The following is a 68,735-nucleotide window of genomic DNA, read 5'->3' as shown; positions in this document are numbered from 1 at the left end:
TGATACGTGAGAGCTCTGTGTCTTTTTAAAGACAGCCACTCTCTCGTATTTTCGGAGATCAGCGTCCTTTTCAGGATAGCTTTTTCTCCGTGCGATCTTGGGTGCGAGAAGCAGGGATTCCAGTGACGGTCACGAGCGCTGTCTTCGTGCTTGCGCATCGAGCTCTCCGAGGCTGCGTTCGTGGAGAGCTTTTGTTCTCTCTGTGAGAGCATAACTCTCTTGGATTGCGGAGCCGACTGTCGTTTCTATGGGAACGACGTCCGCGCCTTTGCAGTGCTGAACGCCGCCATGGTGCGGCTGTCAAGCGCTCGCAGGACGCTCTTCGCATCACTACGCTGAGTAGGACGGAGGATGCGTCCTTCACCTACCGGCCTTCTCATCCTCAGCCGGTTGAGGCTCCGGTGGAGACTGCAGAGTCGTGTTCTGCGATTTCTGCCGAATCCACTGGGCCTCCTTCGGGTCCCGTCACTTCTGCAGCATCAGAGGGGTGCCCATCTTTTCCCTCCGAGGCGGAGTCGTCCCGGAGATGGCGGCCGTGCCCGCTCGAGCGGCGGAAACGGTAGAGTTGGAGGGGTTAATCCCTCTCCGCCCGAACCGTCCCGCCCATGTGATTGGTATTTCGGAGCTGCTCGGGCCTATACGGTCCTCACCTCCTGCCTTTCCCGACGGCACGAAGAGCTGACGTGATTTGCGGCCGTCTCGGCCGTTCAGCTTTCACCCCTCACCTCCCTCACCTCGGAGCCGCTAAGGTCGGGGATCCCTTCAGTAGAGCGGGGGGTTGCGATGCAGCTGCGTTCCTGGAGGGACCACCCAACCCTTCCCTCCCGTGTTTGTATAGACAGTCGTCCGGTTACGGGCGCTGCCCATCAGGCATGCGGAGACGCGGCTTCAGCCCTGCACGTAATAACGTCACTGCAGGTTCACCAAGCGAAGGCTCTAGAGGTTTACGAGGGAAACCGCGACCTTCAGTCGTGCGATGTCCACCACAGTGTTCAAGATCGCTACCTTTGGCTATGTCTGGCTTACATGACGGACGCAGACGAGAACAACTTCTTGAATGCTCCTGTCTCACAGACCGGCCTCTTCGGCGAGCCCGTGGAGTCGTACAGCTCCGCTGCGCAGACTGAGGCGATCTCCTAGGTCATGCCCCGGCAAAAGAGAGCTGCCCTTGGTCCACCACGCCGGCTCCTCAGTCTGCCTCTCACCGTCGGCGTCCTGCGGCGGCCACCTCTGTTCCCCTCCTCGGACCCCATCTCGGCAGCGCATGGGAACCGGTCGTCAGCAGCTCGCCCCGCCCGCTTAGCCGCTTCCCGTGAAAATCGGGAGTTTAAGTGGCCAGTAACGGGCGACCCGGATTGGCAGAGGATCACTCTTCAGGAGACGGTGATTCGCTCCTTCCCCCGGTAGAGGGTCGGGTGGAAAAATTCTTGGTTTGCATCTGTTCCACTGGCTGTCAGCCGGTACCCACTTAACCACACATAAGAGTGCATTCCTCTTCCCTCTCCAGGTCTCCAGAGGATCGAAAGAGCCGTGAGCGGGCACACCAGCTCACCCTATCTCTCCTCTATCGCCAGCGGGTGTTTTTCCGGAGTCTGCGCTCTCCGCGCAGGAGACCAGACGACCGCCACCCTCAGCGGGCTCAGGTCAGTGTCACACACACACATACTGTAGATGTTTATGCTGTCACAGCAGACGCACCGGCAGTTTCACCTGTCTCGCTACGCTGCCCCACCGCGGGTACTTCGGTAGTGTCGTTAATTCTCCTCGTACGGTCCCTGGATGCTTCGCTTCAGTTCCCAGCCCGTCTCGTTGAGTTTTACGCACTGTCCGCCTCGGTTACGAAATACAATTACCGGCACTCCCCCAAATCCTACGGGCATTCGTTTCACTATAGTGAAAGCGTCCGATGCACATGTACTGCGTGCAAAAGTCGATGTCCTGCTGGCGAAGGACATTTCGAGCCGGTCCCTCTTACCGAGAATGATGATAAGGTTTTTTCCAGCCTTTATCTCATATTACCCAAAATACGCGGTGGGTTACGACCGATTTATTTACGCACCGGCTCTACAAATGTGATCCTTTAGGATGATACGCCGAGGCTCGTATTTCAATATTCAGATCGGTTTGCAGCCTTAAACCTGTAGACGTGTACTTCATGTGTCCATCTCCCCTCGCCTTAGACCGTTTATTCGCTCTGCGTCATGGGGTGGGCATATTAATACCAAGTACACCATTCGAGCTGTCTCTCTCTCCCCGTGTCTCCATGAAAATGCTAGTCACGGCATTAAAATCTCCGAGAGAGAGCGTTGTTCGCATTCTGCTTATATTTACGTCAACTATAATGGCTCGTTCTTGGCAGACGTGCGCGAACACAGAGATTTAATGCTTCAGCATCTCGCTCGTTTAAGTCATCAGGTCAGCTGGGAAAGGAGCAACTTTGCCCCGTGCAGAGGATCTTTTTCTCAGTATGGAAATAGACTCGGTCGATTTATTGGCGTGTTTTACAAGAGCGCGCAATCAGTCAGTTCTGACTTGCCTCGGTTTAATTCGAGGGAAGTACGCGGTCTCTCTGAAACAATTTCAGAAGCTCCTGGCATATGACAGCATGCTGCAGCTGTGACACTGCTCGAGCTGCGTCATTTGAGACCGCTTCAGCATTGGTTTTACGATCGAGTCTCGAGGAGAGCGTGGCGCAACGGCATACACTGTGTAACCATTACACCTGCGTGTCATTTCAATTTTACCCCATGGCAGACCCAGCATTTCTTATAGCAAGATATGCCCCTGAGTCGGGTCTCCTGGCATTCTGTAGCACATACGATGCCCCCAGCACGGGATGAGCAGCCACGTATGACGGGCTTGCAGTCTCAGGGGTGTGCATAGCACCCCAACTGCCGCGAGCGGTGCGCTGTATATCTGGGACTTGTACGCTCCGCTGTGGAGATGCGAGGGAAGGATGTATTAGCCGACACCGACAACATTGCGACTGTTGCGTTATTTACCGTTAAGGCGGTTTTTGCGCTCTCGTCACCTGTCGCATCTCGCTCGTCATCTCCTCCTTTGGAGTCAGAAGCATCTGAGGTCCCTTCGTGCCATTCACATCCCGGGTACGCTCAATACAGCGGCTACGCGCTTTCCCGAGCTGCGCGCACCGGCGAATGGCGACTCCACCCCCAGACGGTTCAGCTAATTTGGAAGAAGTTCGGTCGTGCGCAGATATATCTATTGGCGTCACCGGACGATACCCACTGTCGCCTGTTTTATTCACTACCGAGGGCAGCCTCGGCGTGGATGCGTTGGCACACAGCTGGCCGCGGGGACGCGCAAATACGCATTCACTCCAGTGAGCTTAATCGCACAGACACTGTGCAAAGTCAGGCAGGACGAGTAGAGCCTTTTATTAGTCGCCCCGTACTGGACGACCAGGAATTGGTTTTCAGAGTTAATGCTCCTCGCGACAGCCCCTCCCTGGCGAATTCCCCGGAGGAAGGACTTTCTTTCTCAAGGAAGGGGCACATTATGGCACCCGCACCCCGACCTGTGGGATTTCCATGTATGGTCGTTGAGTGCGCGCAAGGTTTAGGTGATTTATCGCAAGCGGTATCTAACACCATCAACGCGGTACGAGCACCGTCCACAAGACGGGCTTACGCGCTTAAATGAAACCCTTTTCGTCACCTGGTGCTCTTCGCAATGCGAGGACCCCAGAGAATGCTTAACATTGTGCTTTTATATATCTTCAACATAGGTTAGATGGTAGGCTGTCACCCTCCACCATTAAAGTTGATATCGCCGCTATTCTGCTCATCACTCACTTATTAACGGCAGATTGGCCAGCATGATTTGGTTATTAGATTTTAAGAGGCGCTCATAGGCTAAACCCCTCGCGCCCTCCCTCTATTCCTCCTGAGACCTGTCCATGGTGCTGAAGCCCTACTACAGGTTCCGCGTTCGAGCCTTTGCAGTCTGCGAGTCTGAAGTTTTTGTCAATGAAAACTCTGACCCTGCTAGCATTGGTCTCCGTGAAGAGAGTAAGGAATTTACATGCATTCTCTGTTGACAATTCGTGCCTTCAATGTCAATTTGTCAATGTCAATGTCAATTTATTTATAAAGCACAATTAAACACAACTGTCGTTGCCCAATGTGCTGTACAGTACAGAACAAAACAAAGCAAAAAGACCAGTAAAGGACGACATAAAACCATAGTATCACAGTTAAGAACAGATAAAACATTACAAGAAATTGAAGTTATAAAACATACGCAGAAATCACATAAAACATTACTAAGACAATGAGGTCACAAATCATGTAGCGTACGCCAACTCAAATAAATAGGTTTTTAACTTAGATTTAAAAATAGGAAGTGTGGGTGCAGTTCTGATCACAGTGGGCAGGCTGTTCCAGAGTCTAGGTGCCGCTATAGAGAAAGCCCGATCTCCTCTAGTCTTCAGCCTTGACCTAGGGACCACTAAGAGCCTCTCGTTGGCCGATCTGAGGGCTCTCGTTGGTTGATGGACTGTCACTAGCTCAGAGAGATATTTGGTCCTGCTGTCTCACTGAGACCCAGACCAGGCTACGTGCCCAAAGTTCCCACCACTCCCTTCAGAGATAAGGTGGTGAGCTTGCAAGCGCTGCCCCCCGGAGGAGGGCAGACCCAACCATGGCTTTATTATGCCCCGTACGAGCGTTACGCATCTACGTGGATCGCACACAAAGCCTTAGGACCTCAGATCAGCTCTTTGTTTGTTATGGTGGTCAGCAGAGAGGGAAAGCTGTCACTAAGCAGAGGATGTCTCTTTGGATAGTTGATACTATCGCCCTTGCTTATAATCTGCAGGGCATTCCTTGTCCATTTAATTTGAGAGCTCACTCTACTAGAAGTGTTGCCTCATTTTGGGCATTCGCTCGTGGTTCCTCGCTAACAGACATCTGCAGAGCTGCTGGTTGGGCGACACCTAATACGTTCATTAGATTTTACAGTGTTCGTGTCGAGCCTGTCTCCTCTCGTGTTCTTTCCTCGTTAGGGGAAGCACAGAGAACAGGCTCGCAGGTCGGCTTGCAGCCTCCGACTGCTGCTCCAAACTGAGCTCAGTATGGAAGGCCATCGAGGCAAAAACGCGTAATAATTTGTTTTGCCTTCCTCCGCTGCCTTGGCAGCCTGATGTTGCGGAGCATCCGCTGCCAGCCTCTCACTAGCTGTATCCTCGCGAACCTGTGTTTGGCTCGGGCATCCACATTGCGTCCCACCGGGTTCCTTTGTGAGTATTTTCCGTGGGGTTAATCCTACTAGCCCACGTTTCCCTCAGCAGAGCACTGCTTTGCTTACACAGCCACGGCTGTCATTTATACCTCAACTACGGTTGACTTTCGCCCACCAATAGCCCTTAACGGGGCGGTGGCTTCCGCAGCGTCCCTATACCGCTCAGATAGGGCGCTTCCCAGTCGCTGGCACTACTGTGGGGTTAAAGGAACATCTAGTGCCCGGCCTTCTGCCTTAAAACCTAATTCTCCTTATCCTTAAGTGGAACCGGAGGGCTTTACGCAGACACTGGAAGAGGTCAGCCCTCAGTGGCGTTTTGGTAGGGATTCCCAATTCGTCGGTCACGACGTGACGTCGTAGTGACCGACTGAAAGGGAACGTCTCGGTTACGTATGTAACCCTCGTTCCCTGAAGGAGGGAACGGAGACGTCACGTCCCGTCGCCACAGGGCTGCTCCCTGCTGTTTATCGGCCGGTCACACTTTCCGGCTTTCTCAGCGAAAAAGAAGCTGATTTCTACATTTGCACCTGTGGCTTATATACGCACCTGGCGGGGCGGCGCCAGCATTATGCAAATATCTCAATGCCAAGTTCATTGGCGTTTTAGTAGTATTCGAAGCAGATTGGTCTCTCTAAGCGAGTTCCCAATTCGTCGGTCACGACGTGACGTCTCCGTTCCCTCCTTCAGGGAACGAGGGTTACATACGTAACCGAGACGATTTCTGTAAGACTTTTAGTTGACATACCACAAATGGCCACTAGGTGAAGTCAAAGGTTTATTGATGATTCCCCCTAGGTTGCTTGAAACCTGACACCACAGTCCAAACACACACAGACACACAGATTTTTTGTTCTTTTTCCAAACTTTATAAAAAATATTTACATTTTTTTGACCAAAATTTTAACATTCATTTTAAAACTAAAACATAATAGCAATCTTGTGATACTTGGAAACACACATAGGCTGCACATCCCTGGCAGAACACAAGTGTTTTCCCATGATACTACTGGCATCTTCGCCAGAGAACACTACTGTATACATGAAAACAAGATTAAAGGGAACATAAAACAAGTGATTATTTGTTATTAAAATACTTTCTAATGTCAAAAAATACTTTATTTATCATACCTCTTCGTCTGAAGTGTGGTCCCGAAAAATCTTTGTTTGAAGGGCTACCTGGCCCTTCCCCCTTTGGAACGAGGAAGAACTCAAGCGCGGACGTGGATAGACAACACAGGATTATTTAACAAAACGGGCTAGAAAACAGGAAAACAAAAACCCACGAGGGGGCAAACAGAACAGAGCAAACTCAATTATAACAAGACTACACTAAACACTATCACTGAAACAAAACACTAAACATAAACAGGAACACAAGAAATACACTGCTAAACTTACTGGTAGACTTTAGACAAACTGAGTAACACTGACGACCCCGCACTGGACAACAAACACAAGGGCTGCGTCCGAAACCGCATACTGTATAGTAGGTACTGAATTAGATGAAGTACCTACTTACTTGGCATTAAAACAGTAGGTACTGTATAGTATGAATCCCGGTAGTATGAATAAGATTCGGACGTACTACATCCGCCATGTTGCTACATCACGTGACATACGTCGTCATCACGTCATGTCATTTCAGCGCGAAAACAGCCGCATGCCTCTTCTTCGTTGGATAACTCCTCTCCCGGGGCATCATGGGATAGTGAAGCGTCCATCGTATGCACACTACAAAATCTAACCGGAAGTAGTAGGTCATCCGGGTACTTTTCGCATACTGTTTTTTGAGTACTATGTATTCGGACATACTACTTGCCTCGCCTACTGCTTTTCGCGTACTATATAGTATGAAGTAGGCGGTTTCGGACGCAGCAAAGGACTCTTAAACAGGGAGAAAATAAATTACAAACACCTGGAAATAATCACAAGTAAGGGATCGGGAAAAAAGTGACGAGACCCGGGAAATGCGTGGTCAGAATAAACCAATACTAAAACCACACATCTCCCACATGAAACATTGTACTGTCAGAACACAGTAACGTTAGCTGAGCGTAGTTTTTAATATGCTTTAGCTATGATTTGAACTAAGGTAATCCACTTGTTTAACTTCTGGAAAACTTCCACAAAGAATTATTAACAACATAAGTTTACTGTACACCTTCATCATTTAACAGACAAACATTCAGATGAGATAAGAGGCAGACATGAAACATCGCAATGCACAAAAATGATAATTTTGGAAAAGCTATATGACAGCACTAAACTAGGGACAAACACAATACCCATATTTTTAGTTGACAATTATTTCAGATTTTCACCTAAAGCACATGATATTGTAGTAGTGGAGACAGAAGAACCTAGCAAGATAACATGTTTTATTTTTATTTAATTGTATGAAGCTGGTTTTGTTGTTGTTGTTTTTGCCTTTCCTCAGTAATCACTGATTTCTTCATCTCTCAATTATGGATTTACTAAAATACAAATATTTAAGAAAATATTATTAGTCCGTATAGTCAGCTCTTCTGTTTCATATGATGACTCTCCAACCCATGAATCTGAATCATCTGAGTCGCCTGAGGTGTCTTGGCCTCTGGTGCAGGCATGGCGCAGACATCTTGTTTAAGGTTGTCCTTTATGTCTAATATTTCCCAGTCCATTAGCTCTACAAGTGCCATCTACCCTATTATTTATTTCTGGCCACATTCTTTTAACTTTGTGGTTCTGTGACAGTGACAACAAAATGGCATTTTTGGTATTAACTGTATACAGTTTTGGTCATAAGCTTATGTTAATAGAGCCGAATGTTAATTGGACTTAAAAAATTGCATGCAAAGAAAGGTACGGGTAAACATTTTTGAACAAGATGATTAAGGTAACTGTAAATATTTAGACAAAATGTTGTTAAAAAATAGAGTTATGTTGGGTTGAGAAAGCCAACATACAGTTGTTGCACCTAAATGTATTATTATTTTTCTGTTGCCTTCTTCTTCTTGTTCTTCTGGGACAACATTTTCTGACTCTTACTCCTCCAAGAGCTTTTAAGCTACACCCACCAAACTTTGCACAGACCTTCAGTCTGATCTGAATTTTGTTTTCTAAGGGATCAGACTTATGGAATTCCTAAAAACTGGGATCACAATTCCCATTGACAAACTTTGAAGGATCGTAACTCTGAGTGTGGATTTCAAGGAAATGTGTGGGTTACCACATTTGAAGAAGCTGGCAGCTAGGTAGGAGCATGCGTCACAATGGGGTGTAAGCTGTGCCCCTGGGGTTTAGAAGGCCCCCAAAATTTCCCCATAGATCCATATGCATATCTTTGTATCACAGTGTCATAGAGACTAGTGGTGTGTCGTTCATGAACGATTCGTTCATTTTGAACGAATCTTGAATATGACTCGGGACTACAGAGTAACCCTAACTCAGAGAGTGATTCGTTCATTTTGTGTTGACCGCGCATGCGAATTGCGCAACATATGGGTTCTGAATATGAAACAGAAATGATTAGTTCATAATTCTCTTGAGTCTCGAGTTCGGGACAGGTTCGAGTCTTTTGTTCTTCCTGTCAGTCCCATAGATGCTATGCTACGAGTACCGGAAAGAGAAATGATTAGTTCACCTTTCGAGTTCGGGTTCCGCTGGGTTCGAGTCTTTCGATCTTCCTGTCAGTCCCATATAGAGGCTGTGCTACCAGTACCGGAAAGAGAAATGATTAGTTCATCTTTTGAGTCTCGAGATCGGGTTCTGCCGGGTCCGAGACCCGAGTCAGTCACATATGACTGACACAGAAGATATGATGTTGTTCTTTTGTCACGTGACTTGTCATCGTATTATATAAGAAGGCTAATTTACAACCTTTTTAACAGTTACGTGATGCGTTTCTGTTCTCAAATGTATTTGTGAATTTCTGTCATGAAGATTTTTTTCTATAACATTGAATGTGACATTTAAGTGTTGATGAGATTTGTTTACAGTGAATTATATTTTTCAGTTAATATCACAGACAATATACAAATATGGGAAACACTAAACTCTAACTTCACAAATTCAAGTCATTTAGATGATTAGTAATTTTGAATCAACTGTACAATTTATTTTTCTCTATTGAGTTGTTATATGATTTTTTTGTTATTAATGAATACATTTTTCTTTAAAAAAATTAAATGAAGTGTTATGTATTTTGTATTCATGCCTATTTTTGAGTCATTCACTGTTTTTATGTGTTATTTTAGTGATTTTTTTAGTCACCTGAAGTTTGAAACCTATACCTTTGTAACATAGCTTATTACAACACTATACACACTCAGGGCTGGACTGGTAATCTGGCATACCGGGCAAATGCCCGGTGGGCCGACGTCCTTGGGGGCCGAGAATATAATATGATATATATAAATTTTTAATTGGCCAACGACCGGCCTCATAAAGCATGGACTGCGGCCCATTGGTTCATTTCCCATACTGACATTTGGCTGGCCCAATCATCTTTTAACAAGCTCCACCCCTCCCCTTCTGTTTCTTGTGTCAGATGGAAACAGAGAGCGATGATCTGACACACACAAGAAACAGAGAGCGAGTATCGAACAGACGTATCATACATCTCACACTATTTTTGTCTGACCAGCCCATAACACTCGTTCATCGCGCAACGCAGCCCGTTGCTTTCTTTCTTTGTTTTAATGTAATTCATTAATGGCGCTAAAAGGTGCGGTGCCAATGTACTGCATTTTCCAAAAAAGTTAGCGTAAGATGTTTTTTTTCCGGACAGACCGGCCCAGGAGACACCTAATCAGCAGCCCATTGGTTCTTTTTGATTTGACATTTGGCTAGCCCAATAACAACTTTTAGGGCATTTTATGAAGCATGCAGCGTCAGTGTGCGTCTGTCAAAATAAGAGACGACTGAGAAGCGAGTTGACATGCGGTAAGCAGAACTGCTTTTAAAACACGGTTGTTAGATATCCTCTTAATAAAACACAGTCAAAAACACAAATGATAGATCAATGTCTGTTTGCAACATGACAGTGATTACACTGCTATAAAATACAGCGTGGGCAGAATTATTACATCAAACTTTTGATCACAGTTTTTATCAAACATATTTTACTAATTCCAAACCAAATAAATTTTAATAACTACTATTATTTTTGTAAGTAAAGCATTTATAAGTAATACATTATTGTTAATGATGGCTGACTGGAGAAAAAAGCACCTTATATTCAAGTGTGCAGAATTATTAGGCACATTTTTAATTCACATTTAAAATGGGCCAAAAATGTTTAACACACACTGGACATTCATTATTTATGTCCATAAGATAGATGCCATGCATGGAATTTGCAAAATTGAGGTATGACCATTATACAAGAAATCCTGATTCGGGCAGCAAGGGCATAAAATAGGATGAAAGGAAAATATATATACAAAATTAATGTTGGTTATTAAAATTACTTTGGTTTGGAATTGGTAAAACCTGCAAAGCCTTTTACAGCGCTTAAATTTTTGTAATGTCACGTGTCAGCTCTTATACTTTTCTACTTAATCATTATATGGAGTTATAGTCAAGGTTGCACAAAGATTTGTGATCCTATGTAGTGGGCCGGTCTGGGCCAAAATGCCAGGGCCAATTTTTTGTCCCAGTCCAGCCAGGGGCGTAGGCAGAAATTGTATTTTGGGCGGGCCGGGGCAAAAGTGAGTGGGCCAATAGTTTATCCTAGAATAAAATGACTTAAATAATAATTAAACCTTAGAGTAGAAAAAAGAATAGACAATCTGCAAAAACAGTGACATCTTTCCTTTGCAATTTTCGGCGAAGGCAATAATAAAACACTGTCTAAACATAGCTCAATAAAGGACAAACCAGGCCAAGCAGTCTTAGGCTAGTCATTAGTGCAAAAACAGTTCACCTGAAATAAAGTAGGCTAAAAGTAACAGGAAATTGAAATAATGAAAACACACTGCCTAATTTATATTAAATCAACCATATACAGTGCAATCCGCCTGGTGGAAATTAAGCTTTTGTGCGAAAAAATAGCAACTCGTTTAAATTAAACAATGTAACTTAACCTATAAAGCATACATCTATACACAACACACCACTTAGTTAAATCACTTCCCAAGCAAAAATTAAGGAAATAAGTTAAACAACAGGCTTACCTTTGTTGTTTTCATTCTAAACAAGAAGCAAACGCCTGGGTTTAATGTTGAAAACAGAAATGATCTCATTATACTCCAAAGAGTCACAGAGTTATTTTTCAAAAAACAAAAGGCACAGGTTTTTGAGGCGAGTAGTACTCGTGGATTCAAATTGGGTTGTACGTGGTTCATCAATTGCCGTTAGATCGGCGGATCAACCTGTGTCAGTCTGACCGGAGAGCGCACTGGAACTGCCGCCAGGGAGCAAGCGGCAACCGGCTCCACCAGCGCCTGACTAGCCGCCTTGTGGGTTGATGAGTCTGAAGAACTGGGCTGGTAGAACTCTGCAGATGGAGGCAGTGGCGTATCGTCTTCCTCAACTCTTGCTTTTTTAAATAACACATTAAAGAAACTTTAGCCATTATTGTGGCAATTTTAATATTAGCTAAAAAAGCAGTTAGCAAAGTTAGCTGGCTGGCTGGCAGAGCCCGTCGCTCCCCACAGAGTCTACCTGCCAGAACCCCTAGCAACCAATTACGTTCCGGAGGCTTCCTACAACTTGCTTTAACAACTCCATTTTATTTAGAAAGCAAATTATACACACACCGGTCAACAATAAATCAGGATTATATTCATATATTTTCTTAAATACATTTGAATAATAAAAATAAACAAAAAATGTATTTTGATTAAACTTGCCTGGGCGGGCCAGGGAGTTATGTGGGCGGGCCAGTGCCGCCCTGGCCCATTACTGGCTACGCCCCTGAGTCCAGCCCTGCTCTTGACTGGTTGTTTATTGTTTGTTTATTTATTTGCCAACACAAAGCTTTAAAGCAAATTGGATAACCATCCAAAAATTAAATAAATATTTTTTTTAAAGGAAACTATAAAGCCAAGATTATAACCACAACCATATAACTTAAATCACAATATAAAGCCTAAAAAGAATATTGAACAACAAGCCAGGCTTTTCAAATAAATCAATACGTTTAGGGCATGCTTTAAGGCATGTTTGCATAAAAAACAACAAGCTCCCGGACCTTGGCTGGTTTAAGCATTTCCGATTGGCACAAAAGTGGCCAGGATGCAAAGTCCAGCCTTCGTGATCTCAGAAAGGCTTTAAAGCAAATTGGATAACCATCCAAAAATTTAAAATAATAATAATAAATTAAAAGGAAACTATAAAGCCAAGAGGCATAATAACCACAGTCACATAACTTAAATCACAATATAAAGCCTAAAAAGAATATTGAACAACAAGCCAGGCGTTTCAAATAAATAAATAAATAAATGTAAAACACACTGTTGTTATATTTTAAGGGCATGCTTTAAGGCATGCATTCAAAAAACAAACTCCCAGACCTTCCCAGACCTGTTTCTTCTGTCCGATATTATCTGCCCAGTCTTAGAAAATACTCTTTCCGATGGCACAGAAGTGGCCACAATGCAAAGTCTAGCCTTCATAACCTCAGAAAGGTCACAATAGCCTTCATAACCTCAGAAAGGCTTTTATAAACAGCTGAATATCTCCTTCACCATGTTAAGGGTCCGATGTGCGGGGTAAGAGTGGCTCCGCAAGGTAGGCTCGCATCTCCACCATAGCATCTGTTGTAGTTGAAGTGGCAGCAGAAGGCCTCAAGCTTGCTACCCTCTCATCGAAGTCTTCCCAGAACATGGCCCCTGTACTGGAAGTCGCATCAGAATCTGGAGGACTCTCCTCTTCACTTTGAGATGGGTTTATAGCTGCAGCTGCTGCTCTAAACCTTTCCACTGTGTCTTTGGCTGCCTGCTGGTTTACAAAGGCTTGCTTTTTGAAACTGGGATTCAAGTAAGTTGTATCAGCCAGCTTTTCAATGAGCTCCACTTTGACAAACCTTCTGGTCATTTCTGACATCAAGGTGTCAACTAGTTTTTTTACAGGTGCAAAGCTGGAGGGATTCCAATCTTCTGAAGACCTCTAGTCATCAATATGATTTTGGAGGCAGTCACAAACCTACAAACATTTTAAATTGTTTACATATTGTACATATAACAAAGCCAAAATCAAAATAACACATACTAGAAATACACGTATAATGGGGTTATAACGTATAATGTGGTAGATTAACACATCTCTGTGTTATTTCAGAACAACACACTTTCTGTTGTCCCCTTTATTTATTTGAACTTAAAATCAACATGAGATGAGAAACAATGTGTTAAATAGGATAACACAAAACAATGTGTTAAAATTAACACATCCTTTCTTAGAGTGTATGAATGTCAATCAAAAAATTTAAATTTAAATAATAGGCCTACTTACTTTTCTGCACTCACTTCCGTAGTGACCTCCTCAAATGGATGAATAATATCCACTATTTCCTTGCAAATTTCCCATTCATCTAGCGACAAGGTTGGCAGAGATGCACTGGTGAGAGCCATTGTAGAGATGATTGGTTCTTTGATTTCAATAAATCTTTTCAACATATAAAATGTTGAATTCCACCTTGTGGCCAAATCCTGTTTTAAGCGCAGCTGCTCCTGACCCATTTGTTTTTGTGTGGCCTTTAGCTTTTCTGAAGCAACTTGGAAAGCTTCTATGGAAAAACTCAACAAATAGCCTTTAGTGAAATTCACATAAAAGAAAAAAAAACTTAAATTAAATGTTTGTGCGCCACACAAGACTTATCTCGTCAATTCATATGAGCTAAGAATAGCCCCGGATAGCAACAAACCATCCGTTATACACATAATACAACAACAACAACGAACAAAAACACAAGTGTACTCCAGTGATGCAGTTTGGTGCTGGTGGTTTATTTAAGTCAGATGAAAAAGATAAAGGGCCCTATCTTGCACCAAGCGCAATTGACTTTGTCAGTGACGCATGTATCATTCGTATTTTGCACCGGCGCACAGCAGGTTTTTCCCTCCACAGACGCACGTTGGCAAACTAGGGAATGAACTTGCGCTCCCTGGGCGGTTCAGCGCAAAAAAGGAGGCGTGCTCCGGCGCAAACCATCCCTGATGCTATTTTGCAGTTTCAAAAAACAATTGCGCCACTGACAAAAAAAGTAGTCTAAAGTCAGTGGCGCGTTGCGCGTGGTTCATTATGCTATTTTAAGGGCGCATGCTTGACCATAATGTATAGCGTGCACAACGCGCACACACTTTGCTTATCTAATCTACACAGATGCAACAGTTATTTTTGCAAATCATAAATTGTTACAACAAAAATATTAACACATGAGATAAGGTAAATCATTGTGGTGAGCATTGTGGTGATCGTTTTTATTTATTGTGTGGCTGCGTAAAAAAATTCTCATGCAAATAACAATTAAAATATTTTCATAAGTTTGTTGTGTGGCTGTATTACGTTTATTTTATGTAAATAATAATTAAAATGTTCTCATTAGAAACCTTAATGTATATGAACTTGATTTGTAAGTGTACTTTGGGGTTGGACCTTGCTTGCGTTTCTTGGGTCCGATTTCAAAGCCCCCAAACCCTTTCAGCGGTGAGGGTGGACCCAGTGATGTCCTCTGCTGGCATCAGGTCATGTGTAGAGGCAGATCCACCTCCCGTTACACGACGTGCCCGATTTATGCTGGCAAGCTTGGGATTTCCCCATCTCCTGACATCATTGTAGCGCTTGGCGCAACGATGGGATGCCAGCTGATGAGACAATTGTGGCTATTTCCTCTCACGCCTGTTTAACCTACGCTGATTTGGGCGGGTTTCTCCCATCCCCATACAAAACAACTTTTCTGTCTTTGACTGCTCAAACAAGAACGTGGGTCTCCTCGGCTGTGAACCGCTCCTGGCGTGCGCCTGGTAAATCGTTCATAATAGCAACCCGCCATGGAACTTGCGCACTTGCGTTTAAACGGAATTTTAGATAGCGTTCTGATTGGTTTATTTGACGTTACGCCCAAACCACACCTATGAATAATGAACCTACTTCAGACCAACCCCTTATTGATTTGCGCCTGGCGCAAGAGATATTTCTCCCACCGGGAAAATAGCAACAGCGCCCAAGATCCGCCCACAAAGTCACTTGCGCTTTGTGCTTCGCACTTGCGTTTCAGATCGATAAAATAGGGCCCAAAAGCTTTAAATGTCAATGTTGTATAGAAATACAGACGGGGTATGGACTGCGTCATCTTGATGGTTCATTTTCCATAAGATTTCACAGAGTGCACATAAAAAAAGTAATCGGCATATACATTCATAGATATATCAGGTGACAAATCATCTAATAAACGATCATCTTTAACATAAAAACATACAATAATGGCACTTAAATCTTCAATCGTGAGTGATGTTTGAATATTATGAGTGTGCGTGTGTGTAACAATGTAGGAATGAGGGTGGATATAGCATACGGGTCCTAACCAAAGTTTACGGAAGTGGAGGTCCTCGGAGTGAGGTGTAGCAGCTCTCTGTCCTCATAACAGATGGGAAAACAATCAATTTGTCCGTAGCTTATCTCAAGTTATCGACTAAGAATAATGCTCACACGATCCAAAGTTAAAGCTCCATGTTGCACTCGTCAATCAACTCAAAAACCATCATCTGAACAACATCCGTCCTCTCACAGCAGGTCAACACTCTTACCCAGGTAAACAAAAATAATGACGCAGTACTTCCGGATGCAATGCACTCCCTTTTATCTCCTTTTCTCCTTCCGGTTCTTTCAGGTTAGCTCCACCTATTACTCCTCCCTTTCATACGATCGATTCGTGGAAGCGAACATGAATAATAATAATAATAATATTGCAAAAATATAGTGGCGGAAAGTTTCTGCACTGCCGCACTAGCTTCATGCTAAATCATGCTAACATCATGTTAACTTTATGCTAAATCATGCTAGCTTCATGCTAAATCATGATATCTTCTAGCTTTATCATGTTAAATTCCTGCTATATCATAATAACTTCATGTTAAATCATGATAACTTCATTCTAGCTTCATGTTAAATCATGGTAACTTCATTTAATCATGCTAGCTACACAATAAAACATGCTAACAGACAGCTAAAATACTAAACTACTTAAGAAGTAGACGTTTTTCCTTTATTCTAACTCCTTTCAAACTGGTTCAAACTTTCAGGCTTTGTCAAGCCAACATAAAGTTTGTCCTGAAACTACTATCTAGTTTAAATTTGGTAGCCTTTAGAAGCAGCAGAAGACAAAACAAAAACAATTTGCATATTCTTTTCAAAAGTTTACATCACCAAGCTTTAAATACATTGGGGTTCTTTCTTAAAGGAACACGCCCACATTTTGGGAATTTAGCTTATTCACCGTATCCCCCAGAGTAAGATAAGTCCATACATACCTCTCTCATCTCCGTGCGTGCTGTAACTCTGTCTGACGCAGCCCCCGCTAGCTTAGCTTAGCACAAAGACTGGAAGTGGGTGGCTTTAGCTAGCATACTGCTCCCAATAAGTGACAAAAAAACGTGATCATTTTCCTATTTATGTGTTGTGATTTGTATAGTCAAACCGTGTACAAATAACAAGGTGATATGAGACACAGCGATCTTTTAACAGTATACATACTGAGAACTATATTCTCTGAAGATGAAGCACTGCCGCATGGGCGGAGCGATTCGCACAATTCTGACCGAACTCTCTGCTCCTCACCAGGGGCTTCTCGTGTGCTGCGAGCAGATCACTCCGCCCATGCGGCAGCGCCTCGTCCCCAGAGAACACAGTTCTCAGTATGTACACTGCCAAAAGATCGCTGTGTCTCATATCACCTTGCCACCCGTACACGGCCCGACCACACAAATCACAACACATAAATAGGAAAACGATCGCGCCACTTTGCCACTCATTGGGAGCAGCACACCAGCTGGAGCCACCCACCTCCAGTCTCCGTGCCAAGCCAAGCCAGCGGGGGCCTGCGCCAGACAGAGTCACAGAACGCATGCAGATGAAAAAGGCATGTATGGACCCATCCAACTCTGGGGGATACGGCGAATAAGCTAAATTCCCAAAATGTGGGCGTGTTCCTTTAAGGATCAATACAGTACATGATTGTACTTTTTGTAATAGATTTCTATGAATCCTCAGCTGTCCTCAGTGTGAAACAATCTTATAATCACAGCTACTGTTAAAGGGAGGATTTTCATCTTACAGTTAAATGCCCCAGGATAAATAAGATACTCATTAACAACTATAACAAACAACAGTCATGGATCATCCAGGTAACAACACACAGCAGTAAGAATCAAGTGTACGTAATTTAGTCATTTGTGTAAATTCAGCCATACTGAACATTTTCTACATAAAATCATTAAACATAATTCCAAGAACATTTTGAGAAAATATAACTTTCATATCTTTAGTGTCGATAAAGGTAATGTCAAAGATTGAAATCAATGATTAAAATCAAACTTTAATGCTCCTAATCTCATAATTTGGTCTTGTAAGTTCTTTATATTTTTACACACAACTTCTACTGTCACCTTAGATGGTTGTTGGGCGAGACAACATCTTGGATTTGCCCATCTATTTAAGTTAACCTTACCACTATACAGCATGTAAATTAAATCATAGTGCACTTCTATCATCATTTAAACTCAGAAACTGTATTGTGCATGGAAGACTAAGACTATAAAATCGTGCTGATGAAGAAAAATTACAGGACCATTCAGGATTAAACATGTCTTAAAATAATAAATCATTTAACATAAAAAAAGAAATTAAAATGTAATATTCAAATAGCTAGAATTGTTTTACATCACTGTTTTTGCATAGCTCTTGCTTTGTGTATTAAAATGAGTGTAGCCTATGTAAATAAGCTTTACTGCTGTCACGCCACAGATGCGTGTTAAGACACCAAATAAACACCATGATGATGTATTTGTTAACATTAGTTAATGTATTAGCTAACATGAATAGTGTTACCCATTCAATAATCAAAGCAAGTGAATTACTGAGCACAATCTAAATCAAAACAAAAATGAAAATCACAATACAGTATTTGACATTTGTGGTATTTCTTTAATTTTAAGAATGTTTGTTGTGGCTTTGTTTAAAAACAATAGGAATGAAAAAGTTATCAAAAACAACAATTTTGAGTCCACCTTTAAAACATTATTTAGTAGTACTGTCCATGAAACCGAAAAGGCATTCAGTTTTTTGTGTTTCTGAGATGTAATAACATTCAGTTTCTGCATACTGTCCTGTACATGTAAAAACAACATCTCCTGCTTGAAATAAACATAAATGAAAATGACAGAAATGGAAAATGCCTTTATATTAAGCACTGTATTTACAAATCAATTTTAATTATGCATGTATGTTGTGGATTTATTTAATGAGTTGAAAATCCTCTCTTGTGTTTTGTTTTTCCTAGTCAAATGCAAATTCATGCTTCATTTCCATTAGATTTTTACTCAGGCACATGCAAAATTTACCTTACACTAAAAACAACCAGTAGATCGTATTGAAGTGTAGTGTATTAAAGTGTATTTCAATATTCACAGTATAGATATCTCCCAAAAATGCAATATAATAATTATATAAATAATATAACAAGGTTTTGCCTTGTTTTTATGGTTACACTTTATTTTGATAGTCCACTTTAGACATTTTACTAACTATAAATAACTTTGCAACTACATGTCAACTAACTTTCAATAATTTGCAACTGTATGTCAACTAACTGTCATTAGAGTTTTAGTAGACTGTAAGGGTTAGGGTTAGGAAAGAGGTTAAGGTTAGTGGAATAAGTTGACATGCACCTGCAAAGATACTTATAGACAGTTGAATGTCTGTTGAGATATCATCACGATAAAGTGTTAGTAGATATTAAGCAGACCGTTTACTAATTCTCTAAAGATTGGTAGTTGATAAGTAGTTGCAAAGTTACTTATAATTAGTAAAATGTCTAAAGTGGACTATCGAAATAAAGTGTTACCGTATTCATAAAGAGCTTAAAGCGGTACTCCAGCAAATAATGAAAATTACCCCATGAATTTCTCACTCTCAAGCCATTTGAGATAAACATGTTCATCTTCTTTCAGACGAACACAATTTGAGTTGTTTTCGTAAATGTCCTTGCTCTTCCAAGCTTTATAAAAGTCCACGACTTTCAAGCCCCAAAAAGTGCATCCATCCTACACAGAAGTAATCCACATGGCTCAGGGGGTTTAGTGAAAGGTCTTCTGAGGAAAATCCATGTGATTTTGTAGGGAAAATATGCATATTCAAAAATGTATAAACTATAATAATAGCTTCTAGTTTTCTACCGTTACAAAGCTTGAAAGAGCCAGGACATTTTCTAAAATAACTCAAATTGTTTTTGTCTGAAATATGACACATAATTAATTTAATATTCTCAGAGTACAGTATGTTTTAAAGTTACAGAAACACATTGATGATTAGTTCCTAATATATTTACATACATTATCAAAATTAGCCTTTTTTCGTTTGCTAGTCAGATGAAACATCTTTCCAACTTTATCCGTTCTCCAGCTTATGCTCCTCAAGCCTCCCAGCCCCATGATCTTTAGCTTTTCACTTAGCTTGTAGGGAAAAAATCAAACAAAACTTTTAAAAAATCATGGCATATATTACACATATAGTCCTAAATTATAACAACAACAATGATAAAAGAAGATAAAAAAGTTATCCATTAAAGTTATCCAAAAAAAGTCATCCACTCACAAAAATAAATATTTTGATATATTTATGGTAGGAAAGTTACAAACTATCTTCATAAGCACTATTCAGACGGGATTAGTTTTCCAAGCGACGTTTGAGTTTCAACGTGTTCCCCACGACATCAGTGATTTTATGTACCGATTCGGACAGGATTAAAATTTTCAGGCTATTCCAGAGATGGGAGTGTCTGTTTCATGTGTTTGGGCGTTGCAGAAGAGCACGTGTTCTGGATACGCGTGTTTGAAATGTTTGATATTTTGCTTTAAATGTTAAATTATTACAGAACAGAACATGTAATTTATTAATTTAACTTTAGCAACTTATACAAATCTTTGATTAATAACAATTTATTATCTTTATAAATTAACATTACTATTCCGGAGTTGAACAAAATAAGGTTGAGTTTATACTGATATTAGAGTGGCCAGTTTTAACAGTGTTTGATATTCAGCTCGTCTTGATTTAATTATTTTATTTTGCAGAATGGAAAAAAACATCCATATCTGAATGAATGGGACTCAGGAAATACAATATAAGCGCGTTAATAAGACATTACACTGTAAATTATTCCATAGAAAATTACAATGTTATTGCAGCTGGGTTGCCGGTAATTTACCGTAGATTTAAATTTTTGTTATTTACTGGCAAGAGTTTGTTCAAAGTTAAATAAATTTTAAATATTAACAAGTCTTTATCTTTACAGAATAAAACTATACAATAACAGACTCGTGCAAAGCATTCTGGGAACCAGAAATCATCATCAACCTTTTTCTGTTTTTTGCTTCAGATTTTGTTTCCCAGAATGTTTTGCTTGATGCAGTTTTTTTTAGTTTTACTCTGTAAATACAAAGACGTGTAAATGTTTAATGTTCATTTAACTTTGAACAAAATGTTGCCAGTAAAAAACATAAATTTAAATCTACGGTAAGTTACTGGCAACCCAGCTGCAATTTCTACGGATTTTTTTTACAGTGTAGGCTACGGCAGATCACGTTGGCCAAAACACAACAAGAACTGCGTTTTCAAAATATATTGTGGGCAAACACAGACATTTTCATCAGGACGGGATTAAATTCTTAGAGGCCCTCTGAGTTCGGAGAAAAACAGTAGGCAAATTGCTCTGGAATTCTTACGGAGGTCGTAAGGTAAAACAGACATGGCCGATTCGGACAGGATTAAAATCACAGAGGACCTCTGAAAAGCATGATTTTCTCAGAGGTCCCCCTGTAAAACTAATCCCGTCCGAATAGAGTATGATCTTTACTTACTATTCTAATAATTTTTGGCATAAAAGAAAAATCTATAATTTTGACCCATTTACTATACAATGTATTTCTGGCTTTTATAAATATACCTTTGCAACTAATGACCGGGTTTCTCGGGGTCACATATTAGGGGAAGTCTGCTCTGCAATCGCTCTCGTGTTGCTCTAATCTCATATGTCGATCAATTTGAGAGCAATATCCACCTTTGAGGTACTAATATGCACCCTTTAGGTACAAAGGTTTACTTTACAGCCAAAAATGGCTCTACTATGGCTCAGTGTAGCACCTTTATTTTAATAGTGTACAGATTTAATATGTTTCATCTACAGTTTCATTTATAAGAGCATCTGCATAACTTTAAGTGATGACATGAATGGGTATTTTAACAAATTAACATGAATAAATCTAATAAGAAACAAACCTTGTTCAGAATAGCAGTCTGTACCGTAGGATCATTCAAGTTGAGATTTCCATTATTGGACAAGTTTAGTCTCACTGTCTGTCTTTTAACTAACTTGTCCTCTACAGAAAAAAAACAAAACAAAATATTTTGTTAAAATAAAAAATACAGTCACACAAATCACAATTGTTTGTGATGTGAGTTTATAGGAATGTTTGTTTAAAGTCATTTATATTCATGCATTTTGCAGATGCTTTCATTAAAAATGTTGCGTTTAAATTAAACATTTCCTGTTATGTGTGTTCATTGTGATTCAATCCCACAACTTTTATGTTGCTACAGAAAGTAAATGATTTGTTAAACTCACCTCCATAGCAGATGAAAGGGTACTTTTGGTCACAGCTGTATCGAACCCATTTCCCAGAATCAGTTGTTGACATGGCAACACAGTCACCAGAACCTATGAATGGATGTCCTGCTGCCCAGTTTCTAAAGGTGAAGTTCTTCTGATCAGACCACTGCCAAGATTCCTTGTACAGACCAATCCAGTACCAATTCCCATCATAATTAACCGCTGCATATAGTTGGTTCTGCTCTTCAGAGTTGTGGATGGTGGCCAGATCAGTGTAATGCTGTCTGCAGTAACTTTGAGCATCTGTCCAGTTTTTTGAATAAGCTATTTGATGTATCCAGTAGCTTCTATTGAAAGATGCAAAATAAAAATCAGATCTCAGCTCCTCTTAGATAAACTGAATGTTAACACAGTCAATAAACTACTTACCGTTGTAACACACAAACTGTAATGCGGTTCCACACCAATAATCAAACCAAGCATTACCGATAAGATTAGCACAATCTCCACCATTAGGTTCTCCTATGTTCCATTGAATGTATGAAATGTTATCTTCTCCATTTGACCAAATCCAGTTACTCTGTGTTCCCTTCTGCAGTCCAATCCAGACTGATCCACTGTAACCATCATTCACTGTATTTATCATCCTGTTCATATCATCCATTGAGTCTACAGTAGCCAGATCAGTGAATCTCTCTCTACAGTAACTCTGAGCGTCTGTCCATGTCATATTTATGTTTATGTACTGATACTCTCGCCAAAGACCAGAAGCGCTGCACAGAAGTCCTGTTAAAATAAACATGTTTAAATATATTCATGTGTACACATATACTTGTGAAAACAGATTTAAATGATGACACCAACCTGACAGCAGAAGAAGCAGAAACAAACTCATGTTCATAACTGCTGTCACAGCTCCTCGCTGATGTTTCAATATCACTGCACGCTGAGAGGAAGATGTACGGTGATTTTCTGTAACGCAGCGGTGAAAGTAAGGGTTGTTGTGAATGGATACAGTTTGCTTCTAATTTACATATGTTTTGTAAACACATACACTTTATGTATAATAATATAATTTTATTTTGTTAAACACCAGACAACTTAATAAACAATGTATCTGTGTTCATTCTACTTAATTTTTAATTAATTCAATGTCTGATGCATATTGGACACAAAATGAGAAAGTATTTTCTTGTACAGTATCAAGTGTGATGGACAGACTTCACGCAGCTTTCAGAAGACACACAGGGTGTTATTAGTGAGCTTAAAAATAAAAACAATAAGGATTTTGATTTGTTGAGGATTTCAATTTGCTCTGAAGTTGTTCTTGTTAGTGACATCAAATGTTTAACAAGTATTGATAGCTGTATTTTCTTTTTTTCTCTTTTTTTTACATAGTTTAACATATGCTTTTCTTACAGGGATTGGATCAGCATTACACTTATGCCGACGTCTCATACTGTTCAATGTATTTTTACAAACTATATTTGCCTTGTAACTACTGTTACACATTTGCCCTGTAACTGCACGTTTGTAAAACATTTTGTTTTAGTGTGGTACATGTTTAAACACTGGCCCAGTTTTTGCAATCTTTGTGAGACAAAAAATATATTTGAATTTTTAACATCACAAATACTGCAAAAATATTTCTTACTTAGTAATTTTGTCTTGTTTTCAGTACAAATATCTAAATATTTTTAAATCAAGGTGCATTTCATGAGCAAAAGACCTAAGAGAAAAGGTCTCTTTTTAGAAAAAAAATATACAATTTAAGTGAATATTTGCTTAAAACAAGCAATACAAATCTGCCAATGGGGTAGGACATTTTTTCTTGAAGTAATTGTTTAAGAAAAAAGTTCAAGGTTTTTGTTCTTACCCCATTTGCAGATTTTTATTGCTTGTTTAAAGCACAAATTCACTTAAATTGTATATTTTTTGTCTAAAAACTAGACTTTTTTTCTTAGGTCTTTTGCTCATGAAGAAAATGCATCTTGATTTAGGAATATTTAGTTATACTGAAAACAAAACAAAATTACAAAAAATCTTTTTGCAGTGTTTGTGATGTAAAAAATTCAAATATTTTTTTGTATTTTAGTTGGGTCAAGAAAATTCATCTTAATCTAAGAATTTTTAGATATTTCTACTGAAAACAAAGTCAGACATAAAAAAATCCAGACATAAATGATACTTTCTTACCTCAGTGTAGGATCCTTTCTTCTAAACTCTTTATATATTTATACACAACTATACTTCTGGTGTCACATTAGATGGTCAAGTATTGCAGTGATTAACTTACTAGTATTACAGGACTCTCTAATTTGATCCCACCCCTAAACAGCACGTCAAGGCAAAGCATATCACACTTTTACTAACATTCAAATGAAGAATAATTTTCATAATAAAGAGTTAAACATGATAACACATATTATTTTATGAAAAGTTGTTACCCAAATTATTTATTTGTATTTATTATAGCATTGAGTTTCTAAATGGAGCTACTTTTAAATGTTCTATTTATATTTGCGTACAGGACTGATACAAAAATATCATATGCTGACAAAAAATATTAAAGGAATATTTTAAGGAATACACACAGTAGCATAATAGTTTCTTTAAATAGTTACTAATGTAATGAACATTTGACATTCAAATAGTTTAAATGCTTTACATGGATGGTCACTCTTGCTTTGTGTATTAAAATTGTGTTTATTCAAAAGAGCATCACTGCTGTCACGTCACAAGCGTGTCCATTATGCTCTAGAGTTTGAGGAAAAAATGCACTTTAAATGAGTTGATGAAATGCAAACACTGATCGACATAATGGTGGTTTGTTGAAATCTACAGTATAAAATTAATTGAAAATGTATATGCATAAATTAGCAAACAGAAGTGACTAACATTTTAACATCACTAGTCTGGTGGTAATAGGTATTATACACTGTAAAAATTCCTTGATGGACTTACTGTAAATGTTTAAGTTTAAACAACTTGAATTAATAAGTTGTTTCAACTGTTTTGGCTTGTTAGAAGTTGCTATAAATTATACAAATACTCAGTGGCAGCCAGTGACTTCTTTTTTGAGGGTGCACAATGCAAAGCTCATCATTACATGTATGTAGCAGACTGTCATGTGTGTGGCTCATTATTTCAAAATATGTGTTTGGCGTGTCACGTGAACCTATGTGCATCCCACGTGATGTCAAAATACGAGCCTGCTGTAGATGCTTCGAAGGGGTTTATGATAAAAGAGTTGCTCGTGTTTGCCAGTTTGGGCTTTATATGTTTATTTAAATGCTCGACCCACGACACGGCACGTTTTGGTGTGTGTGTCAACAGTATGCTTTGATATTATATGATATTATATATTGCATTGTGACATTAAAATAATATAATTAGGTTTACAGGCTTTTTTGTCATATTAAAAATATAATTCTATTCTATTCTAATCCTGTTCTGAATTTGTGTACAGAGACATTTCAGCTTATGAATGGTGTTTTGTGTTGTGTTTTTGCACACTTTGATGTCTTGATGACAGGGCAATATCTCTAGTCCTTGCATTCATTTCAGTAAGCCTCTTTATTTTCAGGTAAACTAAAACTGAGTTTTTGACTGAATTAATAATTTAGCACGAATTGGCTTTTATTGAAGGCGAGTCCAGGAATCGTAAAAATCAATATGATAAAAAAAAGTTTTTTTTACCGTATTCATCGGATCTTGCTCTTCGCGTGACAGGTGGATGACATCAGAGTAGCGCGAGAGCGATTTGAAATCAAACTCCTCCGTATGATTTCATGAATATTTCTCGCGGTACTTTGATATCATGTGCGTTTTGGTTCTTGCAGTGCTGCGTGAAGTTGAGCACACCTAAAAACTTAAGACAGGTATGAACTAGAGGTCTTCACGGGTCCACTTAGATCCGAAAACCCGAGGTCCGACCCGAGACCCAATCGGGTTCGGGTCTAAAAGTTTCACGTGTGCCTCGGAAACGGGTTTGGTATAATATAAGCGGCATCGGGTCTCGTGTATTTTAAAATGAATGTGTTTTTGCTGAACGGATCCGAGAACACCAAACTCTCTCACGTGTATGCGTCAATGTCCTTTTCAAACCTCTTATCTGTTTGCCAAGGGCACTTGCGACATTGTGTGGCTGGCGGTAGGTTCATTTTCATTTAGACAGACATGTCAGTAAATGTACATTTTAGCGGTCGGGTCTTTCTTTAAAAAAAAATTATTTGAGCACATCAGATTCGGGTACATTTCTTTGGACCCTAAATGACCTCTACTATGAACTCCCGGCCTTTGCCCCATCCATTGTTTTTATATAGGAAGAATGTTTTATATAAGGTGTGGCATGTGAACTGGCTGAAATGAGTGTGTGTCTCATTCCGAATCTGTGAGACTTGAGAGCCGGTGAAAGGTCAATAGGTCATCATGTGACTCATTTTATTTTATTTATTTTATTAATTAATTTTACTTATAGTTAGATTGGGCAGGCCGTCACAAAAAGGCATTTAATTACAAAAAAATGCCTTGACACGAAGGGCACTTTGGTCATCCAGGAGTAAAGGGGCAGGTGCTTGGGCATCCCCCATCCTTGCATGTGTTTGGAGCTGTATTGCTTCATCCTCATCACTTTTACACTAGCTATCCTGATGAGCATCTTATGTTGTGCCAGCAGATGCTGAACGCAAGTATACTTGCTATTGCTTGCATTGAGCTAGGTCATTTGTTGCATTGTGCTTATCTGCTGCCCTGTGTAGTGCGGCGATAAGGCTTATATGCTGGTGTGTGTCTGTATGCACTTTGTCCTGGGTTGGGACAAGTTTCTTATTGGGTCCCCAGAGACTTAGGCATCCAATCTTCTTCACGTTGACTTACACAGACTGGTTGGAAACTGTGCTACGTCCTACTGCTACACATTGCAGTGCATGGGTTTGAGTACCCTACTGAAAAATCCAGTCAAGACCAGCACAAGCTGGTGAGCTGGTTTTAACTGGTCCCCAGCCTGGTTTTAGCTGGCCCTGCTGGTGTAGGAAGCTGGTTTTGCTGGTGTAGCAAGCTGGTCTAGGTGTGTTTTGGTCACATTTTAAGCTGGTCTAGCTGGACTTAGCTGGTCATGCTGGAATACCAGCTGGCCCACCAGCATGATCAGCTTTGTCAGGCTGGGAGGACCAGCATAAACCACCTTAAACCAGCTAAAACCAGCTAAAACCAGCTAAAACCAGCTACCAGCTTATGGTGGTTTTAGCTGGATTTTTCAGTAGGGTAAGCTCCACTGCGGCTGCTCTTCGCTGGTCTACCGGCGCAGTTCTGTACTTCCATAGCGTCAGCCTCTGACACAATGTAGAGAGATTGTCCTCGAAAGGGAACGTCTCGGTTTCTATCATAACCTCGATTTCCTGAGAAACAAGAATGAGACATTGCCGTGTCACTGCTTAGATCAGCTCTTCTGTTGTTCAGTTGAAAGAATCTGGGGATACGCCTTCAGACGGACGTTATATAGCAGCGGAAGCCACGGCAGTACACTGCCATTGTTATATAAGAAAGCTTCAGAAAATCAGAAGAGGGGAGAACCTTCCATAGCATCAGCTTCTGACGCAATGTCTCTTTCCTGTTTCTCAATCATTTAAATGTGATTGTGACATCTCACATGATGCTTTGACCTGCATGCAGAGATAATTACAATATCGTATATCACAATTTATCCCAAAATTGCCAAGATTATGTATGAATTTGCATGTCAAAATGCACTTTGCCATGAATGTAAAACGGTTTGATTTACATATTAATAAATTATTGTGTGTTAAACTCATGATTACTCTCTAAGTAATCCTCTTTTAATTTCCTCTTCTAAAACCCTCTTCCTCAAACTCTTACGTGCACGCGCATCTGGATCTTTGCACTGACTCACAAAAGCCAATGCAAGTATCCATTCATTCGCTGATGCCAAGGTTAGGTATACTTTTATTGTCCAGTAGGAGTATTGTCCTGGACCCATGCAATACAGTGACTGCTGTTAATTAATGCATGTGATCAACTAAAGGCAAGGCATCTCCATCAGTCAGGATTTGGCCCAGAAGTTGATATTGATCAGGCCACAGCAAACAGGTTATGAAGAAGAAGGTTCAACACTGTAAATATTGACTCTTTGTATATATTGAAAGGTTTTGCCATTAAAAGCCTTTAATTGTGAGATAAAAGATTGTTACAATAATTTCACATGAGGTCTTTTCTGTTTAAAAGCAGCTGCTATCAGAAGTCTGGTTGATCGTGAGTTGTACATCACAATGACAATACAAAAGTCACTACTGGATCAGTAAGAGATAACATTGCACTATTTAAAAAAGTGCTGGGTTGTTTTTAATCAATATAAAGACACGGTTGGGTTATTTTTAGTCTTGTGGAAGGACTGCACAAGAGGCCATTTGACTAACAATGTTTTGCTTGTGTCGTGTTACGTTTAAGGGTGTGGACTTTTCAGCACAATAACAGACCGGTGTGCACCATCATTCACAAACATCTGTAAAGTTTATAACAACATAGTCAAACATGCTAAAATATCTCTTTAGATTCATCGAATTGCTTTAAGCAAGAAACTCGCATACTTCTGATAATGCAAAATTCCCTTGATGAAGCATATTGTCACCAATGTCAGGTAAAGATGACTTTTTTGATCAGACAGCCGGACCGTTAAAGAACGCAACACACACGTCTTTCAGAAATGCTGTATAATTCAACCAATCAGACGACAACTTCAAACCTGCTGAGGGTTTCCTGTTAAGTGTACTGTTCTGTTTACATCAGACGTTCAGCCAACAGCCCGCATGGACATGACGTCTGAGGCTGACCCAGCTATGGCTTAAAAACAACCCAGCATTTCTTGTGTAAACCAGCTTCTACTTCGTGTGAAATACATTTACTCCATACCATACAACAATATTTGAACAAATGATGCCTGTTTACAGCAAATGATTTAATTAAAGTGCAAACAAGCAATACTTCAAATCTAAAAAAAATTATCTCAATAAATTCAATGCAAAAACAGTTGAGGAATCAACAGAATCAACATTTTCTTAAAGGTCACGTTCTTCCTGATACCAGTTTTTAAACCCTATAGTTAGTGTGTAATGTTGCTATAATAGCATAAATAATACCTGTAAAATGATAAAACTCAAAGTTCACTGCCAGGCGATATATTTTCTTCAATAGAATTCCTCTTTAAAAGGCTACAACGAACGTCCGGTTTGGACTACAGCCCTCTATTTCCTGCTTTAATGACGTCAGTAAAACAGTTCGTTGACTAAACTCCGCCCACAGGAATACGTCAGTCACCAGCTTTGGCTCAAACGGCTCTGCTAAGCTAAGCTGTTGTCGAATCACAACACACTTAACAAACGACACAATCAGAACTCCATATGTATTTCTGAAGGAGGGACTTCACATAACAAGGAAGACATCAGCCTGTTTTGAGGACAGTGAAAACAGCGCTATACAGATAAGTAAATTGTGTGAAAAATACCGCGTTTTTTTACATGTGAAACATGAACACATGTTATATTGCGCATTATAAACACAATCGAAGCTTCAAAATCACAGACAGAACGGGAGCTTTAAACCACATTATGATATTATGAGACCTATACTGTAATAAATGTTTATATGTCTCTAGAGCAGTGATTCCCAACCGGGGGTACGCGTACTCCAGGGGGTACGTGAAGAGTTTCCAGGGGGTACGCGAAAAGATTTACATTTAGCTTTAATCTCATTTACTTTTAATAAAAAGTCTTTCGTTTGTCCAGTCATTGACCTACGATTGATTTTTGTGAGGAAAGCATTGTAAAAAGGACAACTTTGAAATTTTATTCTTATCATTAATATAATTAGCCGTCAAGAGTAAATGCGCTGCATGATCCAAAACGCAATAGCGATGTCCAACTCAAGAACGATCTGACTATTTTTAATGAACCTGAATAGTTTCTAAAGACACAAAGTTTATTAACTATAATTAATGTTTAATGTTATAATATTCATTCACGCTGTCGTTGCATTTTCAAATTATGCAAAAAAAAAACTTTTGCATTGTTTTTGGCTAACATATTTTGTCCCGTATGATGTATTTTGTATTTATAGAGAATGTCTTAACACATTTTGTTTCTCTTTATATTTGAACATAATAATTTAACTTATTTGCACACTTTAATTATCAGTAACTTAAATTGAGATTTTAGTAAATTTAGGGCATTTCTCTAATGACCTCTGCAATCTACTAAGAGCAGCGCAAATTAGTACAGGGTCGCAAATAAGAGACCTCGGCAGGACATCGCAATGAAAATGCGGACTGCAGAGTGTGAAATTCCAGCTAAGTAAAAGTACACTATGAACCGGAGGACGAAAGATGAAGGGTAAAATAAGTTTTGAAATACCTGATTTTACTTCTCCTCGTGACTTCTCCTCCTCTTTTCTCCAGCAAATTAAACATAGCATGGCTTGGCAAACTATATATTTATTTTAAAGTATGTTCCTCTGGCAAAATGCACCCCGCCGCATGAGCAGCGCGAGCTCGCGGCTCTGTAGCAACAGTGCTGCAATCGTTTCTGCGTCGGTTCTGCTGCGCTGCTCATGCTCAATTAAAGTGAAAGTGCTTTGTTTATGGTTTAAATGCTCGTGGATTGACGCGAAAAAGTGTCATTTTACCTTAAAATCATGAATGTGAAGTGTGTTTTAAACAGTCATGACTTTGAGCAATTTAACAGAAAGCAATGAAATATGTCACTGTTGCCAGAAGACTGCGCTTTCATTCACTCTCTGTACAGCAGTAAATGAGTCCTAATCTATCTTAACAAACTTAAGAGAAAGAGATTTAATAATGTATGTGCTTCTTAAGTCTATAATTGTGTTTATATCTCTCATTAAATGGACTAGAACAGCACGAAAACAATGTGGATTAAACAAATCAAGTTATAAAAGTTACACTGACCATCAAAAGGCACATTAAAGAGGTTTTGCTCATAATGCATGTAAAATAAAGTAATTTGAACTTGAGATTTTTATACTGTTACTAAACTGCACAGTATGAGCTGCAAACGCATTATTGAATGCTACCTCTGACTAAGAATGCAGTATTTTGCACTTGTATAGTCTTTTTTTATTTTGAAATTTTAAGAGCAATGAACATATATTGAAATGTTTACATTCAAATATATAAATCAACATGTATAAATTGCTGATTAATCAGGATCCAATGCACTACTTCCAGTTCAAAAATATATAAAAAGCCTTTATTCAAAACATGGCTTACTTGAAAAACATTAAAAATGATGACTAAAACACTGCACACTGATGCATTTCGGCCATCAAGCCTTCCTCAGAGTGTGTCAGGTACAAAATTAGTCACAGGTGAACATGTAATCAATTGCTCAGTAGGAATGGGAGAAACCAAAAATACCATTACAGGGGGAACAATAATGTCATAGATCATTATAAAGTATAGTCAATAATCACACATCATAATTATATACATTTTACAAATATGAAGTTAGATCCAATTCTTCATTTAAACCAGGAAAAATAGTAGCTTTTAGCTGAAAAATCCAGAAGGCTTCCCTTTGTAGAAGTCTTTGTAATCGATCTCCCTTTCTGATAGATCCAGTCACAATTTCCAAACCAATAATTCTTAAGGTAGAAGGATTAGAGTCATGTGTGGATGCATAGTGTACTGCCATGGGGTAATCTTTGTTTTTTGTACGAATTGCATTTTTGTGATCCCATAGTCTATCTTGCAGTCTACGTTTGGTCTGTCCCACATAAAAACAGTTACAAGGACATTGAAGCCTACAAATTACATGTGTACTTTTACAATTGATAAAAGATCTGATTAAGTAAGTTTTCTTTGTGCACAAATCTGCAAATGACTTTGTTTGAATTACATTCTCACAATGATTGCAGTGTCCAAACTTAAACATCCCTTGTATTCCTCTGTCCAACCACGTTGTCCGTTTAATAGAAGGTAGGTAACTTCTCACAACTTTGTCTTTGATTGTAGGAGCTTTTTTGAAGCTCACTGTTGGAGGTTCCTGGAAGATCTCAAACAAACTTGGATCACTTTGGATAATTCCCCAGTTCCTCTTTATTATATGCTTAATCTTATGCGAGACAGTACTGAATTCCATTACAAAATACGGTCGAGTGGAGCTGTTCTTCTTACTTTTCTTTCTGAGTAGATCATCCTGTTGTAATGGTGTCACTTTATTTAAAGCCTGATTGACCACTTTTCTTTGATAACCTCTCCGTTTAAACCGATATTTCATGTCCATAGCCAGACGATTAAAATCCGAATCCTGATCACAAATCCGTCTCAATCGCTGAAATTGACCCAGTGGAATGCTTTCGGTCAGGTGTTTAGGGTGAAAACTCTTTGCATGAAGAATGGTATTACGATCTGTATTCTTTCTGAAAAGGGAAGTATGTAGATATCCATCTTGATCTTTATAAATAGTAATGTCTAAGAAATTTATACTTTTCTGATTATATTCAAGGCTCAATTTAATAGACGTATTTGTGGAATTCAAAAATGCATGGAAACTTTGTAATTCAGTTTCATTTCCTTCAAAAATCATACAGATGTCATCAATATATCTGGTCCACCATTTAATTTTTGTGAAAAAAGGATTACTCATACTATTGAATACAAACTCCTCCTCCCAGAGTCCCAAAAAAGGTTGGCATAATTTGGTGCAAAACATGCTCCCATGGCAGTCCCTTTAATCTGTTGGAAAAAATTGTCTTCAAACACAAACACATTATGTTTCAAAGTCCATTCAGTCAGTGTCAAGATAAATTCTGCAGGAGGACTTTCATTCCTTAATTCAGATGTTAAATAGTATCTTAATGCTCGAAGACCTTCGTCATGGTTGATGTTAGTATATAGGGCCTCCACGTCCATAACTACCAAGAAAGCAGCAGGTTCAACATGCCTAATACCTTTAATTTTTTTAATTGCGTCTGTTGTATCCTGAACAAAGGCTGGAAGTGTAGGTACCAATGGCTTAATGAAATAATCAATATATTGTGAAGATGGTTCCAACAGACTCCCATTATTTGAAATAATTGGTCGTCCAGGGGGAGTATTCAAATCTTTATGAATTTTGGGCAGCATATAAAAGCATGCAGCACGTGGATTTCTTACATAAAGAAATTTCAATTCATAATCCGTGATCCAGCTTTTTTCTCTTGCTTCAGTTAATAGAGAGAGCAGTTCTTCTTTCATTATTTCTGTTGGATCATGCCGTAGAGATTGATAAAAGTCCTCATTCTTAAGTTGTCGATAGGCCTCTTCTATATACAATTGTCTACTCCATATTACTACAGCTCCACCCTTATCAGCTGGCTTAATGACCAAATCCTTGTTATTAGATAGGGAGATCAATGCATCTTGCTCTTTTTTAGTTAAGTTATTTTTCAATTGTTTGGTATCCTTCTTAAAAAGTAACTCAACATCATAATTAACCTTTTTAGCAAAAGAGTTGATAGTTGCATTCTGAATAGGAGGCAGAAAGAAAGATTTTGGTTTAAATTTAGAGGCGGTTCTTGATGGGCCCTGATCCTCTTCTGGATTGTTACTTGGTATGCGGGTAGTTTTTCCATACCATGCTCTCAACTGCAAGTTCCGATGAAAACGGAATAAGTCAATTTTAGTTTTGAATTCTGTCGTTTGATGCGTTGGAGCAAAAGAAAGGCCTTTTGATAAAACTTGTACAGCCTCATCTGTTAATGGAAAACTTGACAAGTTCACTACAGTGTTCGTTTGGTAAGACTGCGTGTACTTGGACGATGCTGATTGTTTGCACGTCCTCTTTCTCCCTCTCCTCGTTTTTCTCTTGCTTTTGAATGGTTCATTATTGGTTTGGGCTGTGATTGTAAAAAAAATACTAGAATCAGCTCTACTATCAGAAAGGTAGTCATCATCACTGCTGGTCAAGTTAAAGGAGACAGAACGTTCCTTGTGCTGTGTTCTTTTTGAGGAAAACCCTCTCTGCTTGTTACGTGTAGGTCTTTTCCAGGTATAAACCCTTCCATCTTTATAATCCTTTTCATCTCTCTTGAATTTGTCTACCTTCTGTTTCTTTACGTTATCGGTAAATTTGTGCAACTCTTCCTGTAATTGGACTTCCAAATTTTCTTTTTCTTCAGTTGCTGCATTACTTTCGAGTTGGTTTCTGACTTCAGTTATCTCCTGTTGGACCTTTAGTCTATCTTTTTTGGATTCCTCAATCAATAGTAACATTAAGTCTAATGAACACTTGTTAAGGATAGCTTCCCATTTCTCAGTAAACTCTTTATTATCCATGCTGTATGCCGGAAATTTTCTAATACGCAACCCCCGTGGGATGAGACCATGCCTCCAGTAATCAGAGAGAGAGTTATTGCATTCAGTTCAAGCTTTACATCTTTTTGAAGGAGTTTTTTCAATTCCATAAAAGTACTAGTAAGATCTCCATTATCTTCAGGTGTGTTAGATGCGCTCAACAAAGTCCCTGCCACAATAATGTTTTGGCCCTCTTCATGAGAAAAAGATAAAATTGTCTTACGTTCCATTGTTGTACTAGGTCCTCCAATAATTCACCAGTTTGATGTCAGGATTTGTCAGCAAAATGCAGAAAGGGTATCCGCAGAGCTGCTCCAGATTGAGGTATAACCCAATATCCTCACAAATATTAATCCAAGAGAGAATCTAGGAGCGCTTCTTGCTGAAAGGACCACTTTGTGTGTCCCAGAAGGTGCTCTTGGTTGGGTTAGAACTAATATCTGGTTAATCAGGATCCAAGGCACTACTTCCAGTTCAAAAATATATAAAAAGCCTTTATTCAAAACATGGCTTACTTGAAAAACATTAAAAATGATGACTAAAACACTGCACACTGATGCACCTCGGCCACCAAGCCCTCCCCAGAGTGCGTCAGGCACAAAACCAGTCACAGGCGCACACCCAATCAACCGCTCAGCAGGAATGGGAGACACCAAAAATACCATTACAGGGGGAACAATAATGTCATAGATCATTACAAAGTATAGTCAATAATCACACATCATAATTATATACATTTTACAAATATGAAGTTAGATATTTGTAAAATGTATACAATTATGATGTGTGATTATTGACTATACTTTGTAATGATCTATGACATTATTGTTCCCCCTGTAATGGTATTTTTGGTTTCTCCCATTCCTACTGAGCAATTGATTACATGTTCACCTGTGACTAATTTTGTACCTGACACACTCTGAGGAAGGCTTGATGGCTGAAATGCATCAGTGTGCAGTGTTTTAGTCATCATTTTTAATGTTTTTCAAGTAAGCCATGTTTTGAATAAAGGCTTTTTATATATTTTTGAACTGGAAGTAGTGCCTTGGATCCTGATTAACCAGATATTAGTTCTAACCCAACCAAGAGCACCTTCTGGGACACACAAAGTGGTCCTTTCAGCAAGAAGCGCTCCTAGATTCTCTCTTGGATGTATAAATTGCTATTACTTAATTAATGGGGAGATAATCGAGAATCGAATCGAAGTCGAATCGGACCGATAAAATGATTCGTTAGATTAATCGATGCATCGAAAAAATAATCGCTAGATTAATCGTTTAAAAAATAATCGTTTATCCCAGCCCTAATAAAGATGCTTTTGCATGATGAGCAAAACGACCCAAGAAAATAAGTCTAGTTTTTAGACCAAAAATATTACATTTAAGAGATTTTGTGCATAAAACAAGCAAAAAAAAATCTGCCAATGGAATAAGCAAAAAAATCTTGAAAATTTTTCTTAAACACTAAATTCAAGAAAAATTAGCTTACCCCATTGGCAGACTTTTTTGCTTGTTTTAAGCACAAAATCCCTTAAATGTAATATTTTTGGTCTAAAAACTAGACTCATTTTCTTGTGTCTTTTTGCTCATCAAGAGAAAGCATCTTAATTTAAGAATGTTTAGATATTTTTACTGAAAACAAGACAAAAATACTAAGAATTTTTTTCTTGAAAATCATTTTTTGCAATGCATAAGTTTAAATGTTGCGGTTAAAATGACTACTGGTGGCCGTTCTAGTGTTAAAAGTGCATGATAAGGGAACTCAATTTTTTTCCCCATGTTAGGTCAAGAAAACCCTGGAAAAAATAACAATACACAGTTTTAGTTAAACATTCAACACTGCAAAAAATGACTTTCTTACTTAGTATTTTTGTCTTGTTTTCAGCAGAAACATCTAAAAATTCACAAACCAAGATGCTTTCTCTTGATGAGCAAGTAAATGAGTCTAGTTTTAAGACAAATTAATATACAATTTAAGTGAAATTGTCCTTAAAACGAGAAAATGATCTTCCAATGGGGTGAGAAAAAAAATTGTGAAATAAGATTTATTTTTTCTTAAACACTTAATTCAAGTAAAATTTTCTCACCCCATTGGTAGTCAAAATACCATAAAAGCGCATGATTTATGTAAATTAATATGAAAAAAGTCTCAGCTGTGTTGGGGGCCCTGTCAAGATTCTTTTCATGGGGCCCAAAATCCTTAGCAGCGCCCCTGCTGATAGGGCTGTGGGGGTACTTAGGGCTAAAAAGGTTGGGAACCGCTGCTCTAGAGGAACATTGGCTTGATATAAAACATACATTCAACTGCATTTTACATTTATTTAGCTGTTTGAATGGAAGAGTTTTCTTCTTGTTATCTGTGTCAGTCATCTTAAAACAGTTTGTAAACCTTTCCTATTTTTACAAGTTTTTGGTTTACTTCAGTCTGAAGTTTATCAACAGTCATGATGAACACATTAAGGTTTGTGATGATGATCTACTGTATGGTACTGTATGTAACTGTGGTCCAGGTATCTTCTGACATCTTATGTATGTGATTCAGAGTCTTGAATAAAACAAAACAGATTTGTGTGTATTACTAAAGTGTGTTGCTGTGTAGTACAATAATGTTTCTTATAATGTTTAATAATATAAATTATATCATATTCAATGAAAACAAAACAAAACCAGAAACTTCAAGCTTAATAACGGTTTCCCTATCGACACAAACACAATGTATTTTTAACTAATGGTGCTTCATTCAGTACAACATTACATTTATTTAACAGTCCTTTATAAAACAATTTCAATTTAGACACCATGACAGCATGTGTTATCTGTAAACAATGATTTTTGTTTCAAACAATGAGGAGTTATTTTAATCTTACCTCAACATCATCATAGTCTTTATCATCATCCTTATGAACACCTGAGAAGTTTAAAATGTAAAATTACTTTACACATTACAGCTTGTGAGGAAACATTATAGGTTGGTTTCCCGGACAGGGATTAGCTTAAGCCAGGACTAGACCTTAGTTTAAGTAGGAAATATAACTAGTTTGATCAAACATGTCTTACTAAAAACATTACTTGTGTGCATTTTAAGGCAAAACAAAGGGCACTGATGTATTTTAAGATGTCAATGAAAGTTGTTTACAGTTTGGACAGCTCTTACATTTATTTTAGTCTAGGACTAGTCTAATCCCTGTCCGGAAAATCACCCCTATATGTATTTTTACACTTTTTTAGTTAATCATGTAAAATGATCAAACTAAGCATGTACAACATCAGATTGTGTTTCTTTTTTGTTATGTCAGATCTGCTGTATCACTTTATATATGTAACATTTAATACAAAATATTGTTTCTTGTCTAAAGCAATTTACTTGTCAAAAGTCAATCTACACTAGTCAACATTCGAAGTGGATCAAAACCATTCATAAAAGTTTACATAAAACCAATCCCTAATACCCGTTCTTGTCTTAGGACAACTTTAATAAACTTTTTGATCCACTTCAAATGTTGACTAGTCTAGATTACAGCTGCCTATTATTAGCTATGGGCCAGAAAAAATCTGAACATGCAAATGAATAAATAAACAAATGATTTACTTTATTCTATTAAAAACAATACTTTCAACAATATTTTCCTTTGTGCACAAATGTAGACATTTCTGGAAAAAATTAATGTTTACCTGCTTATGCACATTTTCTACTGTAAAGTGGTTTTATCGGACGCACGTGCATTGTCGCAGTTATGCGTCTGGGTGGAATTTAACTTCCGGTTTATTTAATGGGTTGACTAGTTACTAAACTGAACTCTGGAGCAAATACCTTATAGAAATTAACAAATGTTTTGGTTTCCTAAAGATGAGGGGAGACACTGATCATGGATTACTGCTATGTGAAGGGAGGTTTGGCAGCAAATCTGTAGTCAACATTGTATAAATTAATTTTACACAGTAACGTTAGCTTAGTGTAGGTTTGATATGGTTTAGCTATGCGTCTGATAACAGGCAAAATAAACAATAAGTAGATTAACTTAGTTCAAAGGATAGTCAAAGCATATCAAAAGTGCCAAACACCCTTTGCACAGCAGTAATCCATGCCCATCATCTCCATGCTCAGGTATTTGTTTCAGAGGTCAGTTCAGACACTAGCCAGACCAATAAACAAGCACAGACCAAAAGTTAACAGGAAACAATTTAGTGTTTTATGTTTATTTATTTTTTTGTTTGTTTATTACTAAGATAATGTAAATGTTGTTAACAAGCTAAGCAATAACAACGTACATTAAAAGTCAAATTGAAAAGTGGTCCATTTTACCTGAAAGTTTGTGGACCATTTTGATTTTTTAACTACCACATAAAACTGCATTTCCTTAAAAATTTAGTTTTTATACAAATTAAATATTGCATTTAGTAAAAGATACCCAAGTGATCTGTAACTTTAGTTCTTTTGCTCACCCTAATCTTGTTACAAACCTGTATTAATTTCTTTGTTCTGCTGAACACAAAGGAAGAAATTTTCAGCAATGTTTGTAACCAAATCATTTTTGAGCACCATTGACTTCAATAGTAGTATTTTCCCTAATATGAAAGTTGGTGGTGCTTCTTTTTCCTGTTTGATTACAAATAACTTTTTTTTATTTCAGCAGAACAAAGAAATGTATACTAAATTTGGTAACAACATAAGGGTGAGTAAATGATGACAGAATTTTTATTTTTGGGTGAAATATCCCATTGAAATCACATTGAAAAAGCTACGTACCTTTTTTATTCTTGCAGCAACAGTAAAGGAGCAAACCACAAACCACAATCACTCCAGCAACAACCACAACCATCACAATAATAAACAAAGATGAACTTTGAGTGGGACGATGGGCTGAAATTTCATTCACTGCAATGTAAGAGATCAATAAATTCATAAACTGCATTCATGAGTCTGTTCATACTGAATATGAAGTTACTTTGCAGTTTGAAGATTAGTGAACCAAAGAGAGATCTGATTTGTGAGATACATGTGGTTTGTGATGATGGGTCAGCAGAACATTTTTACCTTGACACAGCTGTCTAATGTCTATTGTGTCTATTTCCCAGCTGACAGGGTTGCTATGGTTACAGATGATGGTTTCATCACTACAGATCAGGATTACAGTAAAGGTATCATGTGATGTCACTTCCTCTGGAGAGCAGTTATCATTATTATAAGTGGAGTGAAATGTGATGTCATGAGCTCTACATGTGAAGTTTACAGTACAGGAGTCTCTGCTCGTGTAAGAGATGACAGTCAGCTCAGGAGTCTTCACTGGATCTGAAACACAATTACTTTAGTTTTACAACATCCTGTAGTTAAGAGTCTGATGATTTTAAAAGACATCTTAGATTTAAATCAATGTTTTGTTGACAGTAGTAATGCAGTACCTACAATTTAAAAAGTAAGTTGTATTTTTAAATAATAATCATAATACCTTCACACCTTCATCATTTAACACACAGAAATTTAATTTATTAATTCAATTTATTAAACATTTAGATGAGATAAGAGGCGGACATGAAACACTGTAATGAACAAAGATGATAATTTTGAAAAAGATTTATGACAGCACTAAACTGCTCTAAATTACAGGTTCAAAGGCAATACCCATATTTTTAATAATATAAAATCATTGACCATTATTTCAGATTGTTACCTAAAGCACATCATTGCTTTCTATGGTGGTGGTGAAGGCAGAAGAACCTAGAAATAACCTGTTTTATTCTTATTTAATTGTATCAAGTTGGTTTTATATGTTTTTGTTGTTTTTAGCTAGGATGCCTTTCCTCTGAAATTACTGATTTGTTCATCTCTCAATCACGGATTTACTAAAAGGTAAATATTTAAGAAAATATTCCATCACAACAATGAGATTAAGAAATTAAAATTAATATAAATTAAAATCACTGTCATGCAGAAATACATTAAATTACAACCAACACTCACCTATAACAGAGACTCTGTGTTCAGCCAGTAGTTTATCTGATACTCCACTTGCTATTGCTCTGTAAACTCCACTGTCTGTCTTCTTCATGTTCTTCAGTGTTAGAGAGAAACTTTCAGTATTGAAATCCACTCTGTCCTTGTAAGAAGAATGAGGTCTAACTTCTTTTGATATATATTTCACAACATTCTCAGATTTGTCATTTTTCCAGACTATATCATCAAACTCATCAGGTAGTTTATCTCTTTGTATATTCAGTTGAACAGAAGCTCCTGTCATCACAAACACAGTGTCTTCAGTACTGAACCCTGCAGAGATAGAAAATAAAATATGTTAGTTTTTGGTTTAATAGTTAATCGTTTAAACCATCAGGTTAGTCAAGTCACTTCATTTAAAAACTCATTTTAAACAACAAAGGTTGATCCAAAGAAGAACAAGAGCTGGTGAACACAATATAATTTAAAACTCAACTGATTTAAAAAGTAAAAAAATCTAAATAAAAGAAATTCTCAAAATCTAAAAATTAAATCTAAAATAAAAAGGCCTTAAACTGCCACATCATGTGACATTGTAATTTTAGTTTCTCTAAGTGCACAACTTGTGTACAGAATTTCATGATGACCTTGTAATAAGTAAGCAGATTTGTAAAAAGTAAACTAAAATACGACTGTTTGTCACACTCTAAAAAATGCTGGGTTGTTTTTAATGCAGGGCTGGGTTAAAAACAACCCAATATTTTTTAGAGTGCAGCAACCAAGACGTTAACAGGAAGCTGTGGTCAGCTGCAAAAATACTAGTTTTAAAAGTTTGTCATGTATTTTTCTCTTTAAGACTAATCATTACTGTTTTAAGCTTGTTAAATAAAATGACAGATTGGTCTAATTTATATCCAAAAATTGCTAGTTGGTCAGATATGGCAACCGGACGCTTTTTTCACATGGCAAGAACACAGATACCACAAAATCGTGTAGAGAAAAATATTTACAAAAATATTTAACTCTTATTATTGATAAAATAAACCAACAAAAAAAATTATATAAACATTTAAATTTTTTATATAAAACATAGAGCAATATATGCTCAGTGTCTGAAGACATAACTGAATATTTATTACATTTTGTGATTATAATCATTAACATTACATTTAATTTAACATTAAGTCACTAAGACAATGAAACCAGTTATTACCAGTGTTAGAGATGAGAAAAATGATGAAGAAAGCAAGAACATTATGATCTTCTGCCATTCTAATGAACTGAAATGAGCTTCAATGTTTGAAACTGTCAGTAGATCAGGAAGTGTTACATCTCCATTCACTGCTTGACCAGAAATTCATGCTCTGCTTCCTGTATGCAAATTTTATTAGGGTAAAGCTAACACATTACACATATCAATATGGATACAAATAAAAAAACTTAATGAAACAGAAAACACCATTTTAAGTCTATTATTTTTCTTTATTTTCCTTGCAAATAGAGTGATACAAAAAAATCAATATAGACAGAGTTGTGTGTGTATACAGTATGCAGTTTACTGATGATATCATATATTGCATTGTGACTATAAGATATTATTAACTTTACAGGCTATTGTGTATTTTTTAAATCAAATTTAAAATATAATTCTGTTCAAATTTTGTTCTGAATTTATCTTTCTTTTATTTGAATAATAAAACAGCAATGATAATTCAAAGAATTAGAAGATCAGTACAAGCAGTTTACCAGTCTTGTGTTTTTTTTTTATGGAACTCTACGACTTTTAATAAAAAACTGCTATAGTAATTCAAACATAAATAGTTTTTAGTTTAGTAAAATAACATGAAGCCCAGACCTCTTGAAGCCTGTGAATATTTTCTCCCCAAACAGCAGGAAGGAAGCGGGTGAACATGCATGCATCATTGTTTATTGTATGCTGTATTAACCCTTATGGGTTGTTGGGCATGTTTTCATCCATGTGTCTAAATTTGATTTTTTATGACAAATGTTGTGACACATATTTTCAGAAAATATAAAAAAAAACTTAACAGTTCACCATGGGCAAATTTAATACCCTTTTGTGCTGAAAACATCCACTAAATTAAACAGCTGTAAAAATTATCAGATGAATATTTTTGAAAGATGAAATATATACGGCGTAGCCGCGACGGCGTAGGTTCCGCGTCGGTTTTGATTTATACTTTATGTTGTCGTCCGCGTCGATGTGCAAATACACGCGCAGACCGCTGGTAGGCAGTATCCACGTGTGTAACCACAGTAGCAGTGCGACCATCAAAGAAGAAGAAGCTTGGCAAGTTAACCCACAAACGAAGAAGAAGCAGCAACTTGTTGTGTGTGATTTGAGAAGACCAGCAATGATGGAAGTAAATAAACAGCGACTTTTGAGTTAAATCTCTTTAACTTGTATCATCTTTGTTTTCACCGTCGCAAACAGAAATACCTATGATGCAGTTTTTTTACCTGACGGGAGGGGATTTTGCGAGGTGCATGTCAGGCTACGCAGAGCTACGCACATGCTACGGATAACCTATGGCGTAGCTACGGTGTAGAGTTTCGACTATAAATCAGGCTTTATTGCGGAAATGCGCAGAAAAAATTCCTAACACAACAAAACGCACTGACAAACAAAAAAATATGACATATTATGACTCACTGTAAAAAACAACAACATAGTAATTATAAACTTTATTTTTTATTTTTGTGCAACATAGACTTCAATGGTTAATTTGTGTGACTTTAACAAAGCATTTGATTAGGCATATGTATTCCTTCAAATGCCAGCCTGTGCGCTTTACCTGACGTTTCAGGGCAGAGCATGTGAGCGGAGCGGTAATATTACCATCAGAGCGCACTTCCGAAAATTCTGCACCGCTCGCTCAATTCAGAACGCCCTTTGATAATTTGCTAGTTCGAGAATGTGAAAACGTCTTGCAATAAGTTATGAAATTCAAGCCTTATAATCTACTTGTTGTTTATTTTGCTTGTTACAAGAAATACACTACTCTAAAAGGACTTTGTTGTTATTGATTCTTACCTGAGTTTACCAGAAGTTGCGTTTGTTCCACGAAAGCCATTTATTTATGTTGTTACTGCTGAAACTGTCTATACTAAACAAATCATGTGTGTCAAGACATTGAATTCAACTTACAATGCTTATCATGGTACTGCTCATAGGAAGAGATGCAGGATAATAAGTGAAACTCTTTAGAGCAAGAGTTTGGTAGGGACAAAATAAAACCAACATCAGCTGGCTGGACAGAGTGGCCAGTGCAAGCAACAGTAATCAACCAACCAGGATTATAGTCATTTAAGCACTCTGAACAAGATCAACTTCTACAAAATGTTAATCCTTTTAAAGTTGGTCTTAGCTTGTCAGGCTAAGAGGACCAGCAAAAACCCATCTAAAACCAGCTTAACACGCTAAAACCAGGCTGGAACACCATCATAAACCAGTCAACCAGCATAGTTTTAGCTGTTATTTTTTCTGCAGGGAATAGGTCAAGGTCAAGGTCAAGGTATTCTTTATTATCCCCGAGGGGCAATTTTTTATGCAGCCAGCAGATAGAGTAAAAAACAATACATAGACATAACAAACACCATAAAAGCACACCAAACAATAATAGTAAGTTAATCATACATTCAAGTAGAAGTGTTTAAAAAACTGATCACAACAGGTATAAAAGAGCTCTTGTATCTATTTGTCTTACATCTCTTGGACACAAATCTACGGCCAGATGGAAGCAGTGCAAACTCTGAATACAAAGGATGACTAGAATCGTCTAGAATCGTCTGGGCTTTTTTAATTGCTCTATTCCTTTGCAGGGAAGGAATGTTAGCTAGAGTAGCCCCAGCAATCTTACTGCATTCATTAACTATGCGTTGGAGACGGTTTTTGTTCTTCAGAGATAAAGACCCATACCAGCAAATAAAAGAAAAAGTAACAACAGACTCAATAAAACAACTATAAAACATCTTCATAAAAGTGCTGTCCACATTAAAATGTCTAAGTTTACGAAAAAAAATACATACATTGGTGGGCTTTCTTACACACATTATCAACCTGAAGCTCAAATGTAAGTTTGTTGTCAATCACATTCCCAAGATATTTGTAATTCTGAACAGTCTCCACAGCCTGACCATTTATAAAAACAGGGGAAATAACATCATGTCCCTTCCTAAAATCAATAATCATCTCTTTGGTCTTACCAACATTGATATCTAAAAAAGATGAATTGCACCAGCTAATAAAATCTGACACCACAGGACCGTGGTCCTGATCATCTGAATTTAAAAGAGACACAATGACGGAGTCGTCAGCAAACTTTACCACATGTCGTCTTGGATGTTTACTTTGGCACATATTTGTATATAAAACGAATAAAAGAGGTGAAAGGACACAGCCCTGTGGTGAGCCAGTGGAAGAGATAAGAGCATCAGATAAAACATCATTGACCTTTACACGTTGGGATCTGACAGTTAAAAAGTCCATCAACCAACATAAAATTCCCGGGTCAATGTTATGTGTTTCTTTTAACCTTTCCGCTAAGATGTGTGGCTGGATACAATTAAAAGCAGAAGAGAAGTCAATAAAAACAAGACGTACAAACGTCTTAGCCCCCTCTAAATGGGCATATACCATATTTAATAAAGTGCATAGTGCATCATCAACCCCTCTGCCTGACGTATACGCAAACTGGAGTGGGTCCAGATCTGCTTTTACAGTATTTAACAGAGCGTTTTTCATAATCCTTTCAAAAGACTTCATAACTAGCGAAGTAAGTGCAACAGGTCTATAGTCATTTAACTGTTTGGGAGCATTTACCTTTGGTACTGGTACAATTATGGATTCTTTCCATAGGCACGGGACCTTGTGGAGATTAAGTGAACAATTAAAAATAAAAGAGAAAATCTCTGCCAACTGACTGGCACAGTTCTTAAGGATGCGACCACCAATGCCATCGGGGCCAGGGCTTTTCCTATCCTTTGTGGCCCTGAAAACCCTCTGAACCATGATCTCGTCAATGTTTATAGTGCTCTGCTCCGATGTCTCAACTTTGAAAAAAGCCTGTTCTTTACTAAAATCATGAATATTAAAACGATTATAAAAACTATTTAATTCATTAGAAAGTTCATGGTCAGACTTTTTGCCCAGGGAGATTGGGGTCCTCCTGGACTGAATTCCCATCATTTTTTTAACCCCATCCCATGCTGTACAGGAGTTATTAGAACAAAGCATTGACTGCACTTTCTCTTTGTAGCTACATATAATACATTTTGTTTATAATGCACTTTCTTGAACTCAAAGCACCATAATATAAGAGATTATCAAGAACATACACATACAACAGTAAACAAGTTAGTAATAATTAATCAGCAATAGTAAGCTATTTTAAAAGAATAAGTCTTTAAGGATCACTTAAAACACTCACAGACTTTCAATAAATTCTATGGGGCTTTTTAGGGAGACTAGTTGAAAATGCCTGAAAAAGTTGAAAAAGCGCCATCTGCTGTTTTGGATTGCATGGTCACGTTTGTATGAAACTCGTGGTCACATTTGTGTTAATCTCTGCTGCAAAACAAAGTACATATTTGTAACACCTCTGCATTTTCTCTGAAATTGCCTTTTTTATTTGCAAAGCGTTTTCTGTTTGCTTGTGAGTCGAGTTTTCCCTTTGCAAAGCAGATTGAGATTGTTTGCAAAATGCTGGATTTGTTTGTATAATTATGGCACAGAATTCGCTCTATACAGCTACCCCATCAAAAAAATCAAGGGAAAAGTTTTGTACTTTACGCTATAAGAGCACTAAATTCACTGAAAGTATAAAATTTGTGTATGTCTAATTAAGTAGGCTATACAATTATGTTTCTGAAATTATTTCTGAAATTTGATACTGGCTCAGTGCTGCTGCTCTGCCGTTTGGTGCTTGATGTTCAAACATGAAATATTCCCTTTGGATATATGTAACTGGTAAATCAATTCATTTCTTATTATTACTCAAGCCTGTTATGTGTTATTATCGTTTTAACTGATGTTAAGTTTCATAAATTAAAACACATTATATTTTCTATCATCTTAACACTGTAGAAAATCACTGCCTTTATACTTTAACTGGATTTTATTTCATGTTGTACAAAAATTTTGAAGTATAAATGGTTGAGTTTTATAATATATATATATTTAATTTTGTAGTAAATACATTAAAGCTAAGCAGCGTATGCATTTTATATTCGTTTTACTATAAAAAAATAAAGCCATGGCTGCATTTATGACGACCGAGGACGCAGTCCGAAGTTATGCATCCTCGAAAAACTGGGCGGATCAAAATCAGATCCGGGGATGTTATGTGAACTTGGCTTGATGTGAACTTGAATTTGGAACAGTACTTTGGGCGCGACTAAAAACACAAGTACTGCCTACAGACAAGAACGCATATTGAGAAACAGCCTCTCTTGTTAGTAATCCACAGCGGATATCTGTACCTGATCGATCTTAAAGAAATGTTCAAAGCTGTATAAAGAGTGAAGGTGACATCTTTCCTGTTCGAGAGTGGAGCTCCCGCTCATGGTCTGCAGCAAGCAACTTCTCGCCAGATACAAATATTTTCATTTTTTAACAATGGAAGCATGTCATTATTTAATGTCTTTCATACTTCTTATCTTCATCCCAGGTAACAAACTGTACTTATTAATTGTCGATAATGTAATAATTTTCTCAAAACGTAATACAATCTTGGACTCATAATGTTATACATTTGTTTTTCAATGTAATTTTTTTACATAATGTAATGAGAAATGTATTACGTTATGAACACACTGTGGCAACTTATAACGTAATTGCAGTTTATAAGGTATACCAGCTAATAATAACAAACTACATTTACAATATAATACTTATTTTTCAATAAACAAATGTTACAGCGCGAGGTGGATTCATGCCATTCTGTGTTCTGTTTTGCCAGATGGTCATGATTTTTTATAATACATACAGTTTCTTTTTCCAAACCATTACAGTCTCACCCAGGGCCGTATAGGCAGGATTTTATAAATGCCGATGTACATGTATTTTTCTAGGGCAGGCAACACAGGAAATAAAGTCTTAGAGAAACAAATAACTATAGTAGGCTACACTGAAAATAGATTCAGTAGAAATGACGTGTTACTGTCAGCTACTTGCCAGTAACTTATTGTAGATTTAAATTGATGTTATTTACCTACAACAGTTTGTTCAAAGTTAAATGAGCATTAAACATCCTTTGTCTTAATAAAATTATAAAATAACAGCCTCATGCCTCAAGCAGGAACCAGATTTCCTCATCAACCTTTTCCTGTTTTTTTTCCTTCAGATTTTGTTTCCAAGAATGCTTTGCTTGAGGCTGTTATTTTAGTTTTATTCTATAAAGATAAGGACTTGCTAATGTTTCGTGTTCATTTAACTTTGAACAAACTGTTGCAGGTAAATAACATAAATTTAAATCTACAGTAAGTTACTGGCAACCAGCAGTACTATTGTCATTTCTATAGATTTTTTTCACAGTATAGATTTCAAACCATGTCAGTATGCAGAAGACGTGTGTTGCTAACTAGGTATATATTGCAATAATTACTTTACCGTCCTGGGCACATGGCTGTGTCAGTAAAGTAAACATAGGCTAACTGAATATAGGATCATTTTAATGAATTAACAGAAGGGTACCAATAATTCGTTTATTCACATTACACCACATTAGATAAATATTCCCCTTGCCATGCATGCATTACTGCATGCATTATACTAACTGTAAGATATAAACATAATAGAAGGCTGAATTTTAAACTTCTCACATCTGATTTACTGTCTGTTAGCTCAACACTAAGGATTTTTGTCAAAAAAGTAATTTATTTAAAAGTAAATGAATGAATGTCAGGACCAGTGAGTGATTTTCTCTTCTTTGTTATTTAAAAAAATAACAAGTACTGTTTATTAGTCAAATGTTTACATTCGGTCAAGACTATACTCACTAGTGGTGCATTCCCACCAGCCGCAGTAGAGGTGGCAAAAACACGCTATTCGCGCGTAGTTGGATGCTTGAACATTTGAGTTCACTCCCTTCATTCGCGTGTGAAATTCTAGTAATTCGAGACATTCACGCGAAAATTCGCGTCATGGGTGGGGCTTCTCCGACTCCGCAGAGACTCTGCTCACTTCATGTAATCACGTTACTACTACAGCAAGGTCCTGATTGGTTAACACGGCACGGAAATCCGCCGAAGTTCATTTTTCAACTCGCGCGTTTCCCGCGGCAATGCTCAATTCGTTCGGAATGCGTCTTCTGTGCTTTTCGTGCCATTCGCGCCGCGCTTACCGCGTGTACCGCGCCGCAGGATGCCTAATCGCATTTTTGCATTGACTTAACATGTAAATCACTCGCGCTTGCTGCGTCTACCACGTCTGGTGTAAACCCTACATAAGACAGCTAATTTTAGTCAAGTTTTAGTCGACGAAAACACAAAAAGGTTTTAGTCAAGTTTAAGTCAATTTTAGTAAAAAAAGTATTTTTAACCAATGAATTTAGGTTAAAAAGTGTGGTGTATTTAATACAATTAAAATGTGCATTAAGGTTGTCCCTGAGGGCTTGCCGTTGTTTTAGTTTTAGTGTGCCTTCTGCGAATGTCATAACAAAAAGTTATGAAGAAAGAAATGTTTAGCCTAATATACCCTCATGTTTTGTTTGTGTGTTACGCTGAGACCTCGCTTATAAAGTTGAGAAACGCTTGCCTTGCCTTATTTAAATACACCACAATAAGTATTTGAAATGGACTTAAGTTTGACAAGTAAAACCTTAAGCTTACCATGAAATGTGTCACAAGCCGATTGTCGAGTAAAATTGAATGTGTATGATATGTTAACAGCGTGACTTGTTAGTTACCTTTAAAAAATATTAGCGTGATGAGCCTTCAGGTGCCGCTTGAGGTTGGTGGTATTTTTCCCATCTAATTTGTGGCCACATTTACCGTCGTCTCCCAATATACATTCCGTTTTTCTGTCTGATGGATTATACTGAAAGTATGTCCATAAATCATCTCGTTGTTTCCGTTTATTGGCGTCACCGCTACGGTCCTTCGAACTCGCCACAGCCGCAGGTGTGTTGTTGTTGTTGTTTAAAATCTGGTGCGCGTGCACGGCATGGCGGCAGCCGAGTGGTGAGCATGAGGGTGAGTGAGACTGTGTTGACCCAAAACAAGGATAGAAAGCGGCAGCATTGCTGATACTTTTTAGCTAAAAAGAGACAGATTTCATGCAAAATAGGCAGAAATGATATGCATTATGAACGTCAGACTTATAATCATTTTCGTTCCGTCTCGTCTTGTCAAACGAAAGCTCGAAAGCATCTCGTCATGTTTTCGTCACCCTAGAGACATTTTTAGCTAGTCATTGTCGCCTTAGCGTCATAAAAAATAGGTGCGTCAACAAAATCATTTTGTTATCGTCATCGTTGACGAAAACAACACTGATTGTGTACCTGTCCTCTTTTGAGTTACACCACTGTCTGGCTGGTTGATTTGATTGGTCATCTTGAAATCATTTTCACCTTATCTGACTTAAAGACGGGGTGCACGATCTCCTTAAGAAGACAAGTAACGCTGAGCGCTAAGCGTTGGGTCAAGACAAGCTTCAGAATTTGATCGTAAAGTGTGCGTAGGCAAAAATCCACGGCAAAGTCCATATTTATAAAAACTGTCTTTGACGTGGAAAAGTGCTTAGCGCCACGTCAGGGTCTGAGCAGACGTACGCACTTCTGCTTGTCTGATTGCTGCAGGTTTTTGGAAATATAAGCCATTGCTGTTTAAAATTGGGTTCAAACATTGACAAGCGCTCTTTTATATGTCTGACATTAATAACGCATCGTTTAAAGGCGGAGATCTGAAACTGCTCGGCTGCGCGCACAAGTTCAAGTTCATTTGCGATTTATAGATTTGAAAGGGGTACGCGCGTTTTCTGCGCGTACGTTCGGTTTATGAATCACACGTACGCATCTTTGTTAAATAGTCGTAAGATCAAATGTATGATGGTTTTTACGCAGCATTTTATAAATGAGGCCCCTGCTCTCTCTCTCTGTCTCATCTCTGCAATGTCTAATAAAACTCGCGTGGCGCGGCTTGCGGGGTTCTGAGTGAGATGTGTTGAATTTACGCGGGCTGCGTAGACCAATCGGTAGATTTAATCGAGCGCATGTTGACATAAAACAGTTGATGCGTCCATGCAAATGAGCAGTAAAAACCAGATCGCCCATTGCGTTTTTTGTCAAGGGTGCTCGCACATGTGCGGGTACTTGTAAAACAAACTGCTCGCGCCGCTGTGTCAAAAACTCCATTTGGTCTGGAGCCCTTGGTGCCCCCCTATTGCCTGGTGCCCCAGAGCACTCGCCCAATCCCATCTATTGATAATCTGGCCCTGACTGTAATGTAACCTTCTAAGTTGTTAAATGTTACATTTACCTAACAGAGCTGTCAGGCTCTACATGCTATTTATAATATTCAATTAAAACAGCAAGATTAGTTGCTTTTAAAAAATAAAATTATGTGTTTTTGTATCGAATAAATAACCTGTGCTCATCCATGTTCATACATCACTGAAATAAAAACATTTAGGGGCAGTTTCCCAGACAGGATTTATCCTAGTCCCTGATGCATGTTTGAGCTGCCTTAATTTGCAATGACACCAGCACCAGATGCACACCAGCATTGTTTTTATTAATGTATGTTTGTAAAACCTACTTAAATGTCCTTATATATTTAAGGCTTAGTCATGAATTAATCTAAACCCTGTCCAGGAAACAGCCCCTAAATGTTATTGAAGTTAAGTGGTGTTAGAACCAGCGACTACTGATCTGTGTTTCTTTCTGTCTCCTCGGGGTCCAGCGCTGAAGACACTGTGTTTGTGGAGACAGGAGCTTCTGTTCAACTGAATATACAGAGAGAGAAACTACCTGACAAGTTTGATGAGATATTCTGGCAGAATGAAAAATCAGACACTATAATGAAATATTACAATGAATTTAAAAGAGTAAAATATTACAATGACTACAAGGACAGAGTGGATTTCAATAACAAAACCTTCTCTCTAACACTGAAGAACATGAAGAAGACAGACAGTGGAGTTTACAGAGCTAAAATAACTGGAACATCAAATAGAGATGTTGCAGTACACAGAGTATCTGTTATAGGTGAGTGTGAGAGCTGAATAATGACATGAAATGTAGATTTGTTAGGGGTTTGCATTCTCACAGCATTTAGTATTCAGCACCATGAATGCAAGCCTTCATTTATGCTGATATTGTTGTTTTTATCATCACTGTTGGTTATTTGTTGTGTGGTGATGTTTAGCTTATGTTTTCAGCTTAATTTAATCCATTTAATGAGGTTTAATGATTGTCACAGAGTAATGTCTACTAGACAAAAATATAGCTTCACTTCATACTACTTCTTTTCCCATCAAAACCTGATTTCTAAATTATCACAGTATGCTACTGGTTAAACAGTGTATTTCCAATGCTGTTTTATGGCAATTTATACGTATTTTACAAGGTGGATAATTCGTGTCAATTCAAAGGACCACATTCTTACATTTTTGTACACTTTGCTTTTGCCCCTGTGATGATGGGGGTTTTCTCATTGTTTTTGTATGATTCACTACGTATGAACTCAAATACAAATTAGCCAACTCATAAAATACATGAATTCTCAGGTCTGGCTGGTATTTCTATTACTAACTGGATAGAAAAGGTTGGTCTTTCTGCAGTTCATTAGTTCATACTGTGTTGTGTATCTTTGTGTTAGTTTGTTCTTGCATGTGTGTTTCAGATGCAGTGAAGTCTCCTGACCTGACTGTCATCTCTTACCCGAGCATTGACTCCTGTACTGTAAACTTCACATGTAGAGCTCATGACATCACACTTCACTCCACTTATAATAATGATAACTGCTCTCCAGAGGAAGTGACATCACATGAGAAGTTCACTCTCATCCTGATCTGTAGTAATGAAACCATCATCTGTAACCATAGCAACCCTATCAGCTGGAAAACAGACATGATAGACATTACACAGATTTGTAAAGGTAGAAGCTTGCTTCTAGACAACACACACGTACACACACAGCACAATGCTTTTAATAAAGATGCAACAATAGCAGAAATCTGTTGAATCTAGCAGATATCAAACCGATAGTGAAGTTTATTAGCAGTTTTAGTGACTTCAGTTTGAATTTACTGTGTTACAGTTCATCCAGAGATTCTAGAACAACAAAACAATTTCATCACTCCCATCTGGATGGTGGTCTGTATAGTGGTGGTGTTGGTGGTGGCAGTGGTGGTGGGGTTTGTGTTTTTGTCCCGCTGCAGGAAGAGAAACCTTTAAGGTACATTAAAGATTTTATCATTAAAGCACTCACTACAACTTATACATGACTATAAACTTGATTCAAATATAATATATCAACTTAATAACAATACATTATCATGTCAAAATATGTGTTTGTTGCGTCATGTAAATATATATGTGCTTTGTGTGTCATTTCAAAATTTGTGTCTGCTCTACACACGTCGAAAGGGTTTATGATAAAAGAGACTTTCACAAAATACTCGCAAGACACTAACTTAACACTAAACTCTGATTAAACATGAAATCAAGCGAGTATCTGGCAAACATGAGGGTCTCTTTTATCATAAACCCCTTTAAAGCGTCTGCAGAAGACACCTGTGACAGGTTTGCACGATGCGCCGAACACATTTTGACATAAGTAATGACAATGTAAATAATTTGTAGGGTAATAAAAAGTGATTTGTTGTCTCAACAACCATAACATATTATGATAAGTAGCTTTTACTTAAAAAACATGCATATTTACCCAGCATTTTAGCCTTATTTAATATACATGATTTATGCAACACAAAAATATAAATGATATAAATATAAATGAAGAATGCACATTAGAAAATGTGAGTAATTGTGAAGCAACTCTATTCAGTGTAAACTTGTTATTGTTCTGTGATGCGAACTTTCTGTAAACATTTTTCATGTGAAATAACTTTTTCAGGTCAGGACTAAAGTAAAAACAAACCTTAATTTAGTAAATTCCTCATCTTTTTCCACAATTTTAAGCATTTTCCAGATTCTGCAAGGTGTATGTAAACTTTTGACCTCAACTGTATATTTTAAGTAAACCCAACACATCATTTATTTACAGGGTACGTTTTCATCGCCACACACGATGGTTTTACAGCCATAGCTGAGGTAAGCTTCAATTTACTCTTAATTATTCATCATGTAAATATCCCAAATAATACCCATTGTCATAGTTCATAAACTTATGCTTTACATTATTATTTGTGCTTCTGTGTCTGGCAACCCATGTATGAGTAGGAGAGGGGCAGGGATGTTTCGGTGACAACCATATAATGTATATGCCCTCTTTTTTTACTGTTGACTTTTTGCAATGTTTGCACATATGCACTTTATGTTGTCTTGTGTTTAAAGGGATAATTCACCCAAAAATTCTGTCATCATGTATTTTCCCTCCTGTTGAGTTTCTTCAGGGGTGGTTCCCATTTCGCAACTAAAACTGCATGTCACTTTCCTAATTTTTTCGAACGCGCTTGTGCGGTTGTGCTCCGGTAATGTTATATGTGCCGTTGCTAAGAACATTGAGACGCACTCTCTATAGACTGAGTAATGTGTCTCCATGCATTGTTTCTTCTATTTGTGTCAAAATGGACAGTTTGTTGGTTCTGTGTATCCCTGTACAGCTATGATCAGCTGTTCCTCCATCTTGAGTGAATACAGAATGAACCAATGTTTACATGCATATTCAACTCGCTCGTCGCTCTTTTCGAGCTTGCCGCACGTCTACATTGAAAACAATGTATTTGTACACACAAAAAAAGCAAAATGTGAACCACCTTATTCTGTTGAAGACAATACAACATGCATAAATGTAATTATAGTTCTTATGTACAGTGTTTTGTGTTGTCTAATTAAACACTGTGTCTTGTGTTGTCTATGTAGCACTTGGAGAAAGATTGTCTGTACCTAAAAATAGCCCCCTATACCCTTAAATGTGCACTATTTGAGAGAACCATATATTTTTAGTTGTCCAAAATCATTATTGAGTGCACTTATTCAACCCCACAATGCACCGCAAAATACAACCGATGCACTCTCACAGCTAGCCGCTAGTCGTCCATTGAGGCTCTCACTGAATAAATCCTCTCGTCTCGGTGGAAGATTCTAGCAAGATCAAGTGTCCAAATTCACTCACTTGTTTTCATTTACTTATTTGAGTGAATTATATTAGTGGATTAATGTAAAGAATAGTGAATGAGGGTATAGGGGGCTATTTCGGACATTGTCATTGTTTTGATTTACTGTGTGTACAAGCTGAAAGTGATTGAAATGATAGTAAAAGTTGAATGCCTCTACACTGTCAAAAATAAAGAGACAAGAGCCTTCACTAGGGCAGATAATTTAATCTGCATTAATGTGTTATATTTTCTAAAATAAAACATATCTTCATAATAAAAAATATCGGCCCCCGTATGTATTTTTAAAAGTCTGATTTAAAGGCTGTTGTGTCCTGTAGTAGGAGGGAACAGCAAGTGACGCAACTCCCCCTGTAGGCTAGACCATCTCATTTCAGTTTGCTTCGTTGCCTTCAAAGTCTGCCGCTTTAAAAGGATCCAGACCCTGAATTGGGATACACCCACTGTGAAAGATACATGGTTTCAGCGGGAAAAAGGCCATTTGAAGGCTTCGAATTGGGCCTTGGAAGGCTGCAATCGCTGAATTGGGATGCACCCCTGTGCTTTTTGCTGCCTCCTTTTATACTTTCACTTTCTGTTTCCTGTATTGTGATCACTGACATGACAGGTAGACCATATAAAATAAAAGACATACACACAAAGTAAGAGATTAAATGGAATAAAATGGCTTAGACTACATGTAAAATATATATATTGTGCTGTTAAAACATGTGTCTTGTGTGGCAGTGTCGCAAATGTTTACTTTGCACATTATTTTCAGTTTTCTTGCTTTTATACGCTTATAGGCTGGGACATTTTCTTTAGAATAACTGATCCGCTAATCACTTTAGGAAGTCATTTTCTAAATACCAAACTCTTTTATAAGATCCTGGCTCAGGAACAAGATGCAACGGGAGAAACCAGCACGGTCTGCAAACAACCAGCTTCATCCAACAGTACCTGAGATCAAACTGAAACAACGGCTGGCTTTCATGGAGATTATACAGCAGGTCATTTGTTTAGTTGCAAAAGTATAAAATGCAACCTCTTTTAAAACAAAGAATATTTGCATGTTGATCAACAATGTTGATGTGAAAATGCAGAAAACACATATTTTTGCAGCATATGTTTACTCCATGAATCTCTTTACATTTTTTTAAAATTATTCAGTTATTTAGTGATTATTCTCATAATCAAGTAGTATAAAAAACCTTGCACCTTCATGTCTTACACCACGCCGTGTCTTATTTAATCCTTCTCCCATGCACTTAGAGGACTTTGCTGAAAAATCATTCTGCCAAAAGCGTGATATTTCTGAATGGTGTGAGGCTGGGATTAAGCAGATTTGAGGTGAAAGTATTTGACTAACATATAATACGTGCTGACTGAGAGCATTCTGTCAATATCATTATTTCAGTTTTTGATGGAGGTGGCATTTAGTGGCTTTTGCATCTGAGCTCTTTATATTTTGTCTGCTGTTATACATTCAGATTACAAAAGGATGTTTTAATTATTAACATATTGTTTTGTGTTATTCTATTTAACACATTGTGTCATTTTAACACATTATAGGGCAGTTTCCTGGACAGGGTTTAGTTTAAATCAGGACTAGGTCTTAGTTTCAATAGGAAATATAATTAGTTTTAACAAACATGCCTTACTAAGAAAATCACTTGTGTGCATTTTGAGGCAAAACAAATGGCACTGATGTATTTTATGATATGTCAGTGCGGCTTGTTTTCAGTTTGGACAACTCTTACATTTATTTTAGTCTAGGACTAGTCTAATCCCTGTCCGGGAAACCGCCCCTATAGGGCAGTTTCCTGGACAGGGTTTAATCCAGGCCTTAGTTATATTTAGTACATTTGAGTACTTTTTACAAACAAACCTTACAAAAAAACAATACTGCTGTGCATCTTGAGATAAAACAATAACACTGATGTATGTTAAGATACGTCAGTACAAGATGTTTTTTTAATTAAGGCAGCTCAAACATACATTTTAGTCTGGGATTAGTCTTAAACCCTGACTGGGAAACTGCACCATTATGTCAAATATCAGTTTTATCCAACAGCTTCAGTAATGGCGGTCTTAATTTTGTTGATTTGCAATCTTAAATAATACTTTCAAAATCAATTGTTTGAGAAATTACTTGAGAAAACCATATAGCATTTTATACTGGAACATGTTTTTTATTAAATGGGAGGTTTGAATTTCAGCATTGATAAAATCCCTGTTGTTCTTTCTATTTTTGATAAACAAGCTTTATTAGTATGATCTATGATTTTCAAAAACAATTTCCCACAACCAAATATTTTATTTGGAATAATAAAAATATATGTTATAAACAACAGTCTTCTGGTTTAGGAATGGGATCAGTCGGTTTAATCAATTATTTAATCAAGAGGTTACTTACCAAAAATTTCTCTCTTGTTTTAATATTTCTGTAAACAGTATGCCGTTTATTTGGTGCTTTCCCTATTGGTGTCATTGTTATTTATGGCCAACCCAGTCTCACGGCATTTCGTGATTTGGTCACGTAATTTAATCTATTTATTCGTGTCAGGAACACGTTCATTTCGTTATTTTTGTAATTCCAGCAAGTTTTTTTAAACTAATGTATTTCAACCCAGTCTCACGGCATTTCGTGATTTGGTATTTATGGGCAACAACCATATTTTTTTCTGCCTAAATTAATATGTAAGGGATAATGTAGAGGCAGCCGATAGTTATCAGGAAATAAGCCCCGACAGTTGTATCACACTGAAGGGGCTTATTTCGCGATAACTACCGGCTGCCTCTACATTATCCCGCTTACACGGCTACTTGCCACATAAGAAAAAAACTGGACATGAATATGAATTTGAAACATTTTATTGGCATATTTGTTTTAAATTAACATTTTTATCCTTCTGCGAAACTTTGGACAGATGCATAAAATGATCGTAATACCTTATTAAGATCCTCTGCTTCATACTTGTCTGTCTCCATTTTTTGAGAAGTTTTAATGCCCATTCTTTATTTTTTTTTTGTTTGTTGGCTTCGTAGCTGTCATGCTCTATTTTGTCAAGTTCAGTCTCAGTAAGCTCTCTGTGTCTTGTTGTTGTTCGTTCTTCTATCCACTGTTTACATTTTTTTTCCCGTACATGTTAAAATTAAGGTCGAAATTTTCCATTCTTAATTGTGGTTGTCCAGTGTTTGTCACAAGATGGCGCCAAACAATAATCTTATTGGCGCGGAGCGATTTTAATCGTACAAGTAGTACCGGCTATGCGTTATTACTTTGGAGTGGTTATTATTTGAAAAGAACGAACCTGCAAATGTCTCAACTGACCAATCAGAATTAAGCATTCCAGAGAGCCGTGTAATAAGCTGGGTTATAGAAATGTTGTGTTGCATAATATGCTTATTTCACAATTCTATGGTATACTTCGTTACAATTAAACATTTCGTAAGTTTTTAAGGCCTTAAAAGTCAAGCAGAAATGCACAAATTGTGATCATCTCAAGGCAAGAATGGATCTCCAACATTCAGGATTTGGCCAGAAGTTAATATCCAACATGTCAGAGCAAATGCAGAGGTTGGATGAAAGATGAGGTCTTGTCTGTTTAAAAGCATGCTGTTATTATAAAACACATTTAATCCAGTTTTACAATATAAGATTTTAAACAAATGATTACACTTTAATCCAAATGATTTATTAAAACTCAAAAGTGCAAGCAGAACATCTAATTAAGACAAAAATTAACAACAACTACTTTGTTAATACAAAAACAGGTGGGAATTAAACAACATTTCTTTTAACAACATTACTACTGTATGTGACCTAATAATCTTTGCTTATATTTCTCCAGAGAAGAACTTTCTTTATCAAAGATACACTTAACTGCATATGTTAAACATACATTGAACGGCGTAAAAATAGTTTTAGTTTGTACAAAGTTTTGCTTTACAAGAATTACAGCAAAGAGAAATTACAAGCCATTAATATTTATACTTTTTTTAAAATTTCTATGCAAGTATTGAAGTACTTAAGTTGTGTTTGTGAGCTGTTCCAGAAAGAGGGCGTGAAACCAAAAAAGCTTTTGGTTTACTTCAATCTAATCTTTATCAACAGTCATGATGAACACGTTAAGGTTTGTAATGATGATCTACTGTATTGTACTGTATGTAACAGTGGTCCAGATCTCTTCTGTCATCTTATGAATGTGAGTCAGGGTCTTTAACAATAAATAAAATAAAACAGATGTTAGTGTATTACTGAAGGATGATGATTGATTTACTGTTTAGTAAAATAATGTTTTGTATTATGTTTGATATAATATTAATAGATATTTAACGACACTACTGTAGAACAAGCAACATACAGTACACTGTATCTGTATTATTTTTAACTAACAGTTCTTTATGAAACAATATAATTATTGACAGTGTTTTATGAAAGACTTTATTTTTGAAATTTTCAAATTTAGAGACCATGACAGCGTGTATTATCTAATGTGAACACTGTCAGAAGAAAATGATCTCAATATATATATAACACTAAACTGCACAAATAACAAGACAATATAACACTAGGCACAAAAATACTCTTTGATATAAACTTACAAGAAAACACATGACTGGAACAAGGAAGAAACAAAACGCAGGTGTAAAGAACATCAAACACAAGGACTTTAAATAGGGACAAAATAAATTACATACACCTGGAAATCATTACAAGTAAGGGATCGGGGAAAAAGTGACGAGACCCGGGAAATACGTGGTCAGAATAAACCAATACTAAAACCACGCATCTCCAACATGGTACTGTCAGAACCCTGTCACAATGAACTAGATGTAATACAAGACAAGATCCTGACAGGATCTTGACAGACGTCCTTTAGGGATGTAACCAATCGCTCGCTGGTTCCTCCATCAGCCAATGACTTCATGGAAAATATTGATAGACAAAACATATAGCCAATTATATAAAGAATTCAACGGTCTCTGTGTAACTTATGTGTGTTTGGACTCATGCTGCGCTGCAAGAACTGACAGACAGATGACGTCAAAGTACCGCGAGAGCTCTCACGGTACTTTGACGTCATACAGCTGCAGCGCTGGATAAAGTCGAACAAGTCAGTGACGCGTCTGACGTACGACGCGGCTGACTGTTATCTGTTGCACCCCAGGTTTTTTTTTTCTTTTGTTTTTGGTGTGCCCGAGCTTCGTTTACAGTCTGGGGAGACGCACGCTGTAAGTTTGAAAAAAAAAACTTACCAAACATGACTGAGGAACAGGGCAGCCGCGTCACTACAGTCATGTGACTTCACGCGGTTCACAACAGAAAGTCGTAATTCTGCTATTTTTGGACCAAAATGTATTTTCGATGCTTCAACACAATCTTACTGACCCACTGATGTCACATGGACTACTTTGATGATGTTTTTATTACCTTTCTGGACATGGAAACCATACATAGATTTTCAATGAAGGAGATAGAAAGCTCTCTGACTAAATCTAACGTTAAAACATCTTAAACTGTGTTCCGAAGATGAACGGAGGTCTTCTGAGTTTAGAACGACATATGGGTGAGTCATTAATGACATTATTTTCATTTTTGGGCAAACTATCCTTATTTAGTAGTCACGCTGTTTCCTTTGGGGGCGGGGGCAAAAACAAAAGCCGCTTATCCAGTATGTAAATACATACACAGACAATGACGCCCCCCCGCTGCATGCTAAAATCTCAGAAAAAAACAAGCCGATTTCAACCACAAAATGTACGCTTTTAAATATACAAAAACTGCTATCTCAAACATGAAGAGGCTTTTTCGTGATCTCAAATAACAGATTCTGCAAAAAACAAAAATCACCAATTTTGACAATAAACTTTCTTTCTCATTATCTCGAAAGTTGTGCTGCCGACTTGTGTCACTGGTTTCCGTGATGGGACACATTTGGTACAAATATGTTACTTTGCGGTACTAATCTGGACTCTATGGTTACCAATTTGTACATCTTGGGTACTGATATGAACTCTTTTGACAAAGGTTTACTTTTTGAAAGGGATCCACCCCAGTGGTAGCTATACAGGGAGCACTTTTTTGAAAAAAAAAAAAAAATTCTGACAGTGTACAACAAATGATGAGTGATATGAATCTTACCTCAACATCATCATAGTCTCTATTATCATCCTTCTGAACACCTGAGAAATATAAAATAGTTTACTTTTCACATTAAGGGAGAACAGGGGCGAAAGTACAACTTTTCAGAAAAGCGTCATTTTAAAAGTTAAAGTTTTAGACAGAGATATATGTTTGCTGTGGTCAATAACTCACAAGTGTGGTTAATATCAATACCAGGTGAAATTGTAAACAAATAAAAAATGACTTGAGAATAATTTCACTTTGAACATAAGTAGCACATTGTTACTTTTGACTTTGTCAGCTGGGATGAAAGTAACACACAGGTGGGTCAAAAGTAACACAACAGAACGAGATTTTTGTGTTACACTTGTTTATAGTAAATATACATGACTGTGACCTTGTTAATTTTATTTTAAATTTCAGTTTCGTCAAATGTTTTTAAAGCAACCCGACAGTACAAACTTCAAATGTTGAGAATAAAATATTTTTTCAACACTTTGAACACGATGAAAATTAAATTAAATCAAATTAGAAAAATAAAAATTTTCAACATATACAACCGAATTAGCAGCTGGACAAAAATATACTTATAGTTTTATTCTGTAACTCTGTGAAGTCAAACTTCAGGATGTGTTACAGCACTAAATAACTTGTAGATTGATCAGTATTGTAACACATGAAACAAGAAACACAACGCATTATAAGAAAAAACGACTGCTTAAGAAATTGACTTATCATGATTAAAAACAGCTTTCTGGACCTACATGCGCAAAACTTGATATTTGTCGGCTCTGTCAATGTGTCAGTGTGCATTTGAGGACTGAATAGATTTCTCTCAGTTAAACTCATGTAACACAAACGAAACACTCACAATATTACAATATTTTCATTTCTGAAAAAGGATACAGACCTTTTTTATTCCTACAGCAACAGTAAAGAACCAAACCAAACAACACAATCACTCCAGCAGCAACCATAACCACAGGCATCATACTGAACACACTATCCGTTTGACTGGGGGGGGGGAGCAGAATGTGTCTTTCAATCGCTGAAAGAGATTATTAAATTAAAAACTGCAGTCAAACAGAGAAAATGCAGTTTTAGGATCAGCATATCAAGAAGAGAGTTTTGTTTTGTGAGACACATGAATATCAAATAATCTGTGTATACTCAATTGTGTTTATGGTTTGTGATGATCAGCAGAGAAATATTTACCTTCACAATTCTGAGTAATGTCTATTCTATCTGTTTTCCAGCTGACAGGGTTGCTATGGTTACAGATGATGGTATCATTACTACAGATCAGGATGAGAGTGAACTCATGTGATGGCACTTCCTCTGGAGAGCAGTTATCATTATTATAAGTGGAGTTAAGTGTGAGGTTATGAGCTCTACATGTGAAGTTTACAGTACAGGAGTCACTGCTGGACCTGTTTGAGATGACAGTCAGCTCAGGAGCATTCACTGCATCTGAAACACATTTACACAGTTTTACAACATCCTGAGATGACCTGTAGTTTGTGTAAGGAATAATTGACGACGGGCCGTTGAATTATTTGAAAGTAATGCACACCCAAGGTGGTAATAACACTGTGGTTGTGCATTATTTTCTAATAATTTAAAGGACCGGAGTCAATTATTCCTCTTATACGATTACCACAAACATTGCTCTTCGGTTATTTTAAGAGAAAAATAAGCGATTAGTCTGTTTTAAAGAAAAATAATCAACACCAATTGAACTTTTTTCAACAAACCAAAACAAAGCATTCAACAGACCCATGGTATAAATTATTTTAACAGTACATGTTACATTTAAATTAATGTTTTGTTTAAAAACTGTTTTTATTACACCCATATTTGAAAGCTCTGAGAGTTTAGTTTTTATATTTCACCCATTTTGCCAAAAGAATAATGAAGTTTGGTTCCGGTTTGGTCAGAGGACTCAATACAGTGTCTACAGGAGTGTTATGACTGCACGGACTGGGATTTATTTAAAAACGAATGTACGGATATTGATGAGCTCACAGAGACTGTCTCTGCGTACATTACTTTCTGTGAGGACCTAGTCATTCCTCGTAAATCCATTACCATATTTTCAAATAATAAGCCCTGGGTTTCTAAATCAGTAAAAAACTTAATTAATCAACGAAATATTAGTTTTAATCAGGGTAATATAAATCAATACAGGATACTTCAAAAACAAGTTAAAAAGGACCTCAAGCTTGCTAAACTTAATTATAAAGATAAAGTAGAAAACATGCTGAGCACAGGCAATTCACGACCTGCATGGGAGGGGGTGAAAGCCATGATGGGGATGCAGCCTAAGAAGTGTCCGATTTCTCTAAATGGCATGTCTGACCTTGCTCTTTCAAATGACTTAAATAGTTTTTATAATCGGTTCAGCATTAATGATTATAGCGAAGAGCTGTCCGTTTTTAATAACGTTGCCCCAGGGCATGGCAACATACACGTTGACAGGAATAAGGTTGTGACACTCTTCAGTGGTATAAAAGAAAGGAAAAGTCCTGGCCCCGATGGCATTGGGGGCCGTATATTAAAGAACTGTGCAGAACAGCTGGCAGACATATTTTGTTTTATTTTTAAAATGTCCTTACATCTGCACATTGTCCCTCGTGTTTGGAAAGACTCAATTATTGTTCCAGTGCCGAAAAATAAAGCTCCAAAGATTCTTAATGATTTTAGACCTGTGGCGCTCACGTCCCTCACTATGAAGACATTAGAAAGGATTGTGAAGGATGAACTTATGACGGCTGTCCAGGATCTTCTTGATCCGTTTCAATTTGCCTACAGATTGAATAGAGGAGTGGAAGACGCAGTATGTACTCTTTTAAATTTGATTTATACACATCTTGAGGGTGCAAAGAGCTTTGTGCGGCTGCTTTTTATAGATTTTTCTTCAGCCTTTAATTGCATTCAACCACATGTCTTAGCAGGGATTTTAAAAAATACTTTTAACATTGACCCCAGTCTTATCTGTTGGTTGATGAATTTTTTAACTAATAGATCTCAACGTGTAAGAGTGAATGGCATTTTATCTGATGTTCTCTTTTCCTCCACTGGTTCCCCACAGGGATGCGTCCTCTCCGCGGTCTTATTTATATTATATACAAATGCATGTCAAAGCCAACATACTAGGCGTCATATTATTAAGTATGCTGACGATTCAGTGATCGTGTCATTGTTGACACACAAGGACCCCGAGCATGGCCCTATTTTAAATGATTTTACAGAGTGGTGTAAGTCGTCTTTTATCGATATCAATACGGAAAAAACAAAAGAAATGTTGATTGATTTTAGAAAGAATCCTCCACTCCCCAACCACTCTTCCATAAATGATCAGGATATAGAAGTGGTGAAGCAATATAAATACCTTGGAATTATTATTGATGACAAACTCACCTTTGAGCCACAGGTAGACGCTGTCTGTAAAAAATCAAATCAACGTATGTTTTTTTACCGTAAACTTAGGAATTTTAATGTTGATAATACTTTTATGAGGATGTTTTACTGTTGTTTTATTGAATCCATTATTTCATTTGCTCTTGTGAGTTGGTTCGGGTCCCTTTCACTTAAAAACAAGAACAGGCTTCAAAACATAGTGAAGGTGTGCGGCAAAATTTCCCACAATTCTTTGCCTGGTTTAAACAATTTATATGAGATTAGGACTGTTAAAAAGGCACATTCAATTTTAGCTGATCCATGCCACCCATTGTACGGCTGTTTTATTTTGTTGCCGTCAGGTCGTAGATTCAAACTGCCTAAATGCAGTACCAACAGACACAAACATTCCTTTGTTCCCGCTGCTATAGGTGGTCTTAACAAGTTAATGTGAGTTGCGGACTTTTGTGTTGTATGTATTGAATTTATTCCTGTTGATTGTATGGTCGTTGTTTTGTGTAATGTGTATTGTATGCTGCTGCACAACAAATTTACCCACGGGGATAATAAAGTTTCTTGAACTTGAACTTGAAGTGAGAGTATTTTTGTTGGATCATTTGTTGGAGTGGGACAGACACAATGGCCCTCATTTATCATTCTTGCGTAGAAACGGGCGTATATGTTGGCGTAAGATTATGCTTACACTCCTCTCACCGCCTGATTTATGAAACCGTTGATATTCAGGTGTACGCAATATCTGCCCTTCATAAATGCCGCGGCTGAAAACGATCGTCATTGGAATAACAAGCCCATATAAATTCAAGTCTCCGCCTCCCCCACCCCCTCATTTTACGCCATTGACACACGAAAGACGGCAAAGAAGAGAATCCGGGGAAGTGAAAAGAAACAAAATTGTTTTATTTGGGAGTTTAAAGAGTGGGATTAAAGACACATTAATAATTGGATGACAATTTGTAATATTCTTCTTATTATTTTTATTATTAATTGATATTTAGAAGAAAAATTATTATTTATTGTTATTATTTACTGTTGCCTACATCTAAATTCTATGTCTGCTTAATGGTTCAGTTAATTTTTTTAAATAATATTTTAAAATGATGTAGTAACTTTTGTAGTGTGTTGTTCTTTATTTACATACAGTTGTTTGTTAGCTGTATCTTAGATGCAGTTTGATACGGAGCTCCGGATATAATTCAAATTAACAATTTGTTTCCCAACATCCACATGATTTACTAAGCTAATTCATAATTTGAAGTAATAATAATTGTAATAGTAATTACGAAATATTATAATAATTAATTCCAAGGAACAAACTGTTGAATATTGGGAACAAATTCTAAATTTATGGCCATACTTTAGACTAAATAATAAAAAGAAGTGTCCATAATGTAGCATAAAAATAATTTGTGGCCATAATTTTGTCCGCATGTCATCATGATCGGATTTACGGCTCCATTCAACACAAGCATTTTACCTTACCTCATCTGTATTTATTTATCATCGAAGGTACGTAACTAGCTTATCTTTTATTGCATTACCATGTTTTCGTAGCACATCCTTGTGCTTTCTTGCAATGTGCCGCAGATTCCAGGAATAATATTTGCTAACTCTTTACAGTCTCTACGCAGTCCCTTTAAATTTTTTCTTCCTGCTCAATCTTAACTTTGATTTTTACTTTACATTTATGTATAAGGCTTGAATTCCATAACTTATTGCTAGACGTTTTAACAGATTCTCGAACTAGCAAATTATCAAAGGGCGTTCTGGGTTCAACGAGCGGTGCTGAGCGAGCGGAATATTCGGAAAGGCGCTTTGATGGTAATATTACCGCACCGTTCACATGCTCGCTCTGAAACATCAGGTAAAGCGCACAGGCTCTCAACTGAAGGAATACATATGCATACAAATAAAATGCTTTGGTAAAGTCTCACAAATTAAACATTGAACATTGATGCATAAAAATAAACACTGAAGTTTGTAATTATTATGTTTTTTTTTACAGTGGGTCATAATATATCATATATTTTAGTTTGTCAGTGCGGTTTGTGGTGTTAGGAAGTGTTTGCGCATTTCTGCACTAACTCAAAATGTGCGTACACCACCTCCTGAGCTGGCGTAGGATTTGAGCGTGCCGTACGCCAACGTACATATTGATAAATCTCAAAGTCACCGTGGTTTTGGGTGTACACAAGGTGTACGCTGGAAATTTGGTGTACGCACTTTTGATAAATGAGGGCCAATGTTTGACCATTATAAGTTTTATGTTAAAGTGACACCATGTAACTTTTCAACCTTCATAATAAATTTTCAAGACCCTTGTGATAGCACATCGACTTTAAATAGGTTGAATGACATGTCTACCATAGCATGACGGGGTCTGTATCACTTTTACTCGTATTTTAAAACTTAGGGTTTCTGGTAGTAACCAGAGCACAAAAAAAAAACTACAAAATTCGACTGCTTTACGGCATACGTCACTTCCTCCACACAATTTGTTTTTAACGTGAATTTTGCTGGAGGCTTACTTAAGGAATGTAGAGAGCAGTTTCTATTGTGTGACTCTGTGGCACAGTCTTTAGCTGGATTTGGAGCGACAATTTTCACACAAAAGAGAGGAAAAACGAGCGCCATTGCGGAAAATCCTGATGGCGAGGGGGAGAGAGAGACGATGCAACAATATTTGTTTGGGAAAAGGCAAGGAAATATTTCTGGTCGTTTCTGAATTGGAAGGCTGCAGCCTCCGGAGGTCAAATATGCAGGCTGCATACGTCATCAAGCCTGGGTTATTAAGGTAATCCGAGCATTACATTCGCAAGTCATAAGCATACTGCAACAATTTACGATTAACTAAGTATAATAGTCAACTTTATAATTGTTAATATTCTGAAATAAGACAGTCTTGATGACGTATACAGCTTATAAATACGACATCCGGAGGCTGCAACCTTCAGATTGAGAAATGGCTTCTGCCACGACGAGTTCCTCATCAGAAAGTTGTAACATGACTGCGTTTCTCCCTGATGCCTCAAAATGTTGATCACTTAGCGTTTTAAATGTTTAGTTTTAAGGTTGGCCAGATCTTTTCCTTTGCGACAGTGCTGCGGCGCTTGTGGGCTCTAGGGGCGCTAGAAGTGAAAAATACATGTCTAGCACCCCCTAGTGGCCAAAAAGTTTCATGGTGTGCCTTTAAGTTTTCTTTGGAACAAATGTATTTTTGTGTCATTTGTATCATTTAAGTGTTTTGTTGATCAGTTATCAGTTTCAAATTGCACTGTCATGCTTCTGCTGTCTTAAGGAAAGGCCGAAACAAATGCTGTTACACATTAAATCACAACAGACACTCTATACTCACTCACCTATAACAAATATTCTGTGTTCAGCAACATCTATATTTAATGTTCCAGTTATTTTTGCTGTATAAACTCCACTGTCTGTCTTCTTCATGTTCTTCAGTGTAAGTGATAAACTTTCAGTATTGAAATCCATCCTGTGCTTGTAGGCATCGTAAACTTTCACTCTTTTAAATTCTTTGGAATATTTCACTATAGCGTCTGATATTTCATTCTGCCAGAATATATCTTCAAACTCATCAGGTAGTTTATCTCTCTGTATATTCAGTTGAACAGAAGCTCCTGTCTCCACAAACACAGTGTCTTCAGCTCTGGACCCTGATAAGAGAGAGGAATACAGATGAATAGATGTTGGTTTCATTAAGTTAACAAGTTTAACACAAACCTAAATTAAATATAACATCAATTAAAATAGTTAAAATGTTGCATTTTCTTCTTCAGTTCACTTTCAAATGGCAAAGTTTTAAAATGTGCCAGAATTTGTTAATAAAACAGTGATTCTTGAGAATTTGGATAAAACAGGTTTAAATTTTGAAAAAAAAAGTTAGTTAAATTACAAAATCTGAATGTATATCATTTTATACAACAGTTCTTTCTGGTTCTCGAATCTGATTGGCTAAGAGCTATGCGATATTGTGCTGATAACGGCACTGTAACCGCTTCACCTTTCGTATTATTCTGCCACCTAGTGAATGGAGGTCCTCTAAGCAGGCTCATCTCTGAATGGAAAAACTGCACCCACACACGGACCTGGACACACACACAAACGCGCTGTTTTGAATCACGCTCCGTGTGTCTCATTAGTTCACTAGCTCGTAAATCAGTCTGTGAATCCCAATCGGAAGTTATTATTCCGTCAAAGAACAGCGCTCTTGGATGTTACGTTAAACTTAATGGGATTAATGTCTTATCACGTCGTGTGGACACTTGGAAACACTAATTTTCTGGAGCTATATCTCTAATCAGAACGCGAAAACACCGTGGAACTGCAGGTAAGCACCGCAGCTTTTAAATGTGGACATTGATCATTTATTTTATCGTGACGTGACTATTAAAACATGTTATGAGATATCGCCACTGATATATTTATAAGCAGCATGCAAAAACATCTCTCTGACACTTATAAAAAACAATTTTATATAGTACTGACAAGAACGAAGTTTAATCGCGTTAAG

At 37.6% G+C, this 68,735-nt stretch overlaps 1 protein-coding gene and 3 long non-coding RNA genes across 4 annotated transcripts; 1 reads left to right on the top strand and 3 right to left on the bottom strand.

Annotated features, from left to right (window-relative positions):
* Positions 1 to 19,313: 19,313 nt before the first annotated feature.
* On the bottom strand, positions 19,314 to 23,053 carry LOC129441656 (uncharacterized). The gene is made up of 4 exons (XR_012371023.1): positions 22,934 to 23,053; positions 22,085 to 22,855; positions 21,739 to 21,839; positions 19,314 to 19,913 (listed from the first exon to the last, which is right to left on the bottom strand). It is a non-coding gene; the product is annotated as an uncharacterized lncRNA (long non-coding RNA).
* Positions 23,054 to 36,092: 13,039 nt separating this feature from the next.
* Positions 36,093 to 39,802, bottom strand: LOC129441655 (uncharacterized). Its single transcript, XR_008643614.2, has 4 exons — positions 39,468 to 39,802; positions 39,180 to 39,308; positions 37,300 to 37,340; positions 36,093 to 36,977 (listed from the first exon to the last, which is right to left on the bottom strand). It is a non-coding gene; the product is annotated as an uncharacterized lncRNA (long non-coding RNA).
* Positions 39,803 to 51,261: 11,459 nt separating this feature from the next.
* On the top strand, positions 51,262 to 57,162 carry LOC129441652 (CD48 antigen-like; the record flags this gene model as incomplete). Its single annotated transcript, XM_073872694.1, has 5 exons — positions 51,262 to 51,589; positions 52,227 to 52,481; positions 52,644 to 52,781; positions 53,610 to 53,656; positions 55,547 to 57,162. Coding segments are annotated over 3 exons (720 nt in total), but the record flags the coding sequence as incomplete, so codon positions are not given.
* A 1,117-nt stretch (positions 57,163 to 58,279) lies between these two features.
* On the bottom strand, positions 58,280 to 61,041 carry LOC141366063 (uncharacterized). The gene is made up of 2 exons (XR_012371018.1): positions 60,809 to 61,041; positions 58,280 to 58,880 (listed from the first exon to the last, which is right to left on the bottom strand). It is a non-coding gene; the product is annotated as an uncharacterized lncRNA (long non-coding RNA).
* Positions 61,042 to 68,735: the final 7,694 nt, after the last annotated feature.

Source organism: Misgurnus anguillicaudatus, chromosome 2, assembly GCF_027580225.2.
Source record: "Misgurnus anguillicaudatus chromosome 2, ASM2758022v2, whole genome shotgun sequence".
Lineage (NCBI taxonomy): Eukaryota > Metazoa > Chordata > Actinopteri > Cypriniformes > Cobitidae > Misgurnus > Misgurnus anguillicaudatus.
Note: the sequence above shows the minus strand (reverse complement) of the source record. Positions and strands in the feature narration are given on the sequence as shown.